A 63,004-nucleotide genomic window follows, 5' to 3' on the forward strand; every position below is an offset into this window, starting at 1 on the left:
TCCTCCTTTCCTTGCCCAACCTCTTTATTCTCCTAGTTTTTTTTTGTTTACATGCTAGCATCTATTCCTCTATTTCTATTCTTTCTTTTCATTCAGAAATAGGGAATGACCATGAAGCAGGCCAGGAGTAGGAGGGCGCACCTGGACCCACCGGGAGATTTCCTGGTCTGACACTGACCCTCTGCCATGGTTATACCACAGAGCTGCATGCTGCACAAGCATAGATTCTCCCTATATCACTGTAGGATATTTAATGATGAACACTACTGTCACTGCTTATGTTTTTACTGTGTGTTTCATAAATGTCAACCACAGCTTAATGCTGACAAATAAACATAGTTATCAAAAGGTTACCTAAGCATAATATTAACCATTCTTGTTCCCAAATATTGTTTGACCACACACCCGCTTCCAAATTTAGGAGGTAGAAGTTATGTATGTACCCACTTGTCTGGGCCAATGCCAAACCTCCGTACACCTTTCCCATCAGTTTGTGCCTGAATGTTACCCACCCACTAATAATAATAACCTCTGCCCCACTGTGTCTTTTAGCACATGGCACTTAATCTCTGTATATTTATTTCTACTATGCTTGTTACTAATCTATTATTATGCTTGTCCTCCCTGTGTGTACTTTTCCACTCTGTAAAATTGTACAGCACTGAGTATAATGATGTAGAGCTTTAACAATAAAGTTATACTTATATACCTACATACATACATACAGCACTGCATCCACTTAGTCTTACAGCTACATAGTCAAACACTATGAATGTTATTTATTGTACTATATTAGAAAATGGCGTAAATCTACACAGGCTGGTTGGATGCCAATCCAACCAATAGAGCTGTCTGCTGTTTTTGGGTGCCAAATTTGAAGGGGGCATAAAGCCCTTGATATGTTTGGTTCCGTACTCCACAATACACATAAGGAAGTACACAGCAGCAGTTATACAGAAAGTGTGCATCCTTTCTGCTGTATTCTTCACACAGCCAGACCAGCACACTAGACAGGGCTATAGATGGGTTCTGCTACTACTCATTAATGCAGTCAAGATATCAGTATTATAAATAATACTAAGGGGCTGATTTACTTACCCACGAACGGGTCGAATGGAGTCCGATTGCGTTTTTTCGTAATGATCGGTACTTTGCGATTTTTTCGTATGTTTTGCGATTTTTTCGGATTCTTTACGAATTTTTCGGATCCAATACGATTTTTGCGTAAAAACGCGAGTTTTCCTATCCATTACGAAAGTTGCGTAAAAAGTTGCGCATTTTGCGTAGCGTTAAAACTTACGCGAAAAGTTGCGCATTTTTCGTAGCGTTAAGTTTTAACGCTACGAAAAATGCGCAACTTTTCGCGTAAGTTTTAACGCTACGCAAAATGCGCAACTTTTTACGCAACTTTCGTAATGGATACGAAAAACTCGCGTTTTTACGCAAAAATCGTATTGGATCCGAAAAATTCGTACAGAATCCGAAAAAATCGCTAAACATACGAAAAAGTCGCAAAATATTCGTTTTCAAGTCGGAACTTTTCCAATTCGGGTCGGATTCGTGGGTTAGTAAATCAGCCCCTTAGTGTGGGGGAAGATCCTTCTATTGCAGAGAGACTACTCTGTGATACTTTCTATAAGTTTTGAGGCTACATATAGAGAGTGGAGATCTCAGAGTATCATGAGAGTCTGATTTTTCAATTATGACAGACTGGATGATCCGGGGCTATCCAGTGCTATCATCCCTTAAATCAGCTGGAGATTGACTGTAGCTGAGCAATACAGGGTTGCACAGGTTTGTGTTACTCACACTCATAGGGCAGTGTTATTGATGTATTTACTAGTGTATTTCCTGTTATATTAACCACTTTATGTATTAGTGTCATGGCTCAATCAATACGTTGCATTTAAATTACTAAGAAATGTCGTTTATGCACAGTAGAATCACAGAAGAGATTCATTGGAAACTCAAGCACTTTAATGGCCTTTTCCAAAACTAAATTTAAGTTTAGAAAATCACAAAAAGAATAAATACAAAGAATATTAAATAGCACAGTTTACACAAAATTCCCATTTTAAGCATCTAAACATCATCATTTCAGTGATCTGCAAGGCTACCCGAAATAAATCAATTACCAACATGATCAAAAATGTCAGTGACAGGATGCCAGTACTGGTAGGGTTAAGTCTGGGCATGAATTAGAGATGCGGAGGCCCCTAAGGGGAAAACATGATATTTTAGGATGTGAAACTACAACTCTCACCCTCCCCCTGATAGCCTTTGCCTGTCTATAGGGGGGGTGGGGCTGGAAATGATCATTTACTGCCAATAAATGGAGTCTATGTGGCTTATAATAAGCGGGTTGAGAACCGGCATGTGGTCTGAGTGGCTCCTGTCTGTAGAAATTATCTTATATATTTAGAAAGGTTCAAATACAGCTAGGAGCCCGCAGACTCGATATCCCTGATGCATGTTCTAAAAATAAAACATCAAATAACTGTTAAACAATATTTGTCTCTAATTTACAGTTTTCTCCAAGGAAGCCCCTGTGGTGTCAAAGGCCCAGAACAAATGCCCTCTAAGCCCTACCATGAAACTGGCCCTGGGTCAAGCTTCCGCACCTCTTAGAGTGATGGCAGTTGGGACATTTTGTCGCATGTGCTTAATCTACTCCAATGTGGGCTACAAAGCATCAAAATATACCATGGATTTTATCTGAAACTCCTACAGTTAAACACCTGAATTGAGTAATCGCACCACAATGGCCACAATGCAGAAGAAGGCAATATGGCATCTCAGTGTTACTGGCAAAGATGCAGATTGACTTCAATATAAAAGTATATTAAGACATTTTCTCACCAGTGCTGGGAGAGGTTTAGCATGGGTGACAATATGTCCCATCTGTCATCACCCTAAAGCAAACACTACCCAAACATATAAAAAAACAAAAATAGTGGAAAGAAGGGACAAGGGCTTTATAAATTCCCTCTGAGGCAGATAACACCCAGCCACTTGGCACTATCATTACAATATTGCTATTCCAAGAGGATAAAATATACACATATAAAAATATTTTATTTCTTTTAAAAGCAACCACTTTGTGAAAGTTCATCCCCACTGTATGTGGAGCACCAGGTCCATAGTGTTTCACTGATTGCACGAGGCTGCTTTAATATTAGTTTTTTTCCATTATTATTTCAGGTTTCGCTGCTAGCTGGTAAGTAGTCCGGACCAGCGGTGCCATCTAACAGTTCAAAGCTCTCTGAAGTTCCTTGGACTTTTCCATAATAGCTCATAATGTATACTTGGCCTTTCTTTTAGGTTTTCTTCATCTGCAAAGCACTCTAAAATGTTGGTTTGTTCATGTACTCTTCCATAGTCTGCAAAAAAATTAATCACAAAAAAAATTAATCACATAAATTACTTGTTCAGCAAAGCAAAACTACTCATGGCAGTTATGTTCACACTATCAGCTATAATGTAAACAGCCCACCTAGCTGTAACTATGTGTGAATGTTACAGAGAGGAGCAGAATGAGTGTGCAATGTATATAGTCTGATTGTGCACACACAATCCAATGTAAAGTGCATCCCTGCTTCTCATACAAGGTAAATGTTATTTTATCCAATGCTTTAACTACCTGGGCAAAGTTGATGGATGTATACCTCATATGAGCGATATTGTAAATTACATGCAGGATGATATACACTGTACTGTAAATAATCTAATCCTGTGCTGTCCAACTGGCAGCCCATAGTCCCCCATTAAAATCTCGCTGTTGACTGCTTATCTTTGTGTAAACTCTAAATGGCATCAGTACTGAGATTTACTGGCCCCCTGCATTGTTCACACCTCAGATTCAGGCTGTAAGGCCCTGCACTGTTCCTACCTGTAATCTGTAAGGCACTGCCCATGCCTGCCCTATGCTGCCTGTGTGTGCCATATTTTGCCTCCCCTAACCCTGCCTGTGTGTGTCATAGTCTGCCTGTCTGTTAGGTGGGACACCATGGGGGGCACATATGTATGGGAGTAATGTTCCACAGTCACAGTTTTCCCACATTGTAATAATATAGGCAAGATGTTCACTTTCCTCTCATTAAAGCACCTGCATGCAAAAATATATACAAGACTTAGTTTTATTATAGGGTATAGGATCTATTATCAGGAATGCTCAGGACCTATGGTTTTCTGGATGAGAGACCTTTCTGTAATTTGGATTTCCATACCTTAAGTCTACTAAACAATAATTTAAACATAAATTAAACCCAATAGGATTGTTTTGCCTCCATAAAGGATCAATTATATCTTAGTTGGGATCAAGTACAAGGTACTGTTTTATTATTACAGGTAAAAGAGAAATCAGTTTTAAACAGGGGAATTATTTGCCTAAAATGTCCTGTATGGTAGATAATGCTATATCAGAGCTGGAAAGCCTAAGTTCGTGTATGGAGACTGTGTTTGGCACGTTAAAGGAGAACTAAAGCCTAACTAAAGAAGTAGGCTAGAAATCTTGTACATGATGTTTTGGGCTTCAAGACAACCACAGCCCTTAAGCAGAGAAGATTTGTGTGTCCAAAGTTGCCCCCCCATTTTCTTTTCTGCACATGCTCTGTGCTGCTGTCACTTACCCGAGCTTAGGAACCCACTCACAATATACTGTATATATAGAACATAAATTTCACAATATAAGGCTGATTTGTAAATAACACAGACCATTACTACATAGCAGCTCACAAACCAGTGCAACTAGCATCAGAATATTCAGCCCTGTATCATCATCTTATATGAATCTGCACTGGCCTTTGGACAGTTTGGGTGCAGGAAAGATGGCATTGCCAGGGGCACAGAGTTTTGTGTTTAAGTTACATAAAAACTGAAGTGCTTCTTGACAATATTTTTATTATAAATAATACTGGTAGGCCAGTATGTTTTTTCCAGAAAAGGTAGAAACCCTAACTGTAAATTTAATTGAAAAAGTGATTTTCTCACTGGAAAAGTCAATACTTTGTACTAAAAAAAGTCACCTTTAAGCACTCTGGCGAAACGGATGGGCCCGAAGGCAAAGAGCTATAACTTTATCCTAACCTCATGCACGCTGGCTCAGTGGTTCGCTGCCGCCTTGCTACAACTTGGCTCCTGACAAAAGTGACCCATGCTGCTTAAAATGGCATCTTGGATAAAAGTAATACCAAACACAAAGCCGAAGTAGCGTGCTCTACTCTACACAACTGCTAATCTATGACGTTCAGAAGAGAACGTGGTTTATCCACAACAATCTGGAGCAAATCAGCCTGGAAAATCAGCCAAAATCTCTCCCAAACAGTGTAAGGGCAGTGGCACACTGGAGATTAGTTGCCCGCAATAAATCTTCACTATTGCGGGCGACTAATCTCCCCAACATGTCATCCCACTGGAATGTAAATTGCTGGTGGGATGGCATAAGTGTCACTTTAGTTTTCCAAAGTCGCCCAAAGTTTCCCTGCGAGGCAACTTCCGGTGTCCCAAGCATTCTTGCCAGTGGGATGGCATGTCGGGGAGATTAGTTGCTTGCAATAGTGAAGATTTATTGCAGACAACTAATTTCCTTGTGTGCTACTGCCCTAAAACTGGTACTTGTAGTACTAAAAATGAAAGAGAAAATTTACATTTCTACCAGACACTGTATTAGTGCCAGTACCTACTAGGCATTGCGTTGTAGTCTTTCATGTGGCACACCTTCATACTTATTCATTGTTATTCTATTCAGATCATTCAATTTCATACCTCTTGTAGCATGTCAGAATCCTCAGTTGCTCTCACCACAGAGTCTTTTGAAGTCTCCTGAATTTCACCTCCCATTAGGAACTCATCCAATAAAAAGTAAGCTTTCTCAAAGTTGAAAATGATATCCAATTCACAAACCTGTGAAAGAGAAAAAAAATAATGAGTTCTGCCACTAATTGCCACTAAGCTCAGTGGGCAAGGAGATGGGCTCTCATAAGCATGAAACTTTTCAGGAAAATACCATAGCCGAGGGAAACCAAAGGAACAGACATAACATTTTTTATAGGATATTCTCTTTAGCAACAGAAAACAGCAGCCAGAAAAAAAGAGCAGCACTTAATATCAAGCTAAGCTTCTTTATACAGTCACTTAATTGCCTTTTATGAGGAAGTGAGCAGGAACCTCAACTGACTCTGGAATGGTAGTGAATGTCATCTTCTTGGACTTTGCTAAAGCATTTGCTACAGTACCACACAGAAAGTTAATGATACAGTATAAGTGAGGAATATTGGCCTGAAACATAATATCTGTAATTGGATAGAGAACTGGCTGAAGGATAGATTACAAAGAGCGGTGGTAAATGGAACATTTTCTTATTGGGCCAGTGTTGTTAGTGGAGTACTGCAGGGGTCAGTCCTTGGTCCTATGCTTTTTAATTTGTTTTTTTAATGACCTGGAGGAGGGCATAGAGAGTACTGTTTCTGTTTTTATTGGCGATACTAAATTGTGCAAAACTATAAGTTCCATGCAGGATGCTGCCGCTTTGCAGAGCGATTTAATTTAATTTGAAAACTGGGCAGCAAAAAAGAAAATGAGGTTGAGGTTCAATGTTGACAAGTGCAAAATTTATGCTCTTGTTTAGAAATATTTTAAATGTGAGTTATAAATTAAATGGTAGTGTGTTGGGGGATCCTTAATTGAGGAGGATCTGAGGATTTTAGTAGATATCAAGTTGTCTAATTCCAGGCAATGTCAGTGACTACTAAAGCAAATAAAGTTCTGTCTTGCATAAAAAAGGGCATTGACTCGAGGGATGAAAATATAAAGGGGTAAAGGGGATGGAAGATTTAAACTATGATGTTAGACTGTTAACTGTTTTTAAGAATAATATCCAAAGCTACTGTGATACTGATTTTGGTATATGTATGTGAGGTTGGTATGGGTTTGTGTGTGTGTGCTGGGTTTGCTTGGAAGGGGTGAACTTGGTCTTTTTTCAACCCAACTTAACTATGTAACTTTCTGTTGAGGAACAAATAAAAGAAGGCCCACAAACGACATCTACTGGCTGGCTGCCTTGTTTGTAGGCCTGAATGACTGAATCTTATGATTACAATGTGGATCAAATGTTAAAATACATAGGGGAAATTATTCTTTTTTGTAAAAAAGAAGTAATCCCACCAACTAGTTTGTGACTCATAGCTCCCAACCGAGACCCCCTGCCCCATAACCAATCACATTTATGACTCTAGATAAAAGTTCTGTTGTTTCCTGTATTCTGTACTCTGTAACTGCAGGGTTGGTAGCCGCCATCTTTGCCCATGTCACACCCTGTTTCTGACTCCCTGGCAGTCACTGCTGAGCATAAGTATGTTCAGTGGAAGTGGCATTGCCTCACCTTGGTGAATGGATGGGGTGTCAAAAGATCTAACCTTTCAGCTTAGGGCAGGAGCACACTAAGTGGATCCTCTGCTTTCCTCAGCCTACATTTTTTACTCAGGCAGAAGTGGATCTGCTGTCATCCACTCTTTCATACACAGTACATCATCCTGTGCGGTCGACAAAACACAGATAAGGGAAAGCAGGTACTCAGGGTGCCCCTGCACTCAGTTGGACAACTCTACAATAAACTACTGTATGGTTATATTATCAGAACAGGTCCCAGTGGCCCATCCCCTCGGACACTGCAGGAAAGATGGTGAATAATGTTACCCCCCCGGCCAGTAAATCACCTGCTAAGGCAGGGTCGGAATTACAAATTTACATTTACTATTACATTGCTGGTAAATTTGTTATACCCTATGAATCCCTCTCTGGTGACATATGATCCCTTATATGACCTAACTCACCTATACTGTTCCTATCCCCCCCCCCCCTCCCATTTCCCCACCCTATGTAATGCCCCTGCCTGCTCCTGCAACCTGAAGGACAGTATAACAGTAAAAAAAAAAAAAAGGTGGTGGCAACCCGAATTGTGACCAGTGAATGCAGCATGAAACAGATCAGCTGGATGCCTTTACCTATTTCTAAGAGTAATGCAACACCTGCATATAAACACAGATAGAGGAAAAGCTGATCAACTGCAAGCCTTGCAGGGATGCTATTTAAAGCAAAAAAGAAAGAGCTGACTTCAGGCCTCTTGCTCTGGAGCATTTCTCACCTTACTGCCTCCCGTGTCGCTACCCTGAAGGCATAGACTATATAGTGTATAGCAGCACAAGCCATATGTGGGTGAGGGGGCTTTTTCTATTCACCTTCCAATCTGCTGGTTGCTAGGGGGCCAAAGCAATGCAAGAAACCAGTTTAAATCTAATAATGCAATATTGTTTTTTTCTGCTCAGTGAAATACATGCAATAAAAGTACAGCACACAGATATGCAGATAATCAACCCATAATAAATAGTTCCATAAAAGTGTAAGTCAAAAGTTTGCCAAGGTACCCGCACAATGCTCCTTTTATGAGCTTGCAAGCCTTTCTGCACTGGACTTTCTTACCCCACAACCCTGGCTGGATCAATCTGATACCATAATGCCATTACTGGGCCAAGCTCTTTCTCTTGCCTCCTTGCCTATAATAGTGCAATAGGGCAATTATGGCAGCAACTCTAATCATTCAAGTCATTTTAGCAAATTTGCTCTGGAACTGGCACAGCTTTATTCTTGGCTGCACTGGCTTGGAAGTGGAAGCACAGGAAAAAATTAAGCTGTGCACGAATATCTTTTCTTTTTGCCACAGCAGCTCATGTGCTTGCATACTGGGAGCTTTCCCAGAAATGGTTTGCTTTTTCTGGAGATGTGCCACCTAGTGGTGAAATTTCAATGATTATAACAAAATTAGACAATAATGTAAAAAAAACAAGATTGTAAATAAACTGTCTGAAAAGCAAAAACCCATACAGTATTGAGAGTATCCCTTTGCAATTCAAATTGCTGTAAAACAAAATTCTATACAAACTTAACACATGACTGGAAACCATTACAGCTAAATATTGCAAAGCTCTTACTCACAATATCTATTACAATATTTATCAGAAAGGTTTAAAGATCCGTAGGGAGGGACCAAATCCCTAAGACCTGCATAGACATAATTCAGTTAACCCTTGGGCTAATGGCAAATAGGAGCTACTCACATGAAAGCCCCACTTGCAGCATATATACCTGCATATACCTGCTTCCATAGAAAATCAAAGTGCTGTTTTTTAATTTAAAATCATCTCATCACAGTTTCTAATTTGTTAATTTTGCAGACAGGATATAAGGAATATTAGGCTACATAGGCTTAAAGGGTGCAAGCAATGGGCAGAGTGCACACTTGTGGGCTAACATGCTTGTTTAGGTGAAAATAATGAAAAAGTACCGGTACATAAAACAAGGTGTAAGAAAAAAGTAACAACCCACCTGCCCAACACTCCAGATTAGTTTGGGACTGGCAATCTGTGGGTTCTGGCAAATGCCAGAGGGGTTGCTGTAAGGTGCCACAGCCACTATTTAGTGGGATTGTGGAAGGCTGTGTACTTAAAATGCCAGGGCCTATTTTGTATTCCAGGCCTGTTCCATAAACTGCACAGGCTGTCAGAGAAAAATGTAACTTTTTTAATTGTTATCCCATATAACCATGGGACAGGCCCTGTTAGATGTATAGTAACCACCATGCATGGAACTTTTTAATATTTAGCTGTAATGGTTTCCAGTGGTAAACTATGGGTGTGAGCACATGGCTAGTTGCTATGAGTACATTTGTACACTTGTACATCTGTTCACAGTGGGACTAGGCACTGCCCAAGTTCAGCTTTATTTCAGAGATAATATAAGAATGTTTTTTTTTGTAATGACTGGCAGTTGGTTCTGTTAATTAGCAATATCAAATCACTTAATTGGTAACTGATTTTAGGTACACCCGGCACAGAAAGCTGTTATACAGCCAGAGACACAGATATATTACTTCAGATTTATATGCCAATTAAAAAGATCCTTACCCACAATGTCACTATTTAATAAAAACACACTTTAATAGGGAAACTATTCCCTATATTTAGATCTATCAGCATATCAGTACATCAGCATATCACTGTTGTGGCTTTTTTACATTTCCAAAGTACTTATCCAGCAGCTCCACAAATCGGTGTACAAGCTCCAGAGCTAGCAGCTCATTGTCCTGATCCTCAATAGCGCAACAGAAGTACAGACTGGCGTACCTAGAACAGAAAGTATTCCCATGAATGGCAACAAAGGCAAAAAGGCTTGCTGTACAGCTGAGGATATTACAACACTTACTGAACTAGAATGAAATAACATATGTTTGTTTGTCAGGCTGGGTGTAATCTGGGATAGTATTTCTAACTAAGGGCTATGGCATGACAGTCCTTTTGTCTCTATATTGTTCAGTTAGTATGTATCCAACCCTATAAGCCAAATCTTATGGAATAGTCACAGTACTAGGTTCCACATACTTTCTACCTCAATCAATGAGTTTTAGGCCAATGGGTGACCAAATGATTTCCAGCTTAACAGACCAGTGACTAAACATAGGGAAGTGTCTATCCAGTGAACTGAATGGTATTGCCTGGAACCTGCTGGTGCACTGGTAGGTCAGGAAATGTGGCAGTGAGGGTTTCTGAGTGATTATCAGCTGACCCGCTAGTGCACCAACAGGGTCAAAGTCACTGCCAATTTTCCAAACAACACCTGCATGGCAAGCAATGGGTGGATAGTATGTGAAGTATACCAATGTGCCTATTCCACCACAGCGAGGCCCCGACTGGCAATCTGTGGATTCTGGCAAATGCCAGAGGGGCTGCTGTAAGATGCCATACACAGTCACTATTTATTGGGCCTTTGGGGGGACTGTATACTTGAAATCCAAGGGCCTATTTTGAAACCCAGTCCAGACCTGATCAGAACCAATTGATTTTACCTATAATGCTGTATTGAGTCCATACTAAAAGAACCATTTTGAGACGAGACAGAACGACTGGGTGTTTTGGCAAGACATAAAGGGCTATTTATGGCCTGCTGGGCAGTAAGCAAATTGCAAAATGCACCCATGGTTGCCCAATGCCTTTTGTTATTGCAGAACTCTGTGCTCTGTTTCAGAGTACTAAGACCTGCAACAGCCCTCTTGGAAAGAATACTGTCTGCGACCTGCAGCACTCTTATCCAAAGAGTTAAGCTGTGGGAGGCACGTAGTCATCCCCAAGCCCACTGCCTGCCCCATAACTTGTGTGTCAATCAGACCCTATGGCAGATGGAAAGGACTAGACTGGCATGTGCCACTGACGCTGTCACCGTAGGAATCATTATTGACCCCTCCAGGCTTCTTGTTTGGTTTTGGGGTACAAATTCATAAACAGAACAAAAAAAGATCAGACACCTGAACAAAACTAAAAAGGGACATTTTTGTCCCTATGCTATCTTTTCATTTTTGCACCTGGCTTTTATTTTTTATGTTGTTTAAATTATTTGACTGAGACCATTCTCTTATGAAAAATTTCTGACTAGGAACAACAACCCCAGCAACCAAGAAGCAATAAATTATTCACTCAAAGGAAAAGTAACACTAAAAATTTTCAAGTAAAAAATCTATTCTACCCTGCCCCAATAATTGCCCTATCCTGCACACCATTTATTATTTTGAATGCTTTATTAGAAAATACCTGCTAAAACTTGGCTTCCGGTCATTTGAAAAAAGGCAATACGGCGATGCAGGGGAAGCATCCACTATGCGGCGATCGATTGATCGAGCCTAGCCTGACTCCTTCCTATACAGAAGGAAGGCTAGGATCAGGCAATTATTCAAAATAATAAATGGTGTGCAGGATAGGGCAATTATTGGGGCAGGGTAGAATAGATTTTTTACTTAAAAATTTTTAGTGTTACTTTTCCTTTAACTTAAAAAGGCAAATGCCCCATAGAATTAGTTCCAGGAGGCTGTAAAGAAAAAAACATTTCATAACCAGTTCAAACCAAGGTTACCTTTTTTATTATAATTACCCCTTTTACAAAAATATTTATAGTTTACCATTATATTTATTGTGTGTAAACAAAGGTTTAACAGTGACTGCAAAACATAGCCAATAAAATGAGACCAGACAACTTAAATTTCTTTGTATGTTCAGCTGCACGCCCAATGCAAAGGAAAAGGGCAACACGATCAAGCCATGTCAGTCAACCTGCCTGGTTTATCTAGATAGCCCTGAGTGCTCCATACTAAAGTCGGGGATACCCTTCTTTGCAGTTGCTCTGTACTTGCTTTGGGTACTGTAATTGTCACTACCAAGAATATTTCACTTGAGTATTAAAGTGTTATATACATATATTACACTAAAGCCCTTTTACCAACAGTAATTCTAGCACATTTTACTATGACACAAGGTTATCTATCATTCACTGTTTTTAGCGGCAGCTTTCTTGATGTCAGAATACTGAACCTCCTGTGTCTTACATAATTCTGTATTTGTTAACATGAATATATGGGAGAACTACTATGGGTTCATTGCACCCACCAGAAAATGATTTCTTAGCTTTATGGCAGTTGTGGCACACAACTTGCAAAGGCTCCCTTGCAGCCTTGTAGATCATTAACTAATAGCGGGACATTCAAGTAGCCAAGTTCTAACTGCAACGATTCAGAGGAAGGAGAACAAAATAAAATATCCCAGCTAAACCATGGGACAATTTGGCATCAATATCAAAATATTACTGCTGTACTTTTTGTATCATTTAATATATTAGGCAACATTTCTCTTGATCTTTGTCTATTTTGTATAGTGAATGATTTATAAGCCTTCTCGTTCTAGCTCTAGCTAGCATAAAGCTAGATAGAGCTAGAACAAGAAGGTTAATAAATCATTCACTATGATGAATGAGGAAATTAGAAATACATTTTAATGTGAATGGACCCTTTAGAAGTGCTCTACCAGTTTCCTAATAACTGGTTACATGAGGAAGTCAATTACATGGTCTTGGTTGTAGGTTCCTGGCCCACATATCAGATCTCTGTAACAGGTACTTATTGCAGGCAGTTACACTAAGCCGTGTAACCAGAGAGATTTTTAGCCAGTTTTTATTAAAGTGTTTTTCCCTATAGATGGGGTGCCTATTGGCCCCATGCCAGCTGAGATGGCCTTCCCAACACTGCCACTACACACTCTTATCTATCAGATTTAGGAAAACTTCAATTTTGTTTCTTAAATAAGAACTAAATACTAAAATGAAATATGACTAGAAATGCTGCTTCATTTTATATACTAAACTTACTGTACATGGGCAGAGGTTCTGCAGCTCCATTACATGCCTTCAATTCTGTCCATAGCAGATCAACATCCTCGATTTTGTTCAGCCCTATTTTGAGTGCCAGTAACACTGCACTGGTGCTTTGGGCTGCACTTGAGAAGCTAAGCTAGGGGTCACTGTAAGCAGCACCGGATTTCTTATCCGGATGCCCCTAGCATGCCGCCCCCCAAATTTATGCCGCCCTAGTCCTGGGCCTTTGTGGCCTCTCCACAAATCCGGGCCTGACTGTAAGTCATTGCAGAACATGAGGTTACATCCTGGCCTGATTATGAATTAATTCTGCAGACTGCACTGGTTTTAATTCTGCCATGAATTGTGAAATATATTTTGTGTGCATAAAATGTATATTGTACATGCTCCTTAAGCTCAGTAACTGAAAGCAGCACAGAGCATGGGCAGTGAATCAGCAGAAATGAACATGGTGAGCATCTTCAGAAGCACAGATCTTCTCTGCTGTGTGTTTTGGGATTCTCTACCAGCCCAAGGCAAAGTGTGGAATTTATAGCCTTATTCTTTGTTAGCCTATAAATCCCCTTTAAATATTGACCCTTCATACACAGATTGATATTTTTAGCCAGTGCATCATGTTCAACTAAACTGCTTGAAAGTTAAAAAAAACAAATAGATCACATTTTCCAAAAGTCGTTTGGCAGTAAATTGAGTTTATGGAAACTCATTGAGATGAAGAGCACAATGACCAAACTATGTATTCTTCAATCAGGCACTCTACCAGCCCTATATGCCCTGTCATTTAAGCGCCAAAAGTCTGCATCTGCGCACTTGCTACTCAGTCTGGCCCTCAAATGGGTCACATTCTACTTCTTGCAGGGTACGTTTTTTGTCACATAATCAGTTATATTTTAAACACCTCCCAAAATATTACATTCAATCTAACATGGTATTCACAAAGCTCAGTCGTTTTAGTCCTCACCTCTTATATACAAGTTTTAAGTCTTTCCAGTCCACAAAGCTGCTCATTTTAGGATTTCGGCTCAAAATGATGTGTACTAACTCTCTGCTTATCTTGTGCTTTTCCTTATCAGGTAGTGTCACATACCACTTCTGCAGCCGTAACTTCCCCTGACGGCTGAACAGCAGAAGAAATCGGATCTGTAGGGTTAAAACAAACATATAGTATTTACACACTATACTAAAGTAACATGAAACCATCAAATCAGCAATAGCAATTAAATTTGCTTGGCCATATAACTTTTCCTGTATGATTTCCTTTAGGTAAACTGTCAATGAAATCTAATTGCAACCATTTGCCACCCATGTTTTCAAATGGGTTAGATGTGGGTACAGTATTTTCTTACTGTGTTAACCATATGCCCAACTTCCATACACAATATAAAGAATACATTACATTAATAATATCTTATTAGGCTACATGGAGGCAGAACAGTAGAACAAATCACATCAGTCCCTGCACCAGTAGAGCTTACAATCTAAGGTTCCTATCACATTCAAACACGCTATGGTCAGTTTTATCAGGAATGGATGAACCTGCCTGTATGTTTTTGGAGTTTCATTGCTTTCATAGAAATAAAAGCAGCTGGATTCTATTTCACAGCTATGTGAATTACCAGCCATTAATATCTGTTATAAAGCAAACTTTTTCTGTCATGGAAGGACAGCTTAAAGGAACAGTAACACCAAAAAATGAAAGCATAAAAAAGTATTTACAATATAATGTACTGCTGGTACAACTGGTGTGTTTGCTTCAGAAAGACTACTATAGTTTATACAAACAAAGCTGCTCTGTAGCCATGGGGGCAGCCATTCAAAGGAGAAAAGGCACAGGTTACTTAGCAGATAACAGCGAAAACCCCATTATATTCTACACAGCTTACCTGTTTATCCTTTTTTCCAGCTTAAAATGCTGCCCCCATGGCTACACAACAGCTTATTTATATAAACTACTGGGCTTCTGGAAGGGACCATTAGGACACACCCACCCCTCATTTGAAACACAGACAGCGATCAGGGAGGATCTATAGGGAGATCCAATAAAGGGTAATTTTTAAAGTTAGTTACCATTTTTATCCTAAAGTGAAAGTAGAAACATATAGTAATCATAATTGCCTACAAGATTAGGGTTCTTTTTCATTAATCCTATATGTCTGCTTCAGTGCTGCTGTACTTTGTGGGGCCATCATCCTACCTTATAATGAAACTAAATATTCGGGGGAATCTGTTTAGCGGCATAACGCATCAGCATCAAGGTGGGTTATGGATTGTGAAAAGACAGTAACACACATGAAGAATGAGGTAATGAAGTTGTACCTTGTACTTGATCCCAGGATATACATAATCCTTATTGGTGGCAAAACAGTTACATAGGTTTTAATTCATGTTTAAATTATTTTTGAGTAGAAGTAAGGTATGAGATCCCTTATCTGAAAAACTCAAGGTCCCAAGCATTCTGGAAAACAGGTTTCATACCGTAATTGCATACGGTGCTAATTTTATATTTTTTTTTCCAATAGCCAAAAAATACAGACCCCTTACTTACATAAACTCTGTAAAGGCAGGGAAAGAGTAAATAAAAGGAACAAGGAGATAGTGTAGAAGGAAAAATTGGAAGCAGAATAATAATTGGCATGTGAGTGGTGCTCAAGGAAGAGAGAGGATACATAAAAGGGTGACTATAAACATGAACAAAAGATGGAATGAATGTAAAAAGAGAAGAGAATGTTATATGGGTGGAGACAAGGGAGGAAATGAGACAAGTACAAGGGGAAAAAGGTAAGTTGTACATAAAAGTGTAACTGTCAACCTGCTATATTTCCAGAAGTATTTAAACCCAATCTAAGGGTATAGTATGCTGAGGTTTGGGGCAAATTCTTACTTGATTCCCTGGATACCCCTGGAAATACAGCAGAGTGTCTGTTACACCAATATCCTATGTATCCATATGATAACCCTGTCATGAGTCAAGGGCCTAGCTTAGGGTGAGATACGGGGGGGGGGGGGGGATTGCTTACTGTTATATATCTGTAACCTTATGCAGGGGTTCTGGGATGGTGTACAACAGGTTAGCTCATAAAACTGGTGTGGGCTTTTTTTGTTCAAATACAACTGATGGCACAACACTTGGGGGAGGGGGCTGACACATAAATTGCAGAAATTGTTTCTTAAGGCCCTGCCAGTATTCCACAGAGACCAATCAGCAATAAGCTGCAATTGGATTTGTGCAGTTAAAACAAACAAAATAAAAATTGCTCTGTTGCACGTATGTTAATGAATTAGCCCCCAAAGATACCAAAATCATCCCAGTGTTCCAACTCAGCTAGCTATAAACAGCACATGGATGAAAAGGAGTGAATACTCTTAATACATATTTGTATATGCTAAAAGTACTCATTTCACTCAAGGCAAACGGATACTTCGGAAATTCTGTGGAACTGGTCTCCATTGCAAAACTGAGGATGAATATATATGTTTTGTACATATAATTCTTTAATAATGTATGCTGACAGTACAGCCAGGTGACTACTGTTAAGAAGATTTTCCTTCCAAAACAGTTGTCTTCTTTAGAACCATGTAATAGGCAAGCATTTTCCATCCATTTTCAAGCAATGCAAAAATGTAGAATCTGCACTGCTGCAAAAATGTAACTTCCTTGACAGTGATGCAGATTTTATATCATTGTCAGGGAAAGGGTTATTGCAAGAAAATATACCATGTGTGGGATTTATGGAAGATATCTCATTTAACTGTAACTGATGTATATAACCAAGCAAAATTTTAATAACACTTATGCCACTAAAGGCTTCTGTTTTGTATTAGTCTCTAGGTGAGGTTACATGTGTTCCTGTCAGGGTAACCAATAATGGTACCCTAATTCATTTAAAAAATAATCTGTAGCAAAATTTCATTTTCTGAAAACGTTACCGTGACCTATGTGTGAACGCCACAGCAGGGAAGCACAGATAAAACCGCTCGTCAGTAAAAGCCTTTTTTAGTGACTTTTTATTATATTTCTATTCAGGCCCATATCCCAGTCTGTCAAACCACTGCCTAGTTTGCCAGGTTAAATTGGACCCTAACAACCAGATACCGGCTGAAATTCCAAACTGGAGAGCTGCTGAACAAAAAGCTAAATTCAGGGTCGGACTGGGCCGCCGGGACACCAGGAAAACACCCGGTGGGCCCCAGTGGCCCAGAGCGACTCTTGCCGACGGTTTTCCTCCCGACACGTTAAACTTAAGTGTGCTCAGTGAAGGACGTCGGGCGGGGGGTTAGGGAGGCTCAGCGAGGGCCCCTAGGGAGTGCAGGGGACAATGTCGACGGGGGCACCCCCCAGTCTGAGCCTGGCTAAATTCAAAGACTGCAAATAATTAAAAAGGAAGACCAATTACAATTGTCTCAGAACAGCACTCTCTACATCATACTCAACATCATAACTTAAAGGTGAACAACCCCTTAAAAGGAGAAGGAAAGGTACAATCACTGGGGGGGGGGGGGTGCCACAATGTTAGGCACCACACAGTGTGTAATTGCTGGGTGGTGCTCCTGCTAGGAGAAAAGCGCACCATCCCAGGTTAGTTGCGAGAGCGATACTCTTCCCTCACACCGCTTGTGCACACGCAGTAGAGTGAAAAGCCAAACCTTAACAAAAAAGTCAGCTTTGTCACAGCCTCGGGATTCTGAAGCTAGATGTATGTATGTATGTATGATGAGAGAAGGAAGAGGAACGCTCGTTTGCACTGCAGTTTACCCTAACAGGAGCACCAACCTGATAACAAGCTGACAATGCAGTTTTTCAGGTACGTTTGGTTCAGTTTGTAGTTTCTTTATCAGCTGGAAGAAATGCACTTCCCTAGCCTTTTGGAGTCCAAAGAAAGAGCTGTTTATAAATAAAGTTGCATTTCAATCTGCTTGAATTGACCTCAAAGTATTTTCCATCTAGCAGGGAGTGCTCTCCCCACATACCCCCTAAATCATTCACCAATAACACTGCCCATCAATCTGAGGTACAAAGATAGCCAGGTACAATAAACCACTAGCTTTCCTATACAGGAATGGCACTAATTAACATCCCCATTTAACCCTTTAGATTGCTGTTGATGGGAGTTATAGTTTAGTATAATCTGCCAATCCCTGTATGTTTAAAGGGCAAGGCTTGCTTGGGCAAGTTACCTCATTACCTGACTAATACTACTAAGGAAAGAGCACTCTGCCCTTGGCTCCCGGTTTATTGATCAGATTAGCAAGCGACAGGTGCAGGAGTCACATGATTCTCACCCATACAGAGCCAAACCAATGTCCCCCCCAAACACATAAACGCTAGGAACTATTCCCCGGTTCTACTGCGTTCCCTCTAGCCCCACTCCCCTCTCGCTCCCCCCTTACCATTTCTGTTCCGGCGGAAAGGGAAGCGACAGGTGACACTGGCACAGGTGAGGCTGGAGCGGCCACTCCACCGCAACTGCCCCGCCCACCCACGTACCTGCTGTAAAGACGAGGCCCCACCCACTAGGTATTTCCACAAGCGTACCTGGGCATGGGAAGCCCCACCCCAATACAACTGCGAGCCAATTACTTGCAAAAATAGTGACGCACCGCCCACCAAGGTACACCCCGTGCAACCAAATATGACAGTGATGGGGGAGAGATACCTCGCCATTGCCAACCTGAGTGTTGTGCGTCGACTCTGCTGCCCCCAAGCTGTGTGCACTGGTACTACAGATACAACGTGTGCAGGGGAAGTATAGTGCTAGCCGGTACTGTGGGGAGAATGGCTTTGTGCTCTGGGATTATTCGAGCCTCAGGGGCAATACAAGCTTCAGCATAGGGCTTGTGGCGAATATGCTCTCTGCTTATTGTTTTATTTCTGGCACAAAATAGGAAATAATCAGACGCTGAAACTAAAATCACGTTCTATTTATTGTATTTATGTACACAATCAAAACAAATCAGCAGTCCCCTGAGCATTAGAAATGTGTATGAATTAAAGGGCACCTATTGGTGGACAATTACTCTCCCACAGGAGAACTGGTGGGGGAACAAATTTCTACTGCTAGGTGCTGTTTAAGAAGAGTGCTGGTGTTTACCTTATAATCCCATAGCAAAATATATAGGTGAGTGTCTGGCCCTGTTTAGTTTCTTCTGGGACAGATCTGGACCACCACCATTAAGGTCTACAAGGGATATTAAAAAAGAAGAGTAAAGCCATCTTAACATACCTTAATATTTGAAAGGCTGTAACTAATCAAAAAGGAGGCCTACCTGCTGTGTATGCTCATCCAGTTCATGGCACGTAAAGAGTATCATTTATTCATAAATAATCTATAACTGATATATACAGTGTGGTCTGGCAAAATGTATCTGAATGTCAGTGGGTAAATGCTTTTAAGGCTAATGTCCCATGGAGCGAGTAATTGCCCCTGATAGATCTCTGCTACTGTGGGCTTCTTACAGCTACAAAATAGTAGTCGCCCGCAATAGCAGAAATCAGAGATCAGTTGCAGGTGACTAACTCGCTCTGTGGAATATTAGCCTAAAGGGGACCTTCTACTTTTGCAGCTCTAGGTTGAATCAAAACAAACAAGCCACTGAAACTTCAAATCTCACAATTCCAGCTAGGCAGACACACCTGATAAGCAAGGCCAGTCAAACGAAAGGGAACCTTCTGCTTTATTTCTTAGCCCCCCACCCCACACAGAGCACTCCCGCAACCACACTGCTGCCTTTGTATACAATTCAAGGGCTTTCCGCTTCTAGCTCTTAAAAAACAGACTTATGCAGCTTAGTCATCATGTTTGGCCATATAAAGGCTAGTATCTGTCTCAGGTACATGGGGTGCTGAATGTATACACAGATTGTTGGATGGTTTACTTTTCTATTTCTTGTTGCGATCTGTCTGGACAGCAAATTGCCTCTCTCAACATCTCTTTGGGATGCTTGGCTGACTTGGAGGATGGACAGAAAGGGGCATATTTATTATAGCATGTGAGCCAACAACACCGGTGATGTTACCCATAGCAGCCATTCAGCAATTAGATTTGAACAGTCACCTACAAATTAGAAAACAAAAGCAAATATTTGATTGGTTGCTATTGGCAACACCACCAGTGATGTTGGCTTAAACACTATAATAAATACGCCCCTGAGTGTACAGTTCATGCCAGCGGCCTTTCTGATCCTCATTGTAATGTGACTAAATTGTACCAAATCTAGTTGTCTTCCTGCAGGTGACTATCTTCTATTCAGGCTGGAGAAATGCCTGTACTTATTCCCCAATGTCCTGTTGAACTATTCTTTCTGTCTAGTCCTTTCTTATGCACATACAGATGAGAATTAGTGATCGGGCTGGCCCAATACCAGCGGGATACACTTGCGGGTAGCGGGCGGGTTCAGGTTCCGCTCACTCTCCCTGCCCGTGACCTAGCACTGCCAGCTTGCATCTCCGGCTTCTGAATTTATGGGCGCATGCCCGCCCCTTTTGTGACATCTTTGCGGGTGGGTCTATAAGTAAAGGGCAGAAGCCGGGTTGGGTAGGGTTGAGGGTGAGTGGGTTAGGGTTGGGTGCGAGTTGAATTTTTCTCGACCTGCCCATCACTAATGAGAATTTGGCCCTGTGCTCTAGGTGCCTTTAATTTCAGACCAGGTGTATGGCGTATATTTTTGGCAAGCTGAAAACACTTACCGAAAATACTGCCATACGATTCTGCTGCAGACATTTTTGTTTCTGCAGTAGTTAAAGTGGGCAATACATTCAGTATGAACTTAAATAAAAAATAGGTTCTCCTTATTATTTAAATAAAGTAATGTTAATTTTTTATTTTAAGTCACTAATGAATCCTCAGTTGTTTTCACCTTCATTATATTTGCCGTTTTATGGTTGCTTGTGTTGCTCAGAATGTGAGGGTAGGGTATAAGCCATGTTAGCATATCTGTTGAAGCCTGGGTGCTATATGTATGTAGCAATAAGTTTCTATAGCAGTAATGTTTGCAGACGCCTGTAAAGCTGATGTTATAAATGGGTGAGGCCTAGGTGGTGGCTGTGAATCATGTGTCCTTAGTGAAAAAATGCTGAGAACTGCATCTTTAATTACATGGATGTGAATATGAACCTGATTCTGTAACTAGTTTTTGATCAGTGATGCCCAAAAGGTGACCTGGCGTAAAGGGGCACAGTGGGCACAGCTGTTGCCTGAATGGCGCTCATCTGAAAGCTTTTATAGGGATGGATTAATGGAGGGACATGCTTTTAAACCTTAAGGAGATACTTAGCATCAGGAGTCTCTTAATGCAAGTCTGGGCCTGATGGGGACTGAGTTTCCTCTTAGTACAGAAAAAAGGTAATGTAATACAAGGTGCAAAGTTTGCTCAGGTCTGGGGGTGTTGCAAGGCTAGAAGTGCTGCTTCTAAAAGAAATTGGCTATAATGGGTAATTTATAATGCACCCCTATTCATCTTAACATTTTTTCTCTAATACCAGAAGGAAACATATTTTCTTAAATGTCATATTTATCATTTCAATTAATTTAATGTAGTTTTGGAGAGTAGTGTAAACAATACTGTTTCTACTAAACTCAATTTTCCATTATGAGAAGCTGGCCTATGGCTCAGCTTCCAGGATTCTTATGTTGCATTGCATTATTTTTAGCTCAGGTAAATTGGCCGCTTGGTCTGTGCCTGGAATGACATCACAGTGCATGAGGCATAACGAGGCTATTTATTTCCTCCTATCTATCCTGCCAAACGAGTAAAACCCGATTCCCCGTCTCACAGTTTCACTTACATTCAGGAGTTGTACTCTTGTATGGAAGGTTAATCTTTTGTGCCATATATGTACTATGCTATAAGGAAGCCCTCTAAATAAGTAGTATGTATAGGGAACCTGACTGTACCCCATAACTTTTACCCAACAATGCTACAAACTTAAAAAAGGGGTTTATAGCTGGCACTTTTTACACTGACCTTTTCCCTAATTAATAGTTCCCCTATATGATACAGACAAGTTATTAAGCATATGGCTATGGGGCAGATACAATATAATTTCCCTAAGGGCTAATATCAGCGTGGTGTTATTATCTTTGCTGAGTAGTTGCAGTTAAGTCACCAGGGACTGCCATGGGTCGCTCTAAACTCACTAGTAGTACTGTAATTAGCCTGCATCTCATGATTGTAAATATTCCATATGCCTTAAATCCTAATGAAAACTAGTTGGTAAAGCAAATTCACTTCTTTTTTGCATCTAATTAAAAGCTAAACCACAGTATGTTGCAATAAAAATGTACATAACGTTTTCTTGTTTTGCAAAATGTAAAATATAATGATATGCACAAGCTATTTCCTAAAATTCTATCCACTAGATATTCACTTACATTTATCAAGAGCAAATGCAGATCTGACTTCCTAATGGCACAATGTCATTCTCAGCTCCTCTGAACCCTCCCATTTACTTAAATAATGCCACAGACAGAATTATTTCATAAAAAAACAGACAATAGTAATATGCTGTATGTATGCTTGTGCTTATAATTGTATACTATAAGCACATGTGTCTCAACCCTTTCTCCTTGTAGATTGTAAGCTCTTTTGGGCAGGGCTCTCTTCACCTCTTGTATCGGTTATTGATTGCTTTGTATGTTACTCTTTATGTCCAATGTATGAAACCCACTTATTGCAGAATATGTTGGCGCTTTATTAATAAACGTTAATAATAATACTTATAATAAAAAGAGAGCTGACTTGGCACCCTTAAGGGTATGCAAAGCACCAATACACTATTGCTTTCTGTTAGCAGTCATGGCTGGCCTTTGGGGCAACACAGGACACCATAAATAAAAGTGAAATGCCCGTCTGACAATTATCCTTGTATAAAAACACAGTAGAGACGCACAGTACAATTGATAGCTTTAATATGAGCCAAGTGTTTGCTAAAGCTACTAAATATACTGCTAAATATACTGTAGTCAGCTTGCAAGCAGGCAAGAGATAATGGGGTCCATGGGGCTACTGTACCATTTGCAAAGGATGCCATATAGAATGAGTAGCATTCCTGCTAGTTGCTCATAAAACATATTATATTACTTTTCATTAATAATATTTTGAATTGTGTGATATGGAATATTATATACTGATCGTTTAACAAAAGGTTATTTCATAGAGATCTTTGTGTTAGAAAGAATGTGAATCATTTGTTCAGTAACACTGGCACCACCTTGAGCGTCAATATCTTTAACTAAAGGCTTCCTGTAGTTATTGATCCTTGTTGAATTCTATCCCATTGTTCCATACAGAATGAATTTATCACTGTCCTGCTACTCCATACATTCAAGCTGGTGACACACAAGATATTGGAATATCTATCTGATGTGGCCCTATATTGTTCTAGATTAGTGGATGATGCCCAAAAATGCCCCTATGGGGGTTATAAGGTGGGCTGTTTGGTCTGCGTTTTGGTTAGTTAGCAGTTTTCCTGTTCAGGGCAGCTTAAATAAGTGGGCAAAAAGGCAATTACTCAGTACCAACAAGAATGGGGGTCTATAATTAATCTACAAAAATGTTGACTGAAGCCAGTGGAAAAGCTGTAGAAGGAAACTGTAGCATGCTGTAGACTGTGTTTTGGTTAGGAAGATAGAGGGTGTGGGTGAGGGTGGGCCAGGTGCAAATTTTGCACCCAGGCCTATAGGGCTTTAGTTACATTACCAACAAATGTAGTCTAACTGAAAGCATATAAAAATTCATGCCCATACCCCATGACCCAAACATAAATGTAACATAAATGTGCCTCTGCACTGTTATCAGCCAATCCCTGTGCTAGTACCCAGAGCCATGGTGTCAGCCCAGGTGCAAGCACACAGAGTGGATTCCGGAAACAAATTTATGTTCATGCATTTCAGTGCCAAAATCCAAGCCGATGCAATAGCTCCGTGTCAGGTGTGCTGCTGCCACAAGCAGGGCCGCCATCAGGGGGGCACAGAAGGGACAGTTGTCCCAGGCCCGGACGATCCTCTCCCGGCCGGGATACAGTTTTTTTTAGCTTGGGCCCCCTTTAAAGAATTATGGGCCCTGATTGGTTGCGCGCGCGTGGCGTCAGTATGCACAGGGCTCAACCTTATAAAAGTGTTCTGATGCAGCGGGGAGCCGGGGGACAGACGCAGCCGAAGGACGGAGGAAGCAGGCGGTCACTGGAGGATGGAGCTGGGGGAACCACAGGAAGTTTTAAGTCGCTGGGGGGGGAGATTGAGGATGCTGGGGGGAGCTGGTGGGAGGATGCTGGGGGGAGCTGGTGTATGTTGCGGTGGGGAGCTGAAGGATGCTGGGGGGGAGCTGGACGATGTAGGGTGGAGAGCACCAATGCAAAACATAACGCCTGGCTACGAATGTCTGTGTGTCCTTTATGCTGATGGGAGGGGCCATTGGGGGGCAGGGCGTGGGAGGAGGGGCCCCCGTGATTTCTGGTGGCAGCCCTGGCCACAAGGCCAGTTGAGAAACTTATCTCAGACGGCAGCACTCTTATGTTATCAGGGTTGGCAAAAATTTGCTCCTGATAACTTTAAAAAACAAAATTCTGATTTTTAAATCTGAATTTCAGCTCCTCTAGTGCAGAAAGCACTATTGCGCTCTTTGAATCAGCTTGGGTACCTCAGGGTAGTTAGGACCCCTGAGGTGACGCTTCTCTGGGTGCAGGCGCAGGGAAAGGCTGATGCCAGCATAGGTGCTGATTCAGAATCAGATGCATGTTGTATTAGCCTAAGGGAGGGCCTTACCAAAGTTTGTACCTTCTGAAAATTATTACATTATTACTTTAATATACTACAGGTGGAGGCTTTATGTTTGCAGGAAAACAAGGTGGCTGTGTTATGTATATGTATAGGGAAATTGTATTGAAATTATGCTCCAGCTAAGCACTTTGCACTTTTTTTTTTGCTGATTTTATATTCATTGTATTGCCCTCTCTTAAACACTGCAAAATGAAGGGATAGTTACAGCGCTAGGACCCACGGGTTAATGTCCCTAAATTACCTCGAGCTACACACTGGGTTGAGAGGCCTTTTTGGTTAATACTTGGTTCTGTTGTGCATTTACAGGCAGTATTTTATATTGTACGTGTATAGTGTACAAACCTTTTATTTCTCTTTTGGTTTCTCTATTGGCATGGTGACTACAATTTATTTGAGACAAGATGAATGGAATTAAATGTAATTAGATTTTCTGTTAAAAAAAAGCCTCTTTTTCTGTTTCACGGTCCTTTGTCTGTCAACATGGAAACATAATTATGATTTGCTTGCACATACAGTTCACCCGTTCATTCCAGCTTTTATCAGCAAGCTTGCCGCACAATAGAGTGACTGTAACCTATGTGGTACCATGCACAACTGCATTACTACATTAAGGTCAGCCAGAGCAAACTGTAGATTAAATACACAAGATTACAGGGAGCTGGTTAAAGCCTAACCAGATAAAAACAGGTCTTCTTGACAATTTCTATTCCATTAGGACAGTTGGCAACTAGACTGCTTGGGTTAAATATTAATTATAAATGCATAGGTGTATAAACAAGGGAAGGAATGATATCCATGAGTAGGTTGGGTTAATGCTCAGGCTGTGTTTACACAGTCAGGGTTAGGCTGGCCTACCAGGGTACTTGGTAAAATCCATGTGGGCTTCAGTCCTGCTGGGTCTACCGACCCCTGCCTGGCTAAACTGTTTCACTCCTTTGGAGGGAGATGAAAGGATGTGCCTTCCACTGTGGAACTCATGGGCGTGTTTCATTTTTGCCAGAGTTTTAGCTAAAGAGAGGAGGCAGAGTGAGGCAAGCAGCATGGGGGCACTGGAAGAGAAGAAAGGTTTGTCATGTTCTGCCTGTGCAAGTGTGGGTGAGATCATGCTCTGTCTTCTGCAGCCATCCATCTGCCATTTATGGCTTTTGTATTGCTCAATATCCATTGTCTGCAATTATCTCACTGGCAAGTCTGGATAATAATGGCTTCGAGAAGTAGCAGAATCAAAGTACTAGACTATTTTAAAGGACATGTAAACCTCACACACAAAAATCAGTTAACAGCCTCTTTGAAATCTTTCAATACCTGCCACACTGGTTGTCCAGAGGTTAATAGTAAGGCTGCAGCATCCCCTTAATCACTTAGATTTCCTTCTCCTCCTGTAACCCACTCAGCCCCCTCCCTCAGGAATTTGCTTTGGCTGTTGGCTTGTGGGCATGCTCCGTTGTTGTAAGCTCAGATTACTAAACACGGCCCCCAGTCTGGCAACCAGTGAAGAGATAGCATTGCTGGTTCCCATAGATGCTCAGCTCTAGCTGTCTGCTTCAAATTTTGTCTCCCAACCAACTTTTCTGAGCTCAGCTCAAACAATGCAGAACTTTTATCAGAGACAGTTGTGCCTGTGTGAGCCTGTATTCTTGATGAATAATCAACAATGCAAAAGAAAAAACATTAATAGGTCTCCCACTGTCATCTGCAGGTACTGGCCTTGTACTTCCTCCACATCCACCTTCCAGCTGTCATGTACTCAGCCAGGTATGTGGATGCCCATGAATCCACACCCTTAGATGGCAAAAGTTCTCTTTATTTGCAGGGGAACTATTACAAAAATGACTATCTGTTATAAGCTCCACTTCATGGAAATAAGCAACTTTCTAAATATAATCAGTTAATAGTTCTGTACAGTTTCTGAATTATTCAAGTTAACTCTCCATTATCCCGCTTTCGGCAACCTTTCTCTTTTCATTCTCGCTTCATGCAGAAATCAGATTTTGATTGACAGGTTTAGTACATCTTTTAAGGGGGGGGGGCTCCCATTTTTATCAGACGTATTATAACTAACTCCATCACAAACCAAACCTTAAAAAATAACCGACACAATTTTGCATGTAGAGAGACCGTATTTCTGTCAGAGTTGGTTATTTTGAAAGAGGGAACTCTAATGCATCTTCTATGCAAATGGAGCAACACCAAAGGATTTATTAAAACTAACAAGTTTCCAAGGATAGTATATAGTGGAAACATTAGTTTATTTATTTTATTTATTTATTGGTCTTAATTTTTTTTGGATAGTTTTTATAATTACTGGCCTTCCTCATTTGCCTCTTTCCGGCTTTCGAATGGGGGTCACTGACCCCAGCAGCCTAAAAACTATTGCATTGCAAGGCTACAATTGTATCATTATTGTTCCCTTTTATTACTTATCTTTCTGTTTAAGCCCTCTCTTATTCACATTCCAGTCTCTCATTCTAACATCTGCCTGGTGGCTAGGGTGAATTGGACCCTAGCAACCACATAGCCCAAACTGAAGAGCTACTGAAGAGCTAAAACCCTGTAATATCTAGAATACTTGGGACCTGTGCTTTCCCCAGAGCACTGAAAGAAAAGAACTAAGTAATGGAAAGTAAGGCAACATTTTTTATTAGAAAACCATATTTAGACAGTAACTAAGAAGAAATACTTTAAATAGCAAATCATGATTTGGTTACTAGGGTACAGAAGAAAGCACAGCTAAAATGGAATATCTTCAAAATAGATGTAGAAAAGGTGTGGGAACAAGAACTGGTTACTAACGGCACAATAAACCTATTGCTAGAAATGGAGGTATTTCTTTAAATCACAGGTAGAGGGCACTGATGAGACGTTATAGTTCCACAAACAGTCAACTGGAGAACATACACGCTCAGAGCAAACATCAGGTACACCGAACAACAATATTGGGTGATCTTTTGCTTTTACTGATTCAGTTGGACTTCATGAAACAGAATAAGGTGATGCAAAAGAGGCCCTGTTTACTAAGAATCGATGGACAGCCAGACAGAATGACTGATTGTCAGACAGGTGCTTTCTTTTTAACAAAATACAGCAAAAAGAGATGCAAATACAGGACCAACACTGGCAGGTATCTTATCTATAGAAAAATATTCGGATTTCTTCCCTGACAGATTCCTTCATCACGATTCACACACAAGTCCCCTTCTGGGCCCCTATCCATTGCAGAGACTGCTCCCTCTATCACTATGCCCCTGGGTGCCTGGGACTACATGGAGATGTCTATCTATGAGCACTTTAACTCAGTGACAAATAGAAACAGCTGCATATAGCCAGTGCAAATGATCGGATTACACCATTATGGACTGTACACTATCAAGGCTATTAATGGGCTAAAGAAAAGAAAATACAGCTGCCTGTACTCATTATGGCAGTCTTAATGAGAGCATTCTTTAGCAAGCATGTTGTTTTCTACTTAAAGGGTAATTAATGTGCTACTGAAATTTCTTATCACATATTTTTGTGAACGCTGCTGCTTTCTCTATGCCGTGTTGGACTGGGATTCCTAGGGCCCAAAAGAGAAACTGACCTTCAGGGCCCTCCCTCTCAGCAATTAGATGGAGACAGCGCCATTGGTATAGAAGTTATATGGGATTATGACAGAAATAAAAAAGGCTGAGAATTTTCTCAGACTGGGGCCGCCGGGAGATCCTCTGGAAGGTCAGTCCAAGCGTCTCCATATCATTTTAGCTATGTGCACTTATGCAAGTGGGAGCTGCTAAGTGGCTAATGTTATACCTGGCCGTGTACATACCCACTGTGCTGTCTGTCCTTTCATAAAAGCTGCCTATCCCCACTGCCGTGCGCTTTGCCCATTTCTCCATTAGCTTTCTACTTCCAGACTGTGTCCATTGGAGCTGCAGGGATAAGCGTTTTATAAACAACAAAAATATCAATAACACAAACCCTTTAAACCAAAACATTTCCTTAAAGGGGTTGTTTTTAGCATGATGTTGTAGAGAGTAATATTCTGAGACAATTCGCAGACAATTCGCAACTGGTCTTCATTATTTATTATTTGTAGTTTTTGAATTATTTAAATTTCTGTTCAGCAGTTTTGTAGCCTCACAGAGCAATAGTTTTTTGGCTGCCGGGGTCAGTGACCCCCATTTGAAAGTTGCAAAGACTTAGAAGCAGAAGAAGGCAAATAATTTGAAAACTATTTAAGAATATATAATAAAGACAAATTGAAAAATCTGAATTGTCCAATTTATAAGATACGAAAAGTTAACGTTATGTCAGGTTAAGGATATCCAACCTGCAGCCTTCCAACTTCAACTCCCACACTCCCCGAACCTCGCAACTACAACTCCCAGCACCCGCTACTGTAGGCTTGTAATTTTACAGGTTGGAAAAATGTTTGCCTTAGGTGCCTTACCTCAGGTCTGGTGCCTGGACTGCTTTACATTATATCATATTATTTTAAGGAATACGGAATATAGAACACAGAATCAAAAGAAAGACATTAAGAAGCAGAGAAACAACAAAGACTCTTTGTAAACAAAGAAAAAAGGCAATCAATAGAAAACTGTTCATTTTCTCTGGAGTTTTGAAGCCTGTTACTGCCAGTGGGCACAGCAGAGTCACTTTATAAGTTGGGTGGTTTGTAACTAAGATCACTGAATAATGAATGGCATCCATCCCTGTACTCTATATAGAAAGGGCAAGGCCCAGTTCATCAGACAAGTCCTGCTTATCAGAAAACAGTGATGAGAAAGGTTAACGCACATCATTTCATCAAATCACTTGGACAAATAAAAATGCACCTAGAGAGACACACACCTAAAAGCTTGGATATAAAACTGCGCTGGTTAAGACTTCACAGGTCGGACAATATTGTGGAGTTACAAATGACAATAGTTCCTACACTAAGAGACTTTCATTAAACTAGTGCTACCGAGACACCCGACATCCTGTAGTGCTTTGTAAACAAGAGCAGTTGAACTGCAGAAAGGTATTCATGGTAACTGTGGTGTATGTAGAAGTTCAGGGACGAGGACGGGTTTAAAGGGGAGACTACATTTTAGGCTAGTTATTAAATATACTCTTTGCCGCTAATAATTATTTGTATTAAACCCTGCAACGCATCTAGCAGACAAAGATAATTTGCAGAAGGCTCTTCGTAAATCAACCCTTGGGCTGGAAGCATTTTCCCACTGGCTGATACAAAGCTTTAGTTCAAACGGAGCTGTAATACAAGGGCGCAGGTAGAAAGTGGCCAGAGGGGTGTTAGCCTGTGTGTACACATCTGTACATAAGGTGCGTTGTTCATAGGAAACGGAAGTCTTCGGGTCAACGAGGGGAGAAGCCGGTGGCCAAGCTACAGCCCACTGCTGGGGTCATGTCCCAGATCTGCAAAGAGAAGACACTGAAGCTTTTAAGCAATGTTGAATCACATACAAGAAACTCGACAAAAGACCTCATATTTAATGGTTATTTCCCAGTGGGAAATGACCCCTTTATCACTCTGCAGCATATACTGATTAGAGTTAGAAAGGAAGAATATTTTTTTACAAGAAGCCTGTAATGCTAAAGGCAGTGGCACACTGTGGTTTCGTAACTACTGCTTGTGGCAGGAGAGGAAAAGCAGCAAACCACCAAGGATTACTTCCAAGTTCCCTAGAATAACAGACGCCAAGCAACCCATGATGCTCCCCATTCAGGTTTGTGCCATAGCCCTAACGAGGGCACACAAAGTGTTGGCTCCACTGCTCTCAGCCTGCATTTTTTTTTTGCTGAAAGAAGCAGTTACACTCCCTTCCCCAGCAGAGAAGAGTGAAGATCGGACAGAAAGTTCCTGCTTTCACATTTTCAGACCGACCTCCACTCTGCTCCGCTGCATGCGCCTGCACGCTGGTGGAAGCTGCACTTTTAAGTGCAGATCAATGAGCAGTGGAACCAACAGTGTGTCCTCAGCTTAAACAATACAAGCTACAAAACTGGGTCAGAGCTGCCGCAATGCTGATTTTACTTTTTATGTAAATAGTAAATAGACATTGTTTCATGCTTGGTGAACTAATTCAGTGTCAGAGTATGCAGGAAGAACACTATTGGCGTTAAAGTGGGTTTAAACCCCAAAATAAAATGTTGCCTATTCAAAGGAAATGTCACTCTAAGCAGCTTTCCAGTTTTCAAAAATTGCACAATTTGAAGAATGTTAAAGATAGCAAATGCTATCGAAGGTCTCTATTTAGTGAGAGAAAAAACAGAGCTACCATTCTCAAAATGTAATGGTGATATAGAGACTTGTCCACTTGCAGCCTTGGGGGCATCTTTAGCAAAAAATTAAAATAGAATTCCCTAGCTCTCTGTTATGTGATTTTAGTGGCCATCTTGCATGCTTATTTTTTACTTGGAAGCCATCTCCACAGCTGAGCATGCAGAGTTAAAGCCAAGGCTTGAAAGCTTCAACTGCACATGCTCAGTGCCACAATAACCATATAAGTAGGTTAAGTACACAATATCATTTGAAAGGAGGAGATTCTGAAAAAGAATGATAAATATTGTTTTTCAAAAATCAGCTCAAGATTTTGTCAGATCAAGTGTTTGCAGCATCTTCTCTCTAACTGTCTAACACGTTGTTATGTAAAAAGAAACAGCATCATGAATGTCACAAGTCTTCTGCATAGGTTTGATGCCACATAAGCAATTGCTTACTGAAACAATGTGGCATAAGGAAAGCTAAGGACAAGGAAAGTGGGGGTGTCACTATGTTTTAACTTCCTAGTCATTATAATCTGTAACCTTAATCCCCAGGCCAAGGCTAGGCTTCTCTGAATATCACACTGGCCTGGGGTATAGTTCATTACATGGTAGTGTGGCCCTGGCTGAATTATACTCTGAGCTGGTGCAATATTCAGTAAAGAGGAGTAGTGGCCATAAGTTTAAAGTTACCCATTTTAATCATTAGGGAGTGGCTAAGATATTGGCACCTTTCAGTGATTTACACTTAACTTGTATATATGGCTGGCAACATTGCACATTGCCCAACAAAACATACTAAAGCAGGTTTGTCATAGTCAGCACTAACAGTAAAGGTGGCCATACAAGGACAGATTTAAGCAGTCGATTTTGCCCCTTCAAACCGAGTCGGCATCTTAACTGCTCACGTATGGCAGATAAACTAATGCAGATATCCGTGAGATATAAATGATAAGGGCAGGGATATTGGGCATCTTAACTGGAATAAGAATTAGGTGACCTAAATCTGGCAGGGTAAACATTTACCTTCACTAGGCGGTCAGTCCCACAGGTCACCATCAACCCTCTTGATACATCCATAGTCATGTAACAGATGTTGTGCTTCCCTTCATGAAAGGTGGCCAGTGGTGTTCGGCTTTAAAAAAAAAAATTAAAAAAAAAGATAATATGTATATATTTCAAGAGGAAATAAACATGACATTATGGGACATGCACATTCTTCTAAAACCTGCTAAATACCGCATTGGTGTAAAGGGAAAATATAGATACAAAATCAGTATTCTTGATTACGTGTTACAACACCCCCAACAAAAGAATTGTGCCAAGTAGTTTTGTCACTACAAAGAAAGACAAAAACTGAACAGGGAAGAGAGATGGGGAAAGTCATAGGTGGAGTGTAAATATTTTGTTTGGAGAGGCTAAAGATGGCCATATACCGGCTTAATAGCTTATGTCAGATGTAGCAGATTCTTTGTGTGAAAATGACCACCACCAACTCACCCCCAGCTACCTCTGGTGCCTACTGACTTCAATGGGAACCACACAGAAATGCTGTTAAGGGTGTTTTTTTTTTTTTTTGCACGGATGCACGGAATAAGGATTCGGTTCGGGATTCCGTGAAGATTTGGCCGAATCGAAGTAACATAGTAAGTTGGGTTGAAAAAAGACATATGTCCATCACGTTCAACCATAATGCCTATATATAACCTGCCTAACTACTAGTTGATCCAGAGGAAGGCAAAAAATCCCCATCTGAAGCCTCTCGATTTTGCCGCAGAGGGGAAAAAATTCCTTCCTGACTCCAAGATGGCAATCGGACCAGTCCCTGGATCAACTAGTACTAAGAGCTATCTCCCATAACCCTGTATTCCCTCACTTGCTAAGAATCCATCCAGCCCCTTCTTAAAGCTATATAATGTATCAGCCAGCACGACTGATTCAAGTGTCTGGCCAAACCAAATCAGAATCCTGAAAACAGGGGTCCTCAAAATTTTTAAACGGGGCCAGTACATGGTCCCTCAGGCAGACTATATTCCTCAAACTACGCTGGACTTTATATTCCTCAACTACACCCCCCCCCCCCCTTGCTGCTACGGCCTACTCAAGGTCCCTGCTGTGTCCTCAAACTACGGCCACTGCCTCCTCACATTACGGCCCGCTCCTGTGTCCTCCCTACTGCATCCTCACGTGGCTGCGATGAGGCAGACAGGTAGTAGCCAGGGGTGAGGACGCAGCAGAGGCTGGGTAAATTACCATGGGGGGCCCTGCCTCAAAATCACATGACTTTTGGTTATGTTACGTGAACACAGAAGTAAAAAAAATTAAGTGCTCATTTCTATTTAACCCTTACATAGCCTAATTTGCACATGCAAATTAGAATTCGGATTTTGCCAAATCTTTAATGAAAATCCGCCCATGGAGAAAGTACAAGTCAGAAACGAAACTGAGTATAGCAAATATGGCAGACACAGGCAGGCTACAGAACAGGTTTCTCCCAGATCTTGCTTCTGTTTTCCAGGGTCTGTGTATAATCAGTGTGTTTGAAGTAATCACTCTTCTGTTGTACAACACTGCAGAATAACTTGCTACAAGCCATAGTCTAGTTCACATATTTCAGTTATGTAAGACAAGCAGTGGATTTTGGCAAATACAGAGCTATCTGAATTAAATTGCATGAGCATAAATAGAATTCATGACGCATGCAGCAAACTCCAGTTTCCTGTGTAGATATTATTCTTTATCAAAACGATTCTCTAGCAATATGCTCACTCAGTACTTACTCCTCATCTTTGATGGTCTCGTAACAGGAATCACAGACCCGCACCTGAAACTCAAATCCCATAATAGGGTAGCTGGATCTCTTGGAGCTGCATTTTCCACACACAGCCTGCCCACACTTCCTGCAGTGGTGCTACAAATGACAAAAGCAAACAAAAGGCTGAGTAACTAGACTCTAGCAAATGAACAGAAGAGGAAAGCAGGCTCAAAACACATCAAATAAAAGAAAAAAAAAAAAGAGGCAATGAAGTAGAGAAGGTAGCGTGGAAAGAACAGAAGCCAAAAGACTTTTATTTCATACTAACCTGACGCAATCCCACTGTCTTTGTATCCCACATCTGCTTTATATTCCAAAAGAACGGCTGGGAGCATTTCTGGCAGGAGTCACTCTCTAGCCACTGAGGTGCCTTAAACACAGGACATGACATGAACAACACAATCACAACTCTTTCTTTTATGTTCTTACATTTCCTTGCTTCAAATGATTGTGCAGTATATGCCTCAGTACCAGTATCAACAGTTCCAGTCTGCATAATCATCAATGTTTGTTTACCCTTTAAGCACCTATGCGGTGAAGGATGTATGATGCCGGCATAAAATACAATCTTGCCGACAATGTAGATTCTATGGTTCCCCTATGTTCAATGCATACCACATGTTTAGGCTAAAATCACATACATATACCTGTATATACTCCATACATGCACTTAATTTGACAACTGTAATTTGACAAACTGTAATTTGACAAACTGTAATTTGACAAACTGACTGGCTTTTTTTCATATTTGTTACTATTTATATACAGGACATCCCCAATACCATGAGTACTCTGATATTTACTATACGGATATACACTTTACTGGATGCACCTGGGCTATTAAATTTTGTTTTTCTGGTATTAGCCCAGGTGCATCCAGTAAAGTGTATATCCGTATAGTAAATATCAGAGTACTCATGGTATTGGGGATGTGCTGTATATAAATAGTAACAAATATGAAAAAAAAGCCAGATTACAGTTTTAAACTGGCCCCACATTCACATATTTTACAGTCATTTTCCAACTATGCTGTTACTATCTGCATGCAGGGGAGGATTCAGGGGAGGGGCCAATCATCAAATTAAGTGCATGTATGGAGTCATCAAGAAATATATAACTTAAAGGAGAAGGAAAGGTAAAAACTAAGCTTTATCAGAAAGGTAAATGTAAATACAGCCATAAGCACTCACAGAAAAGCTGCACTGAGTCCTCTATCAAAAGAAACACAGGATTTCTTGTCTCCTTTTTTGTAAACATGTTGTTCGGGTGTCTGACTTCCTCTCAGAAACATCCTTAATTCCCAGGGCCAGAGTCTGCCCAGTTCTCTTCTCTCTCCTGCTCCCCCTCCCATGAGATTGCTAAGAACTCCCTCCCCCCCCTTAGGAATATGTGATCTAAGCTATAACAACTAGACTGCAGGAAGGAAACTGCTTAAAATGGCAGCTGCTATCTTAAGCAAACGGAGAAAGCTTCTAAAGCTGTTCACTCAGGTATGGTAATGGTTTCTGCAGAATAAATATATTGTTCTAGGTGGCACTAATGTGGCAAATCTATTGGCAGTAAAATGCCAAAATGACTTTCCTTCTCCTTTAAGAGACTTCATCAGACAATTTGTCAATCCACAAGAAAAGCCAAACTGTGCTATGTGTTCCATGGGACAGTGAGACAGATTTCGGGTAACTTGCCTGTGCAGCACCACTAGTCTTGGGCAACTGTTTCAGGGTGACTGACAAAAACCTTGCGTATCACAAACCATAGCCCCCTATTATGTTATAATTTTCTTACAGGAAGCTAAAAGTTGGGCAGTCTAGAACACATTTGAAAACAAATCTATAACCTTAATGGATATACTGATCTTGCAATTACAGATACAATTTCCTGGAAGCAACAGTCATAGTACTGCTCACCTAAAAGAATATGCAGGATATCTACGTAGACAAACACAAGGGACGTAAACTTTACAATCATGAATTTAGCTCTTTCTTAATTGCATCTATATTTTGTGTTATTACAAATGTGATTAATCCACGAAAGAGGTCAGATTATCTTTGCTTCCATTCTGTTCAATGTTCCAAGATACCCCCTTTCAAGCACAAACAAAGGAAGGCATTACTAGAAATAATAAACCTGCTGCACTCAGGAAAATGTGTATTCAGTAGATGTTTCTCTTTCGGCCCTCTCTATTGTCCACTGGCAGCAAGCTTTACGAATTACCTGGTTCTGAACAATAAAGGTCCCCTGGCACCCAGCCCTGCCAATTACCTGGTTCTCCGCAACAATTTTATACAGCTGCCCTCCATTACCTCTTCTCTATCAATATCCATGTTCCAGACACAGATGCCGCCATCAGCTGAGCAGGAGACCAGCTGCCTTGTCAGCTGTACATAAGTCAACCCCTGTACTTTGTCACTATAAAAAAGACAGTAACAAGAGAGTTTAAATGCAGGCTGAGAATCCACCCCATGTGGCAGTGCCCTAAGTTTATCACAACATTTTCTGTAAAGGGGACTTATCCCATCACAAGCTCATTGGCTACCAACTGGATAGACTAGACATTTCAACTTTTCTTAGTCCTTAATTTCTAACATGTGACTAAAGCAGCATGCTCTATTCTTTCTCATAACTAGAATTAGATGTTGCCATAGTAACAATATTTCTTAATGGACCATGACAAGTGACATCACAACTCTAAATCCATCTTCCATAAATAATACCTTTTTAGAAAAAACTGAATTATCTACAAGATTTGTTAATGGTTTTTCCCCGATGGTCTCAGGTAGAATAGGCAACTGTGCTTTGATAACGCATTAGACAGATAACTTTGTTTAAGGTTGCAAACAATCCATCTGAACAGATTAATCGAGATATTGGCACAAGGCCATAAGCACCTGAACAGAGAATTTATGGTCATACTGATGTGAAATAAAACAGATTAAAACAGATAAATCAAGAGCCTCATCAGAAAAGAGACTGTACTTTGCAAATGGACTTACTGGTGTCCTTGGAGGATCAGTGTCCGTCCTTGCCTCCCTCCAATGTCCCATAAGATAATGCTGTGATCTGAGGATCCAGAAAATAGATACCGCTGGACTGGATCCCAGTACAGACAGGAAATGCTTCCTGGAGGAAAGAGAAAGAATATTTGGCAATGCAAATCTCACATACTAATTCTCTTTCCTATTCCCATAATCTGCCATGTCTCCCTTATTTTAAAAACCTAACTAAAGGGCCAATTCAGTTTAAAAATACGCAAATGTTCCTAGGAGTTACAAGGAGGATTGAGCACATATGACACAGAACCCAGCAGTGGGCATTTATAGAATATCATTACTGGAACAATTGCAAAAAGACAGTTGCTCCATGTGACCCGACTTGTTATACATAATATCGGATATTCAATTAAAGATAGATTAAATGCATTCAAACACTTACAATACCAACAGAAGCAACTGAATACAGTGTATGTATGGCAGTGCTTATTTATAAAAAGTGAGGGCCTAATAAGTTGCTCCAAGATCTGGTTACACCCCTTGTTAGTAAATGGATGTAGGCAAGATATACCAGCACAGTACTTGCCTGGTGAACTGTGTATTATTGGCCAACTGTGTGGCTGTTAGGGCCTTTGTTTGCCTAAATGCCAGGGCTTATTTTGAATTTCAGTCTGAACATAGTTACCTTCATGACCCTTAAGTGTTGATATCACGGAACAGCTGTTCTGCTCCAATTTGAGAAGTGTAATCTGACCAGAGAAATCTCCCACAAAGGCATATTTTGTATCTTCATCATACCTGGAAGCAACACTTGTTAAGGAGCTCATACCACCTGCACTCGTGATTTACAATACTTAGCTTTAAACCAAAAACAATTGTTTAGAATTTAAGCAACCAAAAGCCTTGCCATGGAAAAACCATATACCAGATTACGGGCAGACCATGCTACAGCAATCCCTCCCACCCATTATAATGCCAGACATGTACATGTTTTCACATTTTTAACTTCCACTTTTACTCCTCTTGAACATTTTTTTCAACTAATTCACTGTATAGTGTGTAGCTTTCATTGCATAAACTTAAAAGGTTACTTTGCCTAAAGGCCTAGAGTCCCTTTCAGAAGCTAGTGCTGTACCTTTGCACCATACAACTGATTGCTATAAAAATTAAGCAATTTGCTGGATATTTATCACTCTTCTTTAGGTGGAAACTTTGGATCATGTGTGTGTCAGTGCAGCTTCACAGCAATGTGTTGGCTCTGTTTTGAGTAACCAGGATGTATTTAAATGCTCTCTGCACTTCTTACTGTATCCTTTGGAAAATGCATTAACCCTTTGAGTTTTTGTCTAACAGTGAAGAAAAGAAAGCAGAAATAATAGCCCTGTTTGACACATTCAACACCTTCACTAGATTCTGACATAATGGTAGGGTTGTGCATTGCACCATGTAGCATTTTCCCTCAAGCAAGGGCATTATTAATTCCATTTTGAAAGGATACTGGAGACAGGAAGCCCAGGATGCGAAACTGTGTCTGCCAATTTGTGTCCCACTCTGAGTGCACATCCATGTGACACATTTATCATGCCCTGTGCTGATTACCCATTCGGTCCCTGGAGAGTAGATAACTTCAGTCACCCGGCTCTGGTGTGCTGCAGAAAGTAAGCATAGGTGTGTCTTTTTAAACTTGAGAATGATTCAAACAGGTAATCGAAAAATCATGACAGGGATTCATTACCTGGGTATGTCTTTATAAAATTCATTTTGTTGAAGTCATCTGAGATAAGAAACTCCTAAGAGGGGACAAGTCAAGAAACCTTTATGAAAGAGTTTGTTGAATGGCTTCAACCTGTTCCTTCTAAAGGTTAAAGTGATTTACACTATCCTTATTTAATCTAACAATTACACTTTTTAATAAAGATGCTGCAGAGGGTAAGTTGTTGCACATTTCAAGCACCAGTAAGGTAAAATACTATACAAATAAACCTAATATGCACTCACCACTATAGCACCAGTATCTTGGCCCACAAAAATCTTCCTGCTCTCGTGATGGTACCGCAGAGCTGTGCAGGGAGCTGTAAAGTAAAGGTATGTCATATAAGCCATACACAGTAACAGAACTAAAGGCACAAGAAATAAACATATAATCCAAATGTTCTTATCCTGGGTTGAAGGGGAGAGGTAGAATTTACAAACAGCAAGGAAAAAAAGTGGTTTAAATTTATAATGGGTTAAAAATAATTTGAGGAAGCACAAGAGGAAGAAGGAGTTATAAATATTTCCTTTTCCATCACCTGCATGCTGTCTGGAAGTACAGAGCATTGATATAACCCAGTACTGCATCCTTTCCACTGTCAGTGCAAGGCAGACTCACAATGAGGTAAAGTAAATTGGTGCTGGGCAGCTCAGCCTAGCAGAGGTGAGGAAACCTTTGTGCCAACTGGCAACATTTTAGGCCAGATGTACAGGACCCCTCACACAACATTTTTTTTTTTTAAAAATACTATAGCTTTTCCCATCCGAAGTGGGAGAAACAATATTTTGGTTGATAGGTGCTCTTTAAATATATTGAATGGTTACCCTGCACTGGTATAAACTGAGTATTTGCTTCAGAATAACTACTACAGTTTCACTTCAAATAACTAAACTGCTATATGACTATGGGGGCAGCCGTTCAAGTTAAAATTGGGCTACAGAGCACAAGCTTCTGCTAATGTTTTCTCCACCAGCAGGGAAACACCCAAAACTGCCGGTACCACCTGTAATGGACTTTAATAAAAACCTCCTATCACTACCAGCAAAGAAGGATTTCAACAAAAAAAATTGCAGACTGCTAGCATTTCCCTTAGGTGGTTTTGTCATTTTTCCACTTGTATATATAGGCAGGCAGAGAAACTGGCAAGTCTGACATTGGCCTTACATAGCTGTAGTAACAGGATACCATTTATTGGTTAAGTGATACAATAAATTGCATCACGTTACCACATAAAAAAAAAATCTGAACTATGACACATTACAATAACAGATAAAAGGTAAGCTCTGTACAATAAAATGGTTTTAGCTTTTACCTAAAAAAAACAAGGTGCAAATTAAATGCATGACTCGGAATTACAAAATGAAACCCTTTCTTACATAAAATAGGACATTTCTCGCCAAGAAATACTTGTAGATGATAGAATAACAGATACAAACTTTAACTAAAATGAGATTTTATGGGGTTACTGGTTCTTTTTAAAGGAGCTGCACTAAAATTACAAGCTCCATAATAATAAAACAGCAATGTGTGTGACCAGATTAGTACAAAACAATAATCCAATAGAAAGAGCACTATGGAGATCTTGGCTATGATCAGGTTCATAAAAATCTCTTGGAAGGCCACATCCAGCCCATGGGCCTCCATTTGAACAGACCACATTTACCTTAATATTTTTCATGTTGGGATCTTTGAGGAGCAGCTTTTTCTGCTAAAAGTTTATGCTATTTGAAAGGACAAGGAAACCTCAATTTTTTGGTGTGGGGGGTTCCTGTGGGTAAAAAAAAAAGCACCAGTCTAACACTGCGCAACTCTGTACATAACATGCTGGCTGGGGACTCTTTAGAATTACAGAGCTACAGCTCCAAACATCATCTAGAACCCAATAATTCAATGTTGCCGATTACTAACATTCAGAGCTGCTAGTTCAAACACCTCATGATTGGCAGAGAGCCTGGATAGAGCAAAACAATAAAAAAACAAACCAAAACATCATGTCAATGTCATACACACAAATAAGAGCAAGACGTTTTGCCGGTGCAACCTCTTGTACTATTCAGTGCCTGTATTTTGAGGAATACCGCATTTCTGGCTACTTTACCTTGTTGGGCACAAAGCTCCAGATCACAGAAGCCCTTGTGTACTTACATGACATTGTGTGATAGATGCTTGGCCAGTACTGCCCACTGTCTCTCTTCAGCCATACTCGCAAAGTCCTACCCAAGAAAAAGGGAAAAACATTGTGACCTAGTGTATAATAAGATAAAACATATATTGCGGGTAATATAAAGTCCTTTATGTGCCATGTGGCAAAATAGTCTTTTAGTCTCTTACATTATTCCAAGCTACTTCTGAAGAGCAGTAAATACAATACAACTATTAATGTAACCTTTAAAAAAATACATTCAGAGAGAGCATGTTCACTGACTTGAGACCTAATATACAATCCTCCACTATAAACTTTAGTGAAAGATTCTACTCAACACTGTATGTGAGTGTATAGATAGGTCAGAATAGGTTTGTGTGTGAGTGTATAGATACTGTAGGTCAGTATGGGTCTGTATGTGAGTGGATAGATAGGTCAGTATGGGTCTGTATGTGAGTGTATAGATAGGTCAGTATGGGTCTGTATGTGAGTGTATAGATAGGTCAGAATAGGTTTGTGTGTGAGTGTATAGATACTGTAGGTCAGTATGGGTCTGTATGTGAGTGTATAGATAGGTCAGTATGGGTCTGTATGTGAGTGTATAGATAGGTCAGTATGGGTCTGTATGTGAGTGTATAGATAGGTCAGTATGGGTCTGTATGTGAGTGTATAGATATGTCAGTATGGGTCTGTATGTGTGTGTATAGATAGGTCAGTGTGGGTCTGTATGTGAGTGGATAGATAGGTCAGTGTGGGTCTATATGTGAGTGGATAGATAGGTCAGTATGGGTCTGTATGTGAGTGGATAGATAGGTCAGTATGGGTCTGTATGTGAGTGTATAGATAGGTCAGTGTGGGTCTGTATGTGAGTGGATAGATAGGTCAGTATGGGTCTGTATGTGAGTGTATAGATAGGTCAGTGTGGGTCTGTATGTGAGTGGATAGATAGGTCAGTATGGGTCTGTATGTGAGTGGATAGATAGGTCAGTATGGGTCTGTATGTGAGTATATAGATAGGTCAGTATGGGTCTGTATGTGAGTGGATAGATAGGTCAGTGTGGGTCTGTATGTGAGTGTATAGATAGGTCAGTGTGGGTCTGTATGTGAGTGGATAGATAGGTCAGTGTGGGTCTGTATGTGAGTGGATAGATAGGTCAGTATGGGTCTGTATGTGAGTGGATAGATAGGTCAGTATGGGTCTGTATGTGAGTGTATAGATAGGTCAGTATGGGTCTGTATGTGAGTGGATAGATAGGTCAGTATGGGTCTGTATGTGAGTGTATAGATAGGTCAGTATGGGTCTGTATGTGAGTGGATAGATAGGTCAGTGTGGGTCTGTATGTGAGTGGATAGATAGGTCAGTGTGGGTCTGTATGTGAGTGTATAGATAGGTCAGAATAGGTTTGTGCGTGCCAAGTTCACTTGGAAGAGTTGACCTTGATGGACTCTTTTTTCAACCCTATGTAACTATGTGCTGAACCGAATCTTAACCCTAATTTGCATGTGCAGATTAGGATATGGAATTGTTAAAGAAGCTTGTGGTGAGAAATGTTCAACTTCCGTGTTTATGTGACAATAAGTCATGTGATTTAGATTCGGGCATGGATTTGACCAAATCCGAACCCTGCTGAAAAAGGCAGAATCCCAAACTGAATCTCGGATTTGGTGCATCTCTACTATAAACCTATGAGTGAATCAATTTCTGAACATTTCACATATTGTAACAATTGCAGTGGCATATGGCAGCGTCTCCTTAAAAACAAGGACTCATAATCAAAGTACTTATAAAGCAAGAAAGTCTATTTTCTTTCAGTTTGAGCTGTTTCCCCCCATAATTTCCATAGCAGAGTGGGCAGTGGGGGCTTTCATGGAAGCTGTGACATCATCTCATACATTTCCATGCTACCTTATACTTGAGCGGTTCCCCTGATGTTTGCATGGACTCAGCTGACCCTGCTGGAAATAAACCACAGGCTCAGTAGAAAGCCAGAGCAGGATTCTGGCAGCATTAACTAAAAGCAGAGATCATAAAAGTATGATACCGGGGCCACAAATACAGGCTGCTTATCAAATGCAGGTTTAGAGAAAATAAGGAGCAATTTTTGGCTACTGTCTTAATTAGGAAATATCTATTGTTTCTGTTGTTTCTTGCACTTAACAGGATGAAATTTAAAAGTGAAACTAAAACCACATTCTACTTCCTAATCCCAATGAGAACAATCAAACAAACCAGCAGGACTCTGAGAAGCCTCTGTAGCTGGAGGGAAGGGAGGGGCTTATTTATACAGTGGCTTCTCAGTGGGCTGCTGATTTGCAGGAAGTAACAGGTGACTTTAATTTGCCTTGTTTAGAGCAAGAAATAAAAACTATAGATATTTCCTAATCAGAACAGTAGGCAAAAATAAATAATATTGAAAAAGGAGGTTTGCTGCTGCCTTTAATCACAGTCCCATATCCTTTAACACAGGCCAGCTTAAATCTTGTTAGATGCCTAGAATATCTAAAGACTGTGCCATCTGTAAAGGTGACATTATCACATGCAAAAATATACTGGCGGTCATTAAAAAGAACCAGAAGAGCTCTAAAATCCACAAGAATTGAAACCATAAAACTAAAATGCTGGCAAAAACATTCTGCTGTTGTTTGGCTCTGGGCCTCCGTGTTACAGCAGCTCCAAACAACTCAAACTCTATTCACCAGTCCCATTATAACACTTTTTACCACCTTCTGTGCCATTGTGTGTCCTTGCTGCTCTATGACCCCTGTGAATGCACAAACAAAATAACTGACTCTGAACACACCCAGCATGTAGAGAAACAGGATTTCCATCAGAGCCCCTTATTCTGAAAGAGTGATACATCTTCTAGGCAAAGGGTGGAAACCTATTAGACCTAAATGTCAATCAAAATCTGATTCCACCTCCTGCATGAAGAGAGAATGAAGACAGACAGATTCTGAAAGGGAGTAATAAAGAGTAACTTGACTATTTTATAAACAGTACACAATTTTTAATTGATTACACTTAAAGATTCTAATTTCATTGAGATTAAGCTTAATTAAATGATCATTTTGCACTAGATCCCCTTTAATGTTCATGTTTAATAGTCGACCCACACTCGACTATAACATGCTCCTCCCAATGCAACCCAACCCATGGCTCCATGTCTATTTATAGACCCTAGCCCAACCCGCCCCATCTCTGCCATCACGGAGGGAGGTTGGAAGGGGCGGGCAGGTATGCGCTTATAATGGACGCTGCCAGAGTCAAAAGCGGCTAAACCCGTGGGTTCTGTGGGTTTTGGGCTGACCAACACATAGTTCACTAGTACATATGTATTTCAAAGGACCTAAATAAGTGTCATCATTTGAATGTTAATTACAAACCAATTTCACATGGATCATGTTGTATTTAGCTTTCTAAGTGCTATTTAATAAAAAATAAAAGATACAGCTTTGAAGAGACAGTCAGGGACAAATCATGGGATTAAACTATATAGCATGTGAAAGTGACTGAGGGCTTTTAAGCTTTATGCTTTCATGTTCTAAACTACACAGCAGTTCCTTGTTCCCCGGAAAATACATTACAAGCCCTCTTTGTGCAAGACCCTCTGGACACAGCCACAGAGCAGTCAGCACTGAAGAGATTTGAAGGCTCATTTACAAATGCATATTTCCCAGAATCTCAGCATCACAGCATTAACTGTCACCATTAATAAATTGTGCAAAAGTTTGTTAGTAAGTAAAGATGGCACCACTTCCAGCAGCATTAGTGTCCACTTGACTTCACATAACTCAGTTGCATGCGTAGGCACAAAATACTAAGGAAACCATCAGCTTAATGCATCATCATGGCCCTTACATTGCACTTGCTTGGCCCCAGATGCTAAGGAGCATGTATAAGTACAAGTATCTTTGTTAACATCTTTAATGGAGCAATATTTTGCATGTGTGCTTGTGATTGCAAATAAGATAGTGTTAACATCAGTTTATAGTGAGAAAAGGCCAATATAGCACACATGGGCTTCTCAACCCATAACTGGTCGGTATACTAGCTCTCATTCCTCTCATTCTTCAGTACAGTGTGTCACATTCTTTATATATTGGTACAATTACTCTCTGTTCCTTTAATGAACTACTGGGTACCAATCTGTCCCCATTCATCTGAATACAAACTCATTTCTATTGTGTCATAACTGTTCAGCTTGTATTCTATTGGGTCACAGTAAACTGCTTTATAACTGCATTTCATAATCATTGCACAGCTGCTGTTTCTCTGGGTGTTGCTGAAGATTCGCCACTGCAGCTGACAGTTTGGAAACCTGTGTGAGAATTACCCGGTGGGCAATTAGCCTTCTAGTATGTCATCTTCCTGCTTTGTTCTGGCCAGCATTATGTATTGTTCCTAGCTTCCTGACGGCTTCTACCAAAGCCTTGTTATTATTGTGCGTCATATAACCCACCCCTCTTATTATTGTTATGACACTGCTGTGTACAAGTTCAATCTCTGACATACTAGAATGCTACCTTGTTATATTCACCTTCATGATACTTGTGCTCTCACCCTTGCTAATTTAATGCTGTTAGGTGTCTGTGGCCTGTACTTGTTCCTTGTCACAATAATGCTGTATGTGTGCTGTATGCCTGTGTTACTGAAATGCTGCCAACCCTCTCACTGCATTATTGTAATGCTGCCAGTACCTGAGCCCTGTCCTGATGTTACTGTAATGCTGCCGGTACCTGAGCCATGTCCCGGTGTTACTGTAATGCTGCCGGTACCTGAGCCCTGTCCCAGTGTTACTATAATGCTGCCAGTATCTGAGCCCTGTCCCAGTGTTACTATAATATATTGCTGGTACCTGAGCCCTGTCCCAGTGTTACTATAATATATTGCCGGTACCGGAGCCCTGTCCCAGTGTTACTATAATATATTGCCAGTACCGGAGCCCTGTCCCAGTGTTACTATAATATATTGCCAGTACCTGAGCCCTGTCCCAGTGTTACTATAATATATTGCTGGTACCTGAGCCCTGTCCCAGTGTTACTATAATATATTGCTGGTACCTGAGCCCTGTCCCAGTGTTACTATAATATATTGCTGGTACCTGAGCCCTGTCCCAGTGTTACTATAATATATTGCTGGTACCTGAGCCCTGTCCCAGTGTTACTATAATATATTGCTGGTGCCTGAGCCCTGTCCCAGTGTTACTATAATATATTGCTGGTACCTGAGCCCTGTCCCAGTGTTACTATAATATATTGCTGGTACCTGAGCCCTGTCCCAGTGTTACTATAATATATTGCTGGTACCTGAGCCCTGTCCCAGTGTTACTATAATATATTGCTGGTACCTGAGCCCTGTCCCAGTGTTACTATAATATATTGCTGGTACCTGAGCCCTGTCCCAGTGTTACTATAATATATTGCTGGTACCTGAGCCCTGTCCCAGTGTTACTATAATATATTGCTGGTACCTGAGCCCTGTCCCAGTGTTACTATAATATATTGCTGGTACCTGAGCCCTGTCCCAGTGTTACTATAATATATTGCTGGTACCTGAGCCCTGTCCCAGTGTTACTATAATATATTGCTGGTACCTGAGCCCTGTGAGTGCCAGTAGGTACAGTGCATACAGTCCCTTAGCATGCTATGTAATTACCAATACTCACATTTCTGCTTGGTGCCCAGCGTCTCTCCAATTGTTATTGGACTACAGCACCCCTTATTAGTCCTCCATGCTTAGAGTGCAACAACAACAACAATCGCAGAGCTTTACGATTTCCCTTAATTGCAATTACCTGTCCTCACTGGCCGTGATAACTCCATCCTCCCGCGGAATCAATCTGGCCGCAGCCACCTGCTCCCTATGCCCGGGAATCTTAGTGAGAAGTACGGGGCCCCGCGGAGACCGGGAGCGGATCTCCGCTGCCATTTCTGATCATGTGACTCAAGCAAGAACCTGACCGTAACTCATGTGATAGCTGCGCATTTACATACTAGCCCTTTCACCGTAACGTAGCGAATAGTGCGCCGCCCTAAGATGCTGGCGGGATTTTGTGTGGGGTTCAGAGAAGTGAGTCCGGATCTAAAAAAAAGAAATTTTGCTGCTGGTTGAAACGAACACGATTTTAAAAAAGTGGAACTACAAATTTGGTCATGTTTGTCAGTGGGTCCCTTAAGTGTTTAAAGGGGCCTAGGTCAAAGTATCCCCTGTGTGTGTGCCCCATTATACTTCCCCAGACTTCCTCACATTGGCATACAAGTTAGACTCAGTTCATTTTTCGGTCAGGCTCTTCTTAGTAAAGTTATAAAATATTTAGAGCAGGGGTCCCCAACCTTTTTTACTCATGAGGAACACTCAAATGTAAAAAGAGTTGGGGAGCAACACAAGCATGGAAAAGTTCCTAGCTGCCAAATAAGGGCTGTGATTGGCTATTAGGTAGTTCCTATGGGGACTGGCAGCCAAAATGAGGCTCTGTTTGGCAGAACACCTGTTTTTTATGCAACCAAACCTTGCCCCCAAGCCAGGAATTCAAAAATAAGCAGCTGCTTTGAGGCCACTGGGAGCAACATCCAAGGGGTTGGGGAGCAACATGTTGCTCAGGAGCCACTGGTTGGGAACCCCTGAATTAGTGACATCATTTTATACATTTAATTCAACTTTACCGCTTGTCTGCTTCCGACCATAAAATCTGGCCAGCGCTAGCCATGAAGTACCTTACAGCAACACAGATATTAGGGTGAAAACAATGCAATGGAACAGTAAGGGTGAAGATGCACTGAGCTACTAGTAGCAGCTACTTGTTGTGGCTACTATAATAGGCAATGCTGATCATTTACTGATAACTGTCGCTATGTGTGGTTTAGCAGAGGCAATTCTCAGTATTGTCTATGGCAGGGTATTTTCTGGAGTTTAGTAGCCATGAAAAAGTAGCTGCTACTAGTAGCTCAGTGCATCTTCACCCTTACTGTTCCATTGCATTGTTTGGTAATATCTAATACTGCAAGATTAAAGAGGCCAACAGTTAAATTGCTAAAACTGGCCCAACATCATTTGGTACTGTAGTATACCTCCGAACATTTTGGAAACGGAAAGAGGGACAAGAGGGCGATTTTTTTGGTGCCATGCCTGTTTTTGCAGCCACACCCCTTAAATACCACTACCATTTTACTACATATGGCTGGTTATTTAAAGTTTGAACACATTTCTGGGGGTTTTGGGGTCCTGTTTTATGTGTTATTACAGTTTTGAAATTGCCCTTAAGGCTGATGTCAGACGTGGCGTATTCGCCCCACTACTGTAAATGCGTCCTACCTGTGCCACACAGTAGCGTGGTGTATTCTCGGCAAACATTTTTCGGCTTGCCGAGAACACGCCGTTGTCTGACATCAGCCTTAAGCTACGAGTCTCGGTTCCCCCAAGAGACCTGTTTAGCTTATTAGTTACATTAGTTACATTAGTATCTCAGTTCTGGTGGGGCTTTTTACCTTTCTGGGCTCTCTGCCAAAAGCCCACTTATTTAATAAAAAAAAAAAGCAAGAAACAATGTTTCTAAGTGCAGGTGTCGCTCGTTAAGATTTGTGGGCTCTCTGCCAAAAGCTACTTTTTAATTAAATTTGTATCTTTTTTAGCTTCAGTGCAGGAAATGAAAGGGAAATGAGGGACGTTTAAGTAAGAATCCGGGACTGCAGGTTGAGCTATCAAAAGAGGGACTGTCCCGCGAAAATCGGGACAGTTTTGAGGTATGCTGTAGAGGTTGGCTCATGCATGACAACTTCAAGACCAGGCCTGGACTGGCAACCTTTCGGTTCCGGCAAATGCCAGAGGGGCTGCTGTAAAATGCCATAGACAGTTACTATTTATTGGGCTGGTGGGGGGGCTGTTTGGGTCTCTGTGTACTTGACATTCCAAGGCCTGTTTTGTATCCCAGTCCGGGCCCTCTCAAGTCTCACAGTTAGGGGCCCAGCAGTAATTATATCTGGTAATATTGCCTATATACTGAGTAAATGTCAGACACTCCGTCATTTGTCACTAACTGAGAATTGATCTGGCATCCGCCTTTAATGCTACGAGAACAAGAAAAAACACAATTTCCCATCTCCTGCTAGATAGTAGCCTAACTGATGTAGCTGAGACCTGGAAAGTGCAAAACTCACATTTCATCCTTCCCCAGCAAAAAAAAATTAGTTTCGAGCACTGTGAGACAGGCCCCAACTGGCATTCTAGATATTATGGCAACTGCCAGAAGTGCTGCTATAACCTGCCATTGGTAGGCACTTTTTGTTGGGCCTGTTGGAGTCCCTTTGGGAATCAAGGTGTCATTTACAATTGCTGGTGCCGTTGTGATTCCACAACTTCTTTCCTCCAGTCAGTTGCACAAAAATACCATTAATCAAAGGTATAGTACTTGTGCCTAAAGCAATTCCTTGCACAATGTCAGAAAATAGACAGCACAGTTAGAAATTTTACAGCACAATTTTGATACATGCAAAACTCCCCTTAGTGACTGCAACAATGCTGGATTTCTAGGAAAAATCACCAAGGTACTAAAAAATTATGTATAATATATATATATATGTATATATAGGTTAGGTACCTAAACCCCACAGTTGCAGGGTCAGCTGTAGCATAGTAACACTGCTATATAGTGAAGCAAGTTCACATGCTTTCTTTAAAGCTTTTAATGTTATAGTAAGTGCCTTGTTTCCTACCAACTATCTTCCACTAGTCTGCTGTACTGCAGCAGTCCCATTTCAACTGTATTGAAGTAGTCAAAATCACAAGATCCAGGACCTTGTGGGTCAGATTTCATCATTTTTATGGCATGCTGTTGGTTCGGGAATAATGGGAAGTATTCAAGATCTAGATAATACTGATGTTATCATGGATAGGAAAAAAAGAATAAACACTCAAGCAGGGGAAAAAGATGTCTTGAACTTGATTTCTTCAGCCATGCAGCCCTCTAGCTGCTGCTCAGATACAGTAATGATCGTAAAGCTGGCCATACACAGATTCAGACACTCTAGACCAGTGCTGTCCAACTTCTGTTGTACCGAGGGCCGGAATTTTTCCGACGTACGTGGTGGAGGGCCGATAATGAAAGCCAGTTTTGACCACTCCCCTTTTTGAAACCACACCCACTTGAAACCACACCCATGTTATCACATGACCATACCCATATTAATGGTTGTAGTACAGCAAAAACCTGCCATACTCTGCCTGCCCTACCCTGCCTGTGTGTGCCATACTCTGCCTGCCCTACCCTGCCTGTGTGTGCCATACTCTGCCTGCCCTACCCTGCCTGTGTGTGCCATACTCTGCCTGCCCTACCCTGCCTGTGTGTGCCATACTCTGCCTGCCATACCCTGTCTGTGTGTGCCATACTCTGCCTGCCCTACCCTGCCTGTGTGTGCCATACTCTGCCTGCCCTACCCTGTCTGTGTGTGCCATACTCTGCCTTCACTACCCTGCCTGTGTGTGACATACTCTGCCTGCCCTACCCTGTCTGTGTGTGCCATACCCTGCCTTCCCTACCCTGCCTGTGTGTGCCATATTCTGCCTTCCCTACCCTGCCTGTGTGCCATACTTTCACTGTGTGTGCCATTCTTGGCTGGTTTGTGCCATACTTGGCCTGTGTGTGCCATACTCTGCCTGCCCTACCCTGCCTGTGTGTGCCATACTCTGCCTGCCCTACCCTGTCTGTGTGTGCCATACTCTGCCTTCACTACCCTGCCTGTGTGTGACATACTCTGCCTGCCCTACCCTGTCTGTGTGTGCCATACCCTGCCTTCCCTACCCTGCCTGTGTGTGCCATACTCTGCCTTCCCTACCCTGCCTGTGTGCCATACTTTCACTGTGTGTGCCATTCTTGGCTGGTTTGTGCCATACTTGGCCTGTGTGTGCCATACTCTGCCTGCCCTACCCTGCCTGTGTGTGCCATACTCTGCCTTCCCTACCCTGCCTGTGTGTGCCATACTCTGCTTGCCCTATGATGTGTGTGTATGGCACACACAGGCAGCCTACAGTGACACAATGCTGACACTGCTCCTGCAGTCTGCACAATAACTATATATTAAAAAACTTTTTAATTGAAGTACCACCTAAGTATATGTTCTTTTTGTAGGGATTATTTGTGGGTTTCTACTGCTCCTGAGGTGTGAACAGGGGGAACAATGGGGTTGATTACAACCTGAGCCCGAGGTGTGAACACTGCAGGGGGTGAACAATGCAGACATTAAAAGGTGTGAACAACACAGGGGATTACATATTTAAACAATACAGCCTGACTACAGCCTGAATCTGAGGTGAGAACCATGCAGGGGGGCAGTTAATCACAGTACTGATACCACTTAGAGCTTACACAAGAGTAAGCCATCAAAGCAGCCAGACAGGTGGGGGGCCACACAGAGGGGGGTCGCGGGCCGCATGCGGCCCGCGGGCCGCCAGTTGGACAGCACTGCTCTAGACCATATATGTCAAACACAAGGCCCGGGGGCCAAATCTGGCCCACCTGGCTGTTTTATGTGGCCCTTGGTGAGTGTGTCTGACCATCCAGCCTGATCAATTTCCATTTTCCTCACATAGTAACTAAGACTAAGGGGTATGTATATTTATCATGCTGTGTAAAAAGTAGAGGGAAGCATAAGGGCTCTGGCACATGGAGAGATTAGTCACCCGTGACAAATCTCCCTTGTCACGGGCGACTAATCTCCCCGACCTACCATCCCACCGGCGAAAATGTAAGTCGCTGGTGGGATGGCACACACTGCGCAGGTCGATTTCGGCAAATCACCGAAAATGCCTCACGAGGCAACTTCGGCGATTTGCCGAAATCGCCTGCACAGCAGGAGCACACAGCCCATCGCTAAATGGTGGATCAGGCAATATTTACTGATATATATATTCCAGTTTGGTGAAATTCTTTAATAGGTCACTTAACATAATATAAACTCTCTGTTGGTTAACTATTCATTCTGGAGGTATAGTTTTCCTTTAAAAGAAAAATATCATTATCATAAAAGTCCATTAAATTGTACTGAATACTTAATGGTTATCTAAATAACATGATTTTTCATTGTCATTATTATTTACTATTAGTTTTTAAAATATAAATGGTCCATTTTGGTGTATCTGCAACCTAACATTTTACCTGCTTTAGAGAACTCATGCTGAGAATTCCATGCTGGAATCAGCCAGTTAGTGCAACGGAAATTTGTCAGGGAATCAAAGCTGAAAACAAAAGTTAGGGGAACAAATAATTAATTGAATATGCAAACTGTAATTAAAAAAACTATTAGTGAAATAGGATTATTAAAACTCCTGTACAGAATACTGGACTTTTTAAACTATATTAATTTTTTTTTTATTACTACCCACCCAGAGCTAACGTGGCCTCAAAGCAACCTGGTCCTCCTCCAATGTTAATATGTTACTGGAAGTAATTTGTCAGCCTTTGCCAGCCAGGTCTTGGGCTGGTCCGTGCACCATTAGTCCCCAGCCTGACTTACTGAGCTGCTAGTGGGAACTATCAGACGACGGAAAATTAAAGAAGACTATTGCAAAAATGAAAATGTAATACAAGTTTCAGCTCACTGAAATAAGAAACTTTTTAAATATAATCAGGTAAATATTCACTGCTGTTTATGAAATTATCAAGTTAATCTCTCCTTAGCATCTGTCTCTTCGTGCTGGAGTTGTCATGTTTGTCATATTTCTGGAGTCTAGAAAATGGATTAGCGCTCACTCCTTCAAATTTCTGACAAAAATCCTGCCTCTCTACACGCAGGATTCGTGTCAAGTCAGTTATTTTGTTAGATTCTGTTTGTGCTGGAATCACTAATTTGAGTGAGCTCAACCAGGGCCGAACCCCTGCCAACCCAAGGTGCCGGATTTGTGGTGAGGCCATAAAGGCTCAGCCCTAGAGCAAACAGATTTTTTCATTTTTAATTTTGAAATTTTAAATGGGGCTAGCCATCTTCATTTCCCAGGGTGCTACAGCCATGTGACCTGTGCTCTGATAAATTTCACACTTTACTGCCAAGTTGGAGTGATATCACCCCCCTCCCTTTCCCCCCCAGCAGCAGATCAGCAAAACATGGAAGGTAGCAAGATAACATCTCCCTGACACTTTGTTTTTAGTAGATATCAGAATAGCACTCAATAGTAAGAAAAGTAAGACTCCTCCAGTTAGGTAGGAGAATCAATAGGTTACCTGAAAGCAGTTCTAATGTGTAGCACTGGCTCCTTCTGAAAGCTCTGAGATGGAGCACAATGCACTGAGATGGCACCTACACACACCTATTACAACTAAAAAAATACATTTATTGCTTCAATAATAACATTTTAAATCGTAGAGTGAATTATTTGCTATGTAAACAGTGTCATTCAGAAATAAAATCATGACATTTAAAAAAATAATACAGTAATTGCAATAATGACCAAAAAGTGTTTGAAATGTGAACTACCTCTTCTTGGTGCTAAGTACTCAGGATTGAAGGTTTCTTTAGGCATTCTCCAAAACCAACTCCACCCCAATGCTGGTAATAATGTAAAGGATAATTCAGCTGCCAGTTATCAGATGTCTGATTATAGTCATTACTCCATTACTGTTTTGCTTAATAGCATTATTATTTGTAATGAGTGGCTTGGCTGCTTTCAGGATAAATAAGTAGAACTTTCTGTCACAGACTTTCTAGACGTGATCAACTGTTTGTCCTGTGTGGAAATTGGACAAGTGTGCCATTTTCATTTACACTTGCAATGATTATTTTATTGCAATATAACATGAGCATATTCTCTGGCTAATTTTTATTCATCTGGTTCACAAATGATTCTAACAGTCTATTTACCCTTAGTGCAGGATCGTGTCAGGTAAATGGCATTAAAGGCAGAACTGTTGCCAAGGTATGGCAAACAGGGTAGTAATGGAAGGTGCTCTGGAGGGGGCCTAAGGGCAGGGACAGAATTAGGGGTAGGCAGAAGAGGCACCTGCCTAGTGCACAATGATGGGTGGCACCAGGCAGGTACCTTTGCCTACCCTTAGTTTGCACTCCCTTGTAATTGCCCCATCTCTTGTCTTTGCGCGTGCATGCACACGGGGGGGGGTAGGGGGTGAGGTGCCCAACCGGGTTGCCTAGTGTGCCCGGGTTGGCTTAGCCCGCCTCTGCCTAAGGGTTTAAAAATTACTCTGAGATCTATCAGGTTGATTGTGTGTACATTTCTAATAAGTTCTTAATTTACAAGCTATGTACTGTATATTCATGCATGTTTAAGTCATCTTTCACATAGCAAAGTAGGTCCCCTTTTCTACCACTCCTGTCATTCAAAAGCTTGTCAGTGATTCTGCAGAATATCAGGCTGGTATCACTTGGAGCGGAATCATATTGCCTGCTTAGCTTTGCCATTGTTTGCAGTGAGTAATGTGCAACTTTGATTTATTTTATGTTTAAAATAAAGGGTCTGCCATGTCTGCAGGTTGATTCTGCCAAAAGTTACCCTAGATGAAAAGTGTACAAGTGGGCCCCCTAACCTGGTGGGCCCTGGGTAAATGCCCCTTTTGCCTATTAATTAAAACGGACCCGCATCTGACAAAATTATGGCCAGTATGTCAAAATAAACACAGTTGCACTTGTGCTTTGCTGTATCAGATGCAGCTGCGATAAAGGTTTTCCAAGTCCAGTGTTTGGACTTTGGAGAAAAGTGACAAGTATGCCCCATTCATTGGCACAAGTGTGCTGTGTCTATTGATGCAGGACACCAAAGTAACCATGGAGCTACCTCCTGGTCCAGAGCTGGCAGTAGTATCAGGGCTTTTCTTCATTAATAGGTGCAACTGCACTTGATTCAGAAAGGGAGGCAGGAAGGACTATCTGCTCTGAGCACAAGTTTACAGAAGTGCAAGGAGCACATTTTGACGAAGTACCTTAAAAAAGTGGGGTTTTATACGTGACTGTTGGGAAATGTGCACAAATGCAGTTGCATTATCAGAGATAAATGAGCCCTAATGGCTTTTTTCGACATTCACGCTGTTAGGCTAGGATTGCTCACAGTGGTTCTGGGAGCCACAGTGGGTTCTGGGAGTTGTTGTTCCCAGCCCACTTAGGAGCCACAAACATGCCATTCCTGATTTATACCTTGTGTGTCACAAGTCTGGCACAGATTTTTAAATAAATAAATAACTGTTACTTCCCTTGTAAAAGGGTTTGCTTACAAAAAGGGGGGTCTGGCATTTTCTGTTTGCCATGTATGGTTATGCAGTACTGTGCAGCAATAAATTCTTTCTATGCATAACAGGCCGTTGCTTCCTCAGAAAAGTGCTGATGGCACACATGGCGGGCAGATATACACAAAGCAATAGATGAATACTCAAAGCACAGCAGGGCAGTAATAGCTAAAAATAATCTGTTGCTTTGGAAAAGGCCTAGATGCCACAGACATATGTACTACAAAGTTTTAACACTTTTAACACTTACAAAATGTCAAAAATCTACAAGTGCCCCACTTAAACATAATTAGCATGGTATGCTCATCCAGAGATACAGAAACCATATAACCATAACAACAACATTTCTATCCAAACAGCAGTCTTAGTTAAAGAAACTTACCACCAACACCAAATGGATGGCCAAAATTTGCACAAGGCAGTATGTGGCTCCAGGGCCTAAAATATATCTATGGCAGGTGTTATGTACAGGACTTTGCTGTGCCTTGAAGCCCTGCTGCTGAGTAGCCTGTGGGTCTAAATCAGTGCCTGGCCAAATGGCAAGGTTGTCCATGTCAAGTCCCTGCCCCAGTCACCTGCTTCCATCCACTCTTTACCTAACCAACCATGGCATCTTACAAATCCCCCCCACTGCTAGTCTGCTCGCTGTGCTGATGGAGTAACAGAAGGACCAGATGAGCCCTATGCTCACATATATACTATAGTGTCTATACAACTGTAATAGTTCGATTTTGGATGCAGAAAAGGCGAAAAGGACCAGTATCAGCATCATGTGTCTCATGTATGAATAAATAGTAACAATAATAATAATTGGGAGGAAGGGACAGGCAGCGGTCCTGTCAGGGATTCAGGCCAACGTCTGCAAAATGGGTGCAGCTTCATTCATGACAGCAATCACTTGTGTGTCCTTTATTAGGATGTGAATACAATTTGAGATGCCATGTATATAAAGGGGAAATTCACCTTATAATGATGATGCAACATTGCACAGAAGTGTCTTGTACTACAAGGAAAATGGATGTACATTATTACACTATGTCAAGCCTAATGGCCTTTAAAACCTGCTCTCACTATTTGTACATAATATATTTTTAAAGATAAAACCAAAACAGTTACATAGTGCGATGTTTTGGCAGAAAATCAAGATGAGAAAACACTGCTGTGGCTGGTGCCCTGGGTTTGTGGAAAGGCTTAGCCTAGGAGCAGGACATCATGCATGCTATTGCAGCTTCATTTTATTTGTTATTACTTGGTTTAAATATTCAAAAATATAACTTCCACTCATTCAAGGCCCTTAAATGCCCAAACATGATTGTGCAAGTGCCAATCTACCTATAAGCACTGCTCACTGTACATCCTGCAGATATCATATATATGGCAATATGGAACTTCAGCTTTTAAACATGAGCTATTAAAATACATTGAATTTATGATTCAGTTTGGCATTCAGCTGACTTGAAGCATTTATGACTTTTAGAGATGATAGATATATTTGCATTTTGTAAACATTTGCAGAGATAGCCGTTGCATTAATTAATGTTATTAAGCTTGTGCTGCACATTGCACAATAAATGCGTTCTATATTGTGTTCCTTGTTTAGAGTACTAAAGCTGTAAGCCTCTTAGTATGTTGCCGTTGGTGGTTATCCAATTAGGGCATTTCTTATTTAGGATTTGTTATGCTAACATGGGCGTCTGAAGGGGGGGGGGGCATGGGTCCCTCCCTGTAATTTTCCCTTTAAGCAGGGCAAGAACAAGTGCCCCAGGTCCCCATTACAGAATTTAAAATGACAGATGCTGATTCTGTGCCTGATAATGCCACAGGTCTGTCTAGCAGCTGAGGGAGCCCTGAAACATGATATATTGTATATATATAGTTATATTGTATATTGTGTGTATTATTGTACAATAAGGGCAGGTGCATGGCTACCTTTGGCTGCTGCACCAATAGAACCCACAATATCAGTATCTGTGCTATCTTATTCTGTTAGGAGAGGAAGTTTATTGTTTCTATATCTATATATATCTATCTATATATATCTAATGAAAAAATAGTAACAGCACTCACAGGAATTTTGCATAAAAATGTAATGAGGTAAAAACTTGAAGTTTATTGGGTCTGTATGGGTCTATATGTTCAGTCTGTCCTATTAATTGGTTCCTTCTGTTTGTCAGTCATGCTTCTAAACCAGCAGTGCTGGGCCAGGCTGACCAGGAGCCCTACGGAACCCGACTGGCCACCTTGCTCCACCTACCCCCAAGTGATGATGACACATGATGATGATGATGGTGGGGTTTGAGTGAAGAGGTATTGGTAGGGTGTGAGCTTCGGGGAGTGACTCAAGGATTATGAGCGGGACTAGCAGGCAGATAAGAGGTTAATGCCTAGTGCACCCCCAGCATTGCATCTTGGATACTGTCCTCTTCTGCCTAACCCTAGTTCCAGCCCTGATAAAAAAAGGCTTTTATTAAATACTAGCTATTTATAAAACTAGTGGCTGGCCAGCCTTAAAATATACCTTTTGAAATAGGCTAAGGGCAGCAGAATTGTATTGTACTGTGGAGGGCTAGGGTGTGTGGCATCCTGTGTTTCTTATCCAGTGCCTAAAAATTAGTACAGTAGCCAATAGCCCTATAGTTCTCACCCCTATGATATAGATCATATAGTGGTCTTTTTTTGACCTTATATAATTTTCAGTGGTGATAGCCACATAATTGGATACTTGCTTTTGGCATTTTAGGTGGAAAATTCACCTTGTGCCGTGTGGTAAGAAACACAGGTGAAAGGAGGTCCCTGCCCTTAGAGCTTATAGTCTTAGTGGGTAAATACCCTACACCAGGGCCGCCATCAGAAATCACGGGGCCCCTCACAAAAAAATTTTATGGGCCCCCCCCTCCTCCCACACCCCCAATGGCCCCTCCCCCAGTGACCCCCCCATCAATACAAAAGACATACAGACATTGGTAGCCAGGGGTTACGTTTTGCATTGGTGCCAGGGCAGGTACCCCCTAAATCATTGCTAGCCAGCCCAGGGCCCCCTAAAACATCAGTGGTCCTCCCCCAAATTACTCATACTCAAACCCCAGGGCACCCCCAGCATCCTCCTGCTTCCCCCAGGGCCTCCCCAAGCATCCTTCAGCTTCCCCCAGGCCCCCCCCAAGTATCCTTCAGCTTCCCCCAGGGCCCCCCAAGTATCCTTCAGCTTCCCCCAGGGCCCCCCAAGTATCCTTCAGCTTCCCCCAGGGCCCCCCAAGTATCCTTCAGCTTCCCCCAGGGCCTCCAAGCATCCTCCAGCTCCCCCACAGCATCCTCCTGCTTCCCCCAGGGCACCGCCAGCATCCTTCAGCTTCCCCCAGGGCCCCCCAAGTATCCTTCAGCTTCCCCCAGGGCCTCCAAGCATCCTCCAGCTTCCCCCAGGGCACCGCCGGCATCCTTCAGCTTCCCCCAGGGCCCCCCCCAAGCATCCTTCAGCTTCCCCCAGGGCCCCCCCCAAGCATCCTTCAGCTTCCCCCAGGGCCCCCCCCCCAAGCATCCTTCAGCTTCCCCCAGGGCCCCCCCCAAGCATCCTTCAGCTTCCCCCAGGGCCCCCCCAAGTATCCTTCAGCTTCCCCCAGGGCCCCCCAGGGCATCCTTCAGCTTCCCCCAGGGCATCCTTCAGCTTCCCCCGGGGCATCCTTCAGCTTCTCCCAGGGCATCCTTCAGCTTCCCCCAGGGCCCCCAAGCACCTTCCATTTCCTCCCAGCGGCCTCCAGGTCCTGTGATGTCCTCCTCTCTGTGCCGCGGCTCTCAGCGGCTTCTCTGCTTTTATAAGGTTGCGCTCCGTGCGTGTGACGTCAGTACGCACGGGGCGCAACCTTATAAAAGCGAGGATGCGGCAGAGAGCCGCGGCACATAGAGGAAGACGGGAGCAAAGATTGGGCCTGGGCCGGGCTTGATGAAAGGGGGCCCGGAAACTCTAGCGCGGCCGGGCCCCCTTTAAAGCTAAAAACGCCCGGGCCCGGGACAATCGTACCCCCTGTGCCCCCCTGATGGCGGCCTTGCCCTACACAGCGCTGCCGCGTGCCCTGATTCTGCACCCCCTAATTCCACCTCCCCGCGATCGCACATGCACAAACACAACCCCCCTCCGTTCCCCAAGCATGATCGCGCATGCGCGCACGTTTAAAGTCCCATACGGATCAGTGAGTAGAGGTCCCCATTGTTCAGTATAGGAGCAGAATTTCTAAATTTCTATGCGGCGGGGCGGCATGCTGTCCCTAAGTTTGTGCTGGCCTAGGCCACAAATCCTGGCCTGATCCTATAGGTGCAAATAAACAGAGCACAAGTGCACAAATGTCTGAGCATTAATCCTAAAGCTGGCCATACATGCACCGATGATATCGCATGAAACCTCGTTTCATATTTGTTGCGTGTATGGCGGCTTGACGAGTCGACTGATTTCACAAAAGGCTGCGGATATTGGTCGACTCACTGCTAACTGCATTGTCCTAGAGCAGTGCTGTCCAACTTCTGTGGTACCGAGGGCCGGAATTTTTCCGACCTACGTGGTGGAGGGCCGATAATAGAAGCCAGTTTTGACCACTCCCCTTTTTGAAACCACACCCACTTGAAACCACACCCATGTTATCACATGACCATACCCATATTAATGGTTGTAGTACTCTGCCTGCCCTACCCTGCCTGTGTGTGTGTGCCATACTCTGCCTTCCCTACCCTGCCTGTGTGTGCCATACTCTGCCTTCCCTACCCTGCCTGTGTGCCATACTCTGCCTTCCCTACCCTGCCTGTGTGCCATACTTGGCTGGTTTGTGCCATACTTGGCCTGTGTGTGCCATACTCTGCCTGCCCTACCCTGCCTGTGTGTGCCATACTCTGCCTGTCCTACCCTGCCTGCATGTGCCATACTTTCACTGTGTTTGCCATTCTTGGCTGGTTTGTGCCATACTTGGCCTGTGTGTGCCATACTCTGCCTGTGTGTGCCATACTCTGCCTTCCCTACCCTGCCTGTGTGTGCCATACTCTGCTTGCCCTATGATGCCTGGGTGTATGGCACACACAGGCAGCCTACAGTGACACAATGCTGGCACTGCTCCAACAGTCTGCACAATAACTATATATTAAAAAACTTTTTAATTGCAGTACCACCTCAGTATATGTTCTTTTTGTAGTGTGCAGGGATTATTTGTGGGTTTCTACTGCTCCTGAGGTGTGAACAGGGGAACAATGGGGGTGATTACAGCCTGAGCCTGAGGTGTGAACACTGCAGGGGGTGAACAATGCAGAGATTAAAAGGTGTGAACAAAACAGGGGATTACATGTTTAAACAATACAGAGGGATTACAGCCTGAATCTGAGGTGAGAACCATGCAGGGGGGCAGTTAATCTCAGTACTGATACCATTTAAAGCTTACTCAAAGGTAAGCCATCAAAGCAGCCAGACAGGTGGGGGGCCACACAGAAGGGGGTCACGGGCCGCATGCGGCCCGCGGGCCGCCAGTTGGACAGCACTGTCCTAGAGAACTGTGCTGGTTTGAGGTTAAAGCCAGCAAGCAAAATCCTTGTCAGTGACTAGAATGAATGTATTTATAGGCTACAGGGGCCCAAAGCCAACTGTCAGTTTACGCTGCTAGGCGACAGTATACAATGGGGACATGACTTCCTGCATGGAATATTATTTTGGAAGGCAGAATTTCCTAGTGTAACATGGCTGGAATTTTTTTTACTGTTGGAGTAGTATAGATCATTTGTTATACTGAGCTCCTACTAACTATTAAACATTGTCCCAGCAAAACATAAATCTCAATAATATAGTATTGCTATTTTTTTAATCAGTGATATAAATCCATGAATAGAATTTGACCAATTTTTTTTCCTGTTTAAGAACAAAACCCATTGTATAACCTGCAGTATATTATATAAATGCATACAAAACCCTTTTGTATTTTGGTGTTATTGGTCCTTTATCTGGTGAAGAGCGCTTTACAATGAGATTGGCACAGATGGCAATTCCAGTAGTAAATGGTAAAAGGTTTTACATATATATATATATATATATATATATATATATATAATCCCACGAAGTACAGCAATTTTTTCACAAAAAAACTTATCTTTGCTTGCATAAGACCTGTTGAATGCTGTACTTCGTGGTGCTATTATATTTTTTGTTAGTAGCACCCAGGCAGTCCTTTGGAACTAAATATGTATATATATATATATATATATATGGGTGTATGTCATATAGGACCTGTTATGCAGATAAGGAATCTTTCTGTTATTTTGATCTCCATATTTTAAGTCTACTAAAAAATCTTTAAATAAACCCAATAGGAATGTTTTGCCTCCAATAAGAATTAGTTAGAACCATGTACAAGGTAGTGTTTTATTATCAAAGAGAAAATGGATAATTCATGTTAAAAAATTAAATTATCGCATTAAAATGGAGTCCATGGGAGATGGCCCACCTGTAATTCAGAGCTTTCTGGATAAAGAGTTTCCAGATAACGGAACAGACCTGTATATATATATATATATATATATTTATAAATAAATTACTTTTTATTTTTGCACCTAAGTCCTGAGAGAGCGGCTTCTTTTTCTTCTTATCTCGTTTTCACTGTGAAGACTGCACCCAGGAGGATTTGAGATTTATACGTGAGTGCCAGTATTGCATTTTGACTATATATATATTTATATATATTTATGTAAATGTAAAAATGTTACCCTTTACTACTGTATATATATTTATTTATGTTTATGTAAATGTAAAAATGTTACCCTTTACTACTGGCTCCATTCCAATCACATATAAATCCTTTTGGACCCTTTAAAAGGCTTCTAGCTATGTGGCTGTGTAGAAAGGTCTCAATACTTAAAGTGACAAATCTGACTGGCACTCCAGCAGCTCATTGTGTCCATGCTTGAGTTAGACAGGAAGCCAGCCACAAGAAGAGGGAGAGTCGATGATAAGCAAGGATCAAAGTCCCAAAGAAGGATGTTATTCCAGAAGTTGAGAAAGCTAAATATTGTCACATCAGGAAGGAAGAGCGCATGGAGCACATGCACTGAGCACCCACATCTCATTGCTTCCCTAGTTTCACCACCCAAGCCGAAGGCTTCATTTTTTTCTTTTTAAAAATTAGAATAAACTCATTTCCACAAATGTTTGACATTTACTTAAAAGTCTGAACTGAAATAAGTGCTGGAGAAAATTGGCGAAAAAGTTGCTAAACTGCGACTTTTTACAGTTGCCTCACGGCGTCAAAAATCAAAGCAGCGTCAAAAATCAAAAGCAAAGAAGGATGCTCCAGGGAAGGGAAGGGACATCCACCGACTTCTACATGAACTCAACAAATTTAGGTTGGTGAATTATCATATTCAGATTTTTAGCAGTCACAAAAAAAAAATATCCAACTATTAGTAACTGTATTTGTGACTAGGTGAAAGGTACATCTATGGCAGGCAGTACAGCAGGGCAGCGCAGGCCACCAAAGGGGCCAAATAGGTCACGCACACAAGGTCAGAACTAGAACAGCTGGTAAGTTATTTTGGCCAGTAGAAAAAAGGACACCCTCACAGAGTATAAAAGTTTGTTTTTTTTCTGCTAAATTTATCCCTTTAGCTTCATGTATTACAATTCCCTATAGCTACAAATACTGAGCAACATTGGTCATGTGCCCTTAGCAAATATGTGACTGAGGAAATATAGTCAGGCCCATATGTATATATGTATGAATACTTATAGCGCTTTTATATGTGCAGCACTGTACAGCAGATGATAAGGAGTTTAAGCCAGGACAGAAGTGGGAAAATAGGA

General features: G+C 41.6%; 2 protein-coding genes across 3 annotated transcripts; both read right to left on the reverse strand.

Annotated features, from left to right (window-relative positions):
- Positions 1-1,955: 1,955 nt before the first annotated feature.
- ap1s3 (adaptor related protein complex 1 subunit sigma 3) lies at positions 1,956-18,695 on the reverse strand. The gene is made up of 5 exons (NM_001016579.3): positions 18,631-18,695; positions 14,204-14,382; positions 10,067-10,175; positions 5,764-5,901; positions 1,956-3,380 (listed from the first exon to the last, which is right to left on the reverse strand). Exons 1-5 carry the CDS (start codon positions 18,631-18,633, stop codon positions 3,345-3,347), a joined length of 465 nt encoding a protein of 154 aa, NP_001016579.1. The 5' UTR covers positions 18,634-18,695; the 3' UTR covers positions 1,956-3,344.
- An 8,937-nt stretch (positions 18,696-27,632) lies between these two features.
- wdfy1 (WD repeat and FYVE domain containing 1) lies at positions 27,633-47,370 on the reverse strand. Of its 2 annotated transcripts, none has more exons than XM_002936604.4 (12): positions 46,765-47,370; positions 40,972-41,039; positions 39,072-39,145; positions 38,809-38,863; positions 38,572-38,722; positions 37,759-37,871; positions 37,077-37,203; positions 36,387-36,492; positions 34,352-34,453; positions 34,049-34,179; positions 32,295-32,403; positions 27,633-30,419 (listed from the first exon to the last, which is right to left on the reverse strand). In XM_002936604.4, the coding sequence occupies exons 1-12, from the start codon at positions 46,896-46,898 to the stop codon at positions 30,360-30,362; spliced, it is 1,230 nt and encodes a 409-aa protein (XP_002936650.1). In that variant the 5' UTR covers positions 46,899-47,370; the 3' UTR covers positions 27,633-30,359. The 2 variants fall into 2 exon arrangements, with proteins under 2 accessions (XP_002936650.1, XP_004917915.1); XM_004917858.4 differs by lacking the exon at positions 46,765-47,370 and adding an exon at positions 46,636-46,716.
- Between the last annotated feature and the right edge of the window lie 15,634 nt (positions 47,371-63,004).

Source organism: Xenopus tropicalis, chromosome 5 (assembly GCF_000004195.4).
Source record: "Xenopus tropicalis strain Nigerian chromosome 5, UCB_Xtro_10.0, whole genome shotgun sequence".
Taxonomy (NCBI): Eukaryota; Metazoa; Chordata; class Amphibia; order Anura; family Pipidae; genus Xenopus; species Xenopus tropicalis.

What these genes read in the sequence shown, in the direction of transcription:
- wdfy1 (XM_002936604.4), bottom strand. Translation starts at nt 46,898, where the DNA reads ATGGCAGCGGAGATCCGCTCCCGGTCTCCGCGGGGCCCCGTACTTCTC. An exon ending in AAGATACTGGTGCTATAGTG is followed by an intron (nt 38,864 to 39,071) that starts GTGAGTGCATAT and finishes GTCCCCTCTTAG; the next exon opens with GAGTTTCTTATCTCAGATGA. An exon ending in TTTTATAAAGACATACCCAG is followed by an intron (nt 38,723 to 38,808) that starts GTAATGAATCCC and finishes TACTTTCTGCAG; the next exon opens with CACACCAGAGCCGGGTGACT.
- ap1s3 (NM_001016579.3), bottom strand. An exon ending in TGGATAAGTACTTTGGAAAT is followed by an intron (nt 5,902 to 10,066) that starts GTAAAAAAGCCA and finishes TCTCTTTCACAG; the next exon opens with GTTTGTGAATTGGATATCAT. An exon ending in ATTCTGACATGCTACAAGAG is followed by an intron (nt 3,381 to 5,763) that starts GTATGAAATTGA and finishes ATTTTTTTGCAG; the next exon opens with ACTATGGAAGAGTACATGAA.